Source organism: Arachis stenosperma, chromosome 9, assembly GCF_014773155.1.
Source record: "Arachis stenosperma cultivar V10309 chromosome 9, arast.V10309.gnm1.PFL2, whole genome shotgun sequence".
Classification (NCBI taxonomy): Eukaryota; Viridiplantae; Streptophyta; class Magnoliopsida; order Fabales; family Fabaceae; genus Arachis; species Arachis stenosperma.
In genome coordinates, this window is record NC_080385.1 from 77,460,605 (window position 1) to 77,532,693 (window position 72,089).

Genomic DNA, 72,089 nt, shown 5'->3' on the forward strand with positions numbered 1-72,089 from the left:
TCTTGTATGAAAAAGCATAGAAAAACATGACATGGTGACATGTCATCACAACACCAAACTTAAACCTTGCTTGTCCCCAAGCAAGAAAAGAATCATGCATTTAAAGATTGACAATCCAAGGTAAGAAGAGTAGCAACTCAATTTTCATGGTAAGCTAGTTTTCTAAGCATGCTACAATCGCAAAAGAGATGTAAATGATTGATGCTTCCATCTAGCTCAATTTATGAAATCTTTTTCTTATATTTCTTCCTTGAAGCAAACTTTTAATTTTCTTATTAGCTTCTCCTTTTTGGGAGCTTTGCCCCATGAGTTGATAACAAAGCTACGACTTCTAAATGCTTTGTTTTCAAGTATTACCACTTGATACATAAGCACCACAAGCATTTGATTAGAGGACTTCATTAAGCTCAATTTTTTTTTTCTTTTCTTAACTCTCTAATCATTGATGCTCAGAGCCTTGAGCTTTGAGGGAGTGCTTTTGCACTTTGAGCCTAACCTTGACTTCTAAGTGTTTTGTTTTCAAGCATTTGGCTTGATACATAAACACCACAAGTACTTAGTAAATAAATTGCCATTGGTACTCAGAGCCTTCAGCTTTCTCATTCTTTCCCTTTTTCTTTTCTTGCTTTATTTTTGCATTTGCTTCTTCAAGGTTTTCATGATTTTCAAAAGATTTCACAAAATGTCCTAGATGAAAACTTCAATTAAATAAAATCCAATGTAATCAAGCAACAGTCAAACATACTAGCTTTCTAGTACTTTTATGCACATGCTAAACTCTTCTTTAAATCCTTGTTTGTTTATGATCATGATACTTCATTACTTTTGAATTCACAAAACTCAAGTTGGTAATCATAATGCCACAACACCATGTTGCAATTTAGAAATCAAACTATGCCTTTTCACACACACATGCATACAGAGAAGGTAAAGACAATCATGCAGCTTATAGTGCTTGAAACAAATGAGAGGAAAAGGAACTTTACAACCTTGTAGTTCATCTTCTCTATTGTTGTCATTTTCCTCCCATTCTTCCTCTTTCCCTTGCCAACTCAAAATGCTTGCTCATCCTCAAGCAACAATTAGAACAACGGCTATGGGGCTAAGATGGATCATGAATGTCTTACACAATGAAAAGTTAGTAGTACATGTGTTCTAAGCAAGCAAAATTAAAGATAATAATCAAGGCACAAGAGACAGAGACATTTTGATTGCATAGATAAGAAGGTGTGCACAATACATTGCATAAAAGATAAGTGGCACACCAAACTTAGTGTGACACTTTCACTTGGAATTAATGCAAGTATCTTGTAAGAATTGGAACCAAATTTTGTTGCATAGCAACACCAAACTTAGAATGCAACCATATGTCAATTTATTTGAATTAAAACTAAACAAGAGAAACTGTTATTTGTTGAATACAATTACCAAGCCAAGATTTGCCATGAATAAGGATCTCTTGGTGATGTATTAACAAGAACAGTTAATAAAAGGAAACAAAAAAAATAAAGAAGTGACTAAAACAAAGAGAATGCAAACGAAATGTCAAAACAAAAGAAAAATAACAATGCAAAGGCAATATGATTATGCAGACAAGTGATGTTGCTGGATGAGTTACATAGAAAAAATAAGTGGCACACCAAACTTAGAATTTTAGTGTGACACTTTCATGTAGAATTGATGCAATCATCCAAAGGAATTGAAAACAATTTGTTGCAAGGCAACACCAAACTTAGAATGTGATCATATGCCAATTTATTGAAATTTAAACAAGGCAAGGAGAAGGAACATTACCTACTATTTACCGATTCTTCACTTTCTTCCTCTTCTTCCAGTTTGTTAAGAGGAATGACTCCAAGAGAGGAGAAGATTCAGCTATTGCCCCCTGTCTTGGTTCCCTCTCAGCAAGCTTTCTTTTGTACATGGCTTGATTGAGCTTGCTTGCTGGATCAGGGGGAGGATTGTTTGCAGTGGACCTCCTCATGAATGTTGTCCTTGGTATCTTGGTCACAATCCTCTTCTTGATGCTTTTGTCAATTGCCTTCACTTCTTGGATGTCAAGACATGGTTGTTGTGTGATTATTGGAGGGATTTCTTCATTAAGAGCCTCTTGTGTTGGTGGTTCCCTGAGCTCTTCCTCACTTGAGTGTAAATTTTCTGGAATGACTTCCTCACTTTCTTGCTCCTCCACTCCTTTCTTTGCACTCAACATTTGCTTTAATAGCTCTTTCATGGAGGAGGTTTGTTGATCTTCCCAAGCTTTCTTCATCTCCTCTTCATACCTTTCAATCATGGATTCAAGTGTTGAGGCGTTTTGGTCCAGGGAAGTTTGTGAGAGCTGTGAGTTGCCATGTACTCTTGTCATCTCAAGTGCAGTTTCAGGTTCAAATACCTCCACCACCTCATTCTTTATTGAAGGTTTGCTTGATATAGGGGCCTCTTCACCTTCCTTCTTTAGCCCTTTCCTTACTTGCTCCATTTCTCCATTCATCTTATTGTAGAGGGCTTCTTGCCTTTTCCAGGCTTGTTCTTCCCTTTCAAAAATTCCTCTGGACCTTTGAAGGAGATCCTCTGAATCACAATTTGAAGAATTATTGAACTCATCACAGTATGGATTGCTAAGATTTCTTTGATTTTGACTTTCCCAGTCACAATATGAGTAATTGTTAGACTCAACAAAATCTGGTTCATATTGTGTCTCTGGGAAGTGTCCCATATGATTCTCTTGCTCATCTTGTGTCTCTGAAGCAATTCTCCATGGATTGGAGTGCTCAGAATCTGTTAATTCTTGGTGATATCCCCAGCCACCATTAGAGGTTGGTGATGGTGGGTGATATCCTGAAAAATTTTGTTTGACTGCAAGATGAGTTGAACTCCATTTGTATTTTGCAAAACACAACACCATTGAAAATTGAAATTCATGTCACAGAAACAGAATTTCTTAGTGAGGCAAAAACACAAACACCTTGGTTTCAACTTAGAACAGAGAACAAAAATAAAGAAAATGCTTGATCTAGACTTCTCACCCACTTAATCATTGTTGATCTAAATCAATCCCCGGCAACGGTGCCAAAAACTTGATGTGCGGAAAATGATCCGACACAAAACTCACCGGCAAGTGCACCGGGTCTCATCAAGTAGTAAAACTCACGGGAGTGAGGTCGATCCCACAGGGATTGATGGATCAAGCAATTTTAGTGGGTGATTAGTTTAGTCAAGCTAACATTTAGAGAATTGTGTGAAATTGTAGCCAACAGAAAGTAAATGACAATGAATTTAAAGTTGCAGAATGTAAATTGGCAAGTAACTTAAAGGGCAAGAAATGTAAATTGCAAGAATCTTAAATGACAAGAAATATAAAATGCATTAAATGTAAAGGGGAGTGGGTGCTGGAAATTAAAGAGAGCAATAGATCAAAGCTTAGAGAAACTTGCAGGAAAAGTAAATCAGATCATGAACAGAAATGTAAAATGCAGAGCACTTGCAGAAGAATTAAATTGCTTGAAAGTAAATTGAATTCAGTGAGAACATAAAGCAATGAGAACCAAAGAACAAAATCAAGCTCAATGTAAATTAAATTGTAAACTTGCAGCAAAGGAACTTGTAGTAAAGGAGAAATTAAAATCGCAGAAGAAGAAAATAGAGAGAATTCTCAAGGTGTGATTGAAACAGAATTCCTTCAATGCTCAACCCAAGATTCAAAACAGAAATGAAACTAAAGAGAGAGTTTTCTAATCCTAATGCTCCCTAGTGGAGCTCGCCTCCTTTAATAAAATGAAACAGATGCCTATTTATAGGCATTTTTACAAGATGAAAATGAAATTCAAAACAAATTACAACTAAAATGAAATTTCTATTCTAACTATCTCTTGTGCCTTTGAGTGGTGTCAATTGGGCCCTTGCTCTTGATGGAATTGGGTTGACAAAAGCCTCTGTTGATTGCTCTTGGAGTTGGAGAGAAACCCATTGTGAACCGGGCCATGAATCATAAAAGCTTACTCAAACTTTTTATACCAGCTGCCCTCATTTGCTGCTACCAACGTTTGGGCTAAAGTTTGCGGTCAAATTTTAGCCAAACGTTGGGCTTTCTTGCATGCATGTTGGGGTACTACTTTGTCTGCTTGTCAACGTTGCAATTTTCATGCCCACTATAGACTATTATATATGGTTAGAAAGATATGAATGTCAGCTTTCTTACCCAATTAGAATCACCTCAATTGGACATCTACAACTCAAGTTATGCTCATTTGAAGAGGGCAAGGTCGCTGGCTTTGGTGTGCAGCGTTTGAGGTAAAGTTTGCCTCAAACGTGGTCGAAAACGCCAGTTCTGGAGGCTCAAACGTATTGTCCACCCCATACTATTATATATTGTTGGAAAGCCCTGAATGTCTACTTTCCAATGCAGTTAGAAGCGCATCATTTGGAGCTCTACAGCTCGAGTTATGCTCCGTCGAAGGTGCAGAGGTCAGTTGGCCTCACTGCAGGTTGCCACCATGTTCGTTTATGCACATTGCGGGGCAGTTTTCTCCCTCAATTTTAGTGTCCACCATGCAGTGCCATATATGCTTGGAAAGCTCTCGATTCCTACTTTCCATTGCTTTTTGAACCACCTCATTTGGAGCTCTGTAGCTCAAGTTATTCTTGTTGGAAGTATACCCCTTTAGGCTGTTGTGGTGTGTGGCGCCAACGTTTGCCAAAAAGTTTGAGGCAAACGTTGGCGCAAGCTTTTTCCTCCAGGGTGTTTGTTTTGTGATGCCAACGTTTGCCAAAAAGCTTGAGGCAAACGTTGGCGCAAGCTTTTGCTCCAGGGTGTAGTCAAGCTCCTCCAAAAGTTTGAGCTAAAGTTTGAGGCAAACTTTAGCTCAAGCTTTTTGTCCTCTCTTGCTCTTTGTTTTGAGCCACGCTTTTCTTCCTTTGGGCCACGCTTTTCTTCCATAATTTGGTCATGGGTCACGCTTTTAGAAGTGTGGCCTAAGCCTCCAAAGTGTGCTCCAACTTCAAAGTGTGCCCAAAATTCCTCTTTTCTTCTTTTTAGCTTATTTTGTGCTCTTTTTGCTTCTTTTTCTTCTTATTTCCTACAAAGTTTATCAAATCAAAAGATCAAAGAAATGTACCATTTAAGCACCAAAGAATGCAATATTTAAGCACTAATCATAAATTTCTTGTATGAAAAAGCATAGAAAAACATGACATGGTGACATGTCATCATCAGTCTCAAGATTTTCTTGACACCTTCACACCACAAGCATATAGTTAGCGATAGCAACACTTTTGAGGTTTTTAGGCCAATTTTGACCCTCCTAACCATTTATGCTCAAAGCCTTGGACTCTTGTTCTTTTGATTTTTTTTTATTTTACATTTTTTTTGCTGTTTCTTTTGTTGCAAGAATCATTTTTTTTTATTTTTCAGAGAATAAATAATACTTCTCTAAATTCACTATTCTTCAAGAACCAATATGCTCAACTTCAATATCAAATATGTACAGTTAATTTATACATTCAGAAAAATAAAGATAAGGCCACCACATCAAAGTAACTAGAATAACTCATAGTATATAACTTAAACTCTCATGCATGTTACTACTTCTTTTTCAAAAATTTTCTTTTTAAGCTTAGTGGGTAATTCATGAGACATCTTCTAACCATAAAAATTTCTAAAATAAACTACTAAAGCAAAATCCTAAGAGTGATCAAGCAAAAGCTAGAATAGAAAATAGAAAATAGAATAAAGTACTAAAAAATAGGAAGAAAGGGGGAAAAAACTCAACCACCTCAGTGTTGATAGTTGCTCAGGCTGTGCTCTTCTGTGAAGATGATTCATCTCTCTTTGGTGCCAATGATGATAATATACACCTAGAGCTCACTCTGCAATACCAAACTTAAAAATTTTGCTTGTCCCCAAGCAAAGAAAACTTGGTCCTGTATAGGCATTAAACGCCAAGACTGCTCTTCTCCCTTCTGGGCGTTCAACCCCAGGATTAGTGATTGAACGCCAGAAGGTTCTCTCTACTCCATGATGGGTGTTGAACACCCATGCTCTCTTCTCTCGTTTGGCGTTGAACACCAGCAAGGGACACCCTCCAAGGTGTTCTGTTTTCCTGTCTCGCATTCCTCTTTCAGTTCTAAGTACTACACATGATCACAAACGTTAGTAAAAGGAGAAAAACTATGAAAATAAATAGAAAATACCATCATATGAAATCAAACTCGAATAAGTAAAATGAAGATATGGCTGGGTTGCCTCCAAACAAGCGCTTCTTTATCGTCATTAGCTTGACGTTCACCTTTGTCATGTCAATAAGAAGGTGGAATCCCCTTGCTCAATTTCATCCCGTAGGTAGTGTTTGACTCTCTGGCCATTGACGATGAATCTTTTATCAAAATATCTATTATGGAGTTCTACATGACTATAGGGAGATACTCTAGTGATCACAAAAGGTCCTATCCATCGTGACTTGAGCTTCCCAGGGAAGAGCTTGAGCCTAGAATTGAAGAGTAAAACCTTCTGGTCAGACTTAAAAACTCTGGAAGATAACTTCCTATCATGCCGTTTCTTGGATCTTTCCTTGTAGATTTGATCATTCTCAAACACAGCATGCCGAAAATCATCCAGTTCGTTGAATTGGAGTAACTCTCTTCTCTCCTGCCACCTTGGCGTCAAAGTTTAGGAAGCTTCTTTCCCAGTAAGCTCTGTGCTCCAATTCCACTGGTGAATGACATGCTTTACCATAGACTAGCTGATAGGGGGACATTCCAATAGGGGTTTTGAATGCAGTCTGGTATTCCTAGAAAGCATCATCAAGATTCCTTGCCCAATCCCTCCTGAAGGTGCTCACTATCTTCTCTAGGATCCTCTTGAGTTCCCTGTTGGAGACCTTAGCTTGTCCATTTGTCTGCTGATGGTAGGGGGTTGCCATTTTATGACGGATGCCGTATCTCTACAGAATTGAGTCGAGCTCTCTATTACAGAAGTGACTGCCTCTGTCAATGATCAGTGTCCTTGGGATGTCAAATCTACAGAATATGTATTTCTGAAGGAATTTCAGCATAACGCCAAATTATGCCATCTGAGCATCTTTTAAAGAGATATGGTTCATCCCACAAGTAGTATTTAGCGTCATGCAGAAGTTTCCGAACTTACTATTTGGTGAACTCCTTGGAGATGAACCTCATAGCCTTATAGTTTGCAACGTCTGCAAACCATGGTGCCCTTTGGATTGCAAAAAGTTGCTCATCTGGGAAGGTATCAGTCACGGCAGTAGTGGGAGGTGGCATTCCCCCTTGGGCTCAATCCTTAATAGATGATTAGCCACCTGGTTCTCTGATCTCTTTCTGTCCCTGATCTCAATGTGGAATTTTTGAAGGAACAACACCCATCTAATCAACCTTGGTTTAGAATCCTACTTGGTTAGAAGGTACTTAAGAGCAGCATGGTCAGTATAAACGATAACCTTGGAACCAATTAAATAGGATGTAAACTTATCAATGGCATAGATAACTGCAAGTAACTCATTCTCCGTGTTGGTGTAGTTCTTTTGGGCATCATTTAGAATACGACTGCCATAATAAATGAAATGCATAAGCTTATCATGTCTCTGTCCTAGAACTGCTCTAATGGTAAAGTCACTAGCATCGCACATTAGTTCAAATGGTAGGGACCAATTGGGTGCAGAAATGATAGGTGTAGAGACAAGCTTTGCTTTTAAGGTTTCGAAGGCATGTAGGCAATCCTTGTTAAAAACAAAATGAGTGTCAATAGCTAGAAGATTGCACAAGGGTTTTGCAATTTTGGAAAAATCTTTTATAAACCTCTTGTAGAATCTTGCATATCCCAAGAAACTTCGAATTGCCTTAACATTGTTAGGCGGATGTAATTTTTCAATTACTTCTACCTTAGCTTGATCAACCTCTATTCCCTAGTTTGAAATCCGATGCCCAAGAACAATTCCTTCATTTACCATAAAGTGACATTTTTTCAAATTTAAAACCAAGTTTGTTTCTTGGCATCATTTCAGAACCAAGGCTAGATGGTTAAGGCAGGAGTCAAAGGAATCACCAAAGACAGAGAAGTCATCCATGAATACTTTAAGGAATTTTTCAACCATATCTGAGAAGATGGAGAGCATACACCTTTGAAAGGTTGTTGGGGCAATCTAGAGACCAAACGGCATCCTCCTGTAGGCGAATACTCCATATGGGCATGTAAATACTGTCTATTCTTGGTCCTAAGGATCTACTGTAATTTGATTCTACCCTGAGTAGCCGTCCAGAAAGCAATAAAAATGCATGGCCAGCCAGCCTCTCCAACATCTGATCTATGAAAGGTAGGTGAAAGTGATCCTTTCTTGTGGCATTGTTGAACCTCCTGTAGTCGATGCACATGCACCATCCTGTGACAGTTCTTGTAGGGATCAGCTCATTATTTTCATTGTGGATCACTGTCATACCCCCTTTTTTTGGTACCACCTGCCTAGGGCTTACCCAGGGACTATCCGAAATAGAATATACGATTCCAGCCTCCCAAAGTTTTGTAACCTCCTTTTGGACCACCTTTTTCATAGCTGGATTCAACTGCCTCTACGGTTGCACATCCGGTTTAGCCTCACCTTCAAGTCGAATCTTATGCATACACCGAGTAGGACTGATTCCTTTTAAGTCACTTATGGTCCATCCGAGAGCTATTTTGTGGGTTCTAAGCACTTCAATCAATGCTTCTTCTTCTTGCTGTTGTTGGCGAGAGCTTATAATCACTGGATAAGTGTCGCCATCTCCTAGGAACACGTACTTCAAGGATGGAGGTAAGGGCTTGAGCTCGAGTTTAGGAGGCCCATTTTTTCTCAAAGTGTGTTTAGTGTCTCCTTCTGAAGTCCCGGCTCATCTAGTTTAGGCAGAATATTTTCAAGAATCGTGTCCAAATCATCTTCAGGTGTTTCAGCCTCAAACATTTCTTCAACCAGTGGCTCTATGGCATTTATCCTCCTGCATTCCTCTGAGAGATCTGGATGTTGCATAGCCTCGACTGCATTCAGTACAACCTCCTCATCATTGACTCTTAGTGTCACTTCCCCCTTTTGGACGTCAATGATGGTTCGTCCTGTGGCGAGAAAAGGTCTTCCTAGAATGATTGATTCATTCTTGTCCTCCTCCATATCCATTATCATGAAATCCACAGGAAAGTTAAAGGGTCCTACTCTCACAAGCATATATTCCACCATCCCCACTAGAAACTTGACTGAGCGATAAGCAAGTTGAAGGCAAATACGGGTGGGCTTAATTTTTTGAAATTGGAGTTTCCGCATTAATGACAATGGCATCAAGTTGATGCTTGCTCCAAGATCGCATAACGCCTTCTTTATACAGGTGTTTCCAATGGTGTAGGGGATTATGAAGCTCTCCGATTCTTGAAGTTTCTCCAGTAGATTCCTTTAAATGACTGTACTGCACTCCTTGGTGAGCACAACTGCTTTTGCCTCTTTCCAGTCCCTTTTGTTACTCAATATGTCCTTCATAAAATTAGCATAGGAAGGCATTTGTTCCAGACCCTCTGCAAAGGGGATTTTGATCTCAAGTTTCTTGAAACCAACCAAGAATTTGGCAAATTGCTTGTCCTTTTCTGCCTTTTGGAGCTTCTGAGGGTATGGCAGCTTGCCCTGATATTCTGGGGCTTTTGGTAGTGCAGGATGAGTATCTAGGGTAACTGGAAAGGGGTAATCAGGGTGTTTGGGGGAAACTTCCCTTGGATTGGCGTTTATAGCTCCTCCCCTCTCTGGGCGTTGAATGCCTGAGCTGCACCCTCCTATGTGTTTAGCGCCCCCATTGGTGCTCTGGGTTGTGGTGTTTTCATGCCCTGGTGTCTCCGCTGCATCCTGCGCCCTTTTATTATGAGGTAGGGTGTTCAGGGTTCTACCACTCCTTAGTTGAATTGCCTGGCACTTCTTCCTTATCTATTTAGATATCTGCTATTTGGCCTGGTTCAACTATGCTTCCATATTCTTGCTAGAGGCTCGGGTCTCTTGTAACACTTCTTGCAGGCTCAGGACTTATTGTGTGAGAAAGCTCAGCTGCTAGGTTAAAGATTCATTTTGCTCAAGAATGGTGGGTTCAGTGGATACCACCTTGACGTCCCCCTTCATTGAGGTTTCACTGGATGAGTATAAATATTGATTGTTGGCGACCATCTCAATGACTTCATCCGCTTCTTCGGTCGTCTTCCTCGTGTGTATTAAACCACCTGCAGAGTTATCCAGGGACATCATGGCCATGTCCAAGAGTCCATAATAGAAAATCTCCAACTTAACCCAGTCTGAGAACATTTCAGTGGGACATCGTCTGAGCATCAGCTTGTATCTCTCCCAAGAATCATGAAGAGACTCGCTTTCTCCTTGTTTAAAGGTCTGAATATCCATTCTCAACTTACTTAGCTACCTTGGAGGAAAGTATTGATTCAGAAACTTGTTCACTACTTTAGTCCATGTGTTCAGGCTTGCTCTACGTTGAGCATCCATCAATCTCTTTGCTTGGTCTTTTACAGCAAATGGGAAGAGTAGCAAATTCAAAAAAGAAAGAGAAAGATACTAAAGAATTTTGAAATTCAAAAAGAAAGAGAAAATACTAAGGGGTTTAAAAAACTTTTGAAATTCAAAAAGAAAGAGAAAATAATAAAGAAACACCAAATTTAAAATTTGAATTTAAATGAATAGGATAAGATAACAAGAATTGAAAATCAAGGGAAAGATAAATAATATAAAGATTGAAAATCATGAAAAATAAGATAGAATTTGAAAATAAAAAAGAAAGATAAAAATAAGATAACTAGAATAGAATTCGAAAATTAAGGGAGGATAAGTAAGACAAAATTTTGAAATTTAAGAAAGATAAACAAGATAGAATTCAAAATTTAAAAAGAAAGGGTTTTAAAAGTTTTCAAATTTCAAAAAGAGAGAAAAAGATAAACTAAAGAAACACTAAACTTAAATTTTGAATTTTAAAATTTGAATTTAAATGAAAAAATCAAATAACTATAATCAAGGAAAAGATAAATAAGATATAGATCGAGAACCAAGAGAGATAAATAAGATATGATTTCAAAATTTAAAAAGGAAATTAATTAAAAAGAAAAAGAAAATATTTGAAATTTTTTAATTTTAAAAAGAAAAAGAAAATATTAAAAGACACCAAACCTAAGAGTTAAAATTAAATCAAAATAAGATAACAAGAAAAATTCGAAAATTAAAAAGGGAAAGATAAACAATATTAATTTTAAAAATTTAAAGAAAAAACACTAAAAGAACACCAAACTTAAAAATTTTTAAACAAATAAGAGAAAATAACTAAAAAAATTCGAACAAAAAGAAAGCAAACAAGATTAATTTTCGAAAATCAGGAAGAACAAGTAATACCTCAAGTGAGTAAAGGTCGATCCCACGAGAACTGTTGGATTGAGCAGGCAACAGTTATCTTGCTGGACTTAGTCAGGCAAAAAGTAAAGAAAATTGTAGTTGTTGTAGGCGCATAAAACAAGAAAGTAAAGAAAAGCAATTAAAGATTGAAAAAGTGAGAATATATGGAAGTAGTTAAGGGTTCGGAGATGCTTATCTTTCTGGATTAATACTTCTTACCGACTATTTTAACAATGAATGATTCATTACATGACAAACTATAAATGATTAAACCCCAATTCCGTGGCAATTTAATCTTCTTTGATTCTCATCAAAAGCCGGGGTCAGTGGTCGTTCGATTCAAACGAGGGTGAAGCTTAGCATTCTAGTTTAGCGCCACAAAAACCTTAATTACCTGGTGGACGAAATTGTGATCATCAACAATGGCTCTAAAGACTTGGTGCTCTCAAACATTAATCACACTTTGTCACAACTCCGCACAACTAACCAGCAAGTGTACTGGGTTGTCCAAGTAATAAACCTTACGTGAGTAAGGGTCGATCCCACAGAGATTGTTGGTATGAAGCAAGCTATGGTCATCTTGTAAATCCCAGTCAAGCGGATTCAACTATATTAAGAGATTATTAGATTTTCGAATAATAATAATAAATTAAACAGAAAATAAAAATAGAGTTACTCATGTAATTTAATGGTGGGACTTTCAGATAGGTGTATGGAGGTGTTGTGTTCCTTCTGAATCTCTGTTTTCCTATTGCCTTTATCCAATCTTTGTCACTCCTTTCTATGGCAAGCTATATGTAGGGCATCACCATTGTCAATGGCTACATCCCATCCTCTCAGTAAAAATGGTCCAAATGCTCTGTCACAGCACGGCTAATCATCTGTCGGTTATCGATCATGTTGGAATAGAATCCCTTGATTCTTTTGCGTTTGTCATCACGCCCAGCAATCGCGAGTTTGAAGCTCGTCACAGTCATTCAATCCCGGAATCCTACATGGAATACCACAGACAAGGTTAGACTTTCCGGATTCCCATGAATGCCACCATCAATTCTAGTTTATACCACGAAGATTCTGATTAAGGAAACCAAGAGATATGAGCTCGGTCTAAGGTAGAACGGAAGTGGTTGTCAGTCACGCGTTCATAAGTGAGAATGATGATGAGTGTCACGGATTATCACATTCATCATGTTGAAGTGCAACGAATATCTTAGAATAAGAATAAGTCGAATTGAATAGAAAATCGTAGTAATTGCATTGAAACTTGAGGTACAGCAGAGCTCCACACCCTAAATCTATGGTGTCTAGAAACTCCACCATTGAAAATACATAAGTGATAGAGGTTCAGGCATTGCCGAATGGCCAGCCCCCACAATATGATGTAACGTGGTCAAAAGACTGAATAATACAATCCAAGACGTCTAATACAAAGGTAAAAAGTTCTATTTATACTAAACTAGCTACTAGGGTTTACAGAAGTAAGTAATTGATGCATAAATCCACTTCCGGGGCCCACTTGGTGTGTGCTTAGGCTGAGCTTGATCTATCCATAAGCTGAGGCTTCTCTTGGAGTTGAACGCCAAGTTGTAACGTGTTTTGGGCGTTCAAATCTGGTTCGTGATGTGTTTCTGGCGTTTGACTCCAGAATGCATCATGGAACTGGCATTGAGCGCCAGTTTACATCGTCAAATCTTGAATAAAGTGTGAACTATTATATATTTCTGAAAAGCTCTGGATGTCTACTTTCTAACGCCGTTAAGCGCGCGCCATTTGGAGTTCTGTAGCTTCAGAAAATCCATTTTGAGTGCAGGGAAGTCAGATTCCAACAGCATCAGCAGTCCTTTGTCAGCCTTCTATCAAAGTTTTGCTCAGGTCCCTTAATTTCAGCCAGAAAATACCTGAAATCACAGAAAAACACACAAACTCATAGTAAAGTCCAGAAATGTGAATTTAGCATAAAAACTAATGAAAACATTCCTAAAAGTAACTAAATCATACTAAAAACTACCTAAAAACAATTCCAAAAAGCGTTTAAATTATCCTCTCATCACAACACCAAACTTAAATTGTAGCTTGTCCTCAAGAAACTGAAAATCAATTAGGATAAAAAGAAGAGAATATACTATAAATCCCAGAATATCAATGAATATTAATTCTAATTAGATGAGCGGGACTTGTAGCTTTTTGCTTCTGAACAGTTTTGGCATCTCACTTTTTCCTTTGAAGTTTAGAATGATTAGTTTCTCTAGGAACTTAGAATTTCAGATAGTGTTATTGATTCTCCTAGTTAAGTATGTTGATTCTTGAACACAGCTACTTTTATGAGTCTTGGCCGTGGCCCTAAGCACTTTGTTTTCCAGTATTACCACTGGATACATAAATGCCACAGACACATGACTGGGTGAACCTTTTCAGATTGTGCCTCAGCTTTGCTAGAGTCCCCAGTTAGAGGTGTCCAGAGCTCTTAAGCGCACTCTTTTTGCTTTGGATCACAACTTTAACCACTCAGTCTCAAGCTTTTCACTTGGACCTGCATGCCGCAAGCACATGGTTAGGGACAGCTTGATTTAGCCACTTAGGCTTGGATTTTATTTCCTTGGGCCCTCCTATCCATTGATGCTCAAATCCTTGGATCCTTTTTACCCTTGCCTTTTAATTTTAAGGGCTATTGGCTTTTTCTTCTTGCTTTTTCTTTTTCTTTCTAAAAATTTTTTTCGCCAAAATTTTTTTTTTCGCAAGCCTTTGCTTTTTCACTGCTTTTTCATGCTTCAAGAATCAAGTTCATGATTTTTCAGATTATCAATAACATTTCTTTTTGTTCATCATTCTTTCAAGAGCCAACAATTTTAACATTCATAAACAACAAGATCAAAAATATGCACTGTTTAAGCATTCATTTAAAAAACAAAAAGTATTGTCACCACATCAATATAATTAAACTAAATTCAAGGACAATTTTCGAAATTTATGTACTTCTTGTTCTTTTGAATTAAAAACATTTTTCATTTAAGAGAGGTGAAGGATTCATGGAATTATTCATAACTTTAAGACATAGTTACTAACTACTAATGATCATGAAGTAGAGACACAAAATATAGATGAACATATAACATAAAAGCCGAACAACAGAAAAAAATAAGAACAAGGAATAAGTCCACCTTAGTGGCGTCTTCTTCTTGAAGGACCAATAATGTCCTTAAGCTCTTCTATGTCCCTTCCTTGCCTTTGTTGCTTCTCCCTCATTGCTCTTTGATCTTCTCTAATTTCATGGAGAATGATGGAGTGCTCTTGATGTTCCACCCTTAATTGATCTCTATTGTAACTCAAATCTTCTAGGGAAGTGTTGAGTTGTTCCCAATAGTTGTTGGGAGGAAAGTGCATCCCTTGAGGTATCTCAGGAATTTCTTGATGATGAGCTTCCTCATGCATCTCTTGAGATTTGTGGATGGTCTCTCTTGTTTGCTACATCCTCTTCTTGGTGATGGGCTTATCCTCCTCAATGGAGATGTCTCCTTCTATGATAATTTAAGATGAGTAACATAGATGGCAAATAAGATGAGGAAAAGTTAGCCTTGCCAAGGTAGAAGGCTTTTTGGCTATTTTGTAGAGTTCATGAGAAATAACTTCATGAACTTCTACTTCCTCTCCATTCATGATGCTATGAATCATGATGGCCCGATCCACAGTAACTTCAGATCGGTTGCTAGTGGGGATGATGGAGCGTTGGATGAACTCCAACCATCCTCTAGCCACAGGCTTGAGGTCCAGTCTTCTTAGTTGAACCGGCTTGCCTTTGGAGTCTCTTTTCCATTGAGCTCCTTCCACACATATGTCCATAAGGACTTGGTCCAACCTTTGATTAAAGTTGACCCTTCTAGTGTAGGGGCGTGCATCTCCTTGCATCATGGGCAAGTTGAACGCCAACCTCACATTTTCCGGACTGAAATCTAAGTATTTCCCCCGAACCATTGTAAGATAATTCTTTGGGTTTGGGTTCTTACTTTGATCATGGTTCCTAGTGATCCATGCATTGGCATAGAACTCTTGAACCATTAAGATTCCGACTTGTTGAATGGGATTGGTCAGAACTTCCCAACTTCTTCTTTGGATCTCATGTCGGATCTCCGGATACTCATTTTTCTTGAGCTTGAAAGGGACCTCAGGGATCACCTTCTTCTTGGCCACAACATCATAGAAGTGGTCTTGATGGGCTTTGGAGATGAATCTTTCCATCTCCCATGACTCGGAGGTGGAAGCTTTTGTCTTCCCTTTCCCTTTTCTAGAGGTTTCTCTGGTCTCAGGTGCCATCAATGGTAATGGAAAAACAAAAAGCTTATGCTTTTACCATACCAAACTTAAAATATTGCTCGCCCTTGAGCAAGAGAAGAAAGAAGAGAAGAAGAAGAAGAAGAAAATATGGAGGATAGGGGGAGAGGTGTATTCGGCCAAGAAGGAGAAGAGAGGGTTGTGTTGTGTGAAAATGAAGAAGAATGGAAGGGTTTATATAGTGAGGGGAGAAAGGGTAGGTTCGGCCATTTAGGGGGGGTTTGGGTGGGAAAGAAATTTGAATTTTGAAGGTATGTGGGGTTTCTGGGGAAGAGTGGATGGATGTGAGTAGTGAAGGGGGTGATTGGGAAGAGAGATTGAGGTGATTGGTGAAGGGTTTTGGGGAAGAGTGTTTATTGGAAACAGAGGATGAATGTTGAGAAGAGAGGAGAATATGGTAGGTGGGGATCCTGTGGGGTCCACAGATCCTGAGATGATCCTATGGGGTCCACAGATCCTGAGGTGTCAAGGATTTACATCCCTGCACCAATTAGGCATGTAAAATGCCTTTCCATGCAATTCTGGCATTTAAACGCCGAAGTGATGCATGTTCTGGGCGTTCAACACCCATGTGCAGCATGTTTCTGGCGTTGAACGACAATTTCATGCGTGTTTCTGGCGTTCAGCGCCAGCTCTGCTCAGGTTGCATTCCTGGCGTTTGAACGCCAGGGTGTTGCTTGTTTCTAGCATTCAATGCCAGATCCATGCTCTGTTCTGGCGTTGAACGCCAGCCAGATGCTCCTTACTGGCGTTTAAACGCCAGTAAGTCCTTCCTCTAGGGTGTGATTTTTCTTCTGCTATTTTTTATTTTGTTTTTAATTTTAATATTTTTTTCGTGACTCCACATGATCATGTACCTAATAAAATATAAAAGAACAATAAACTAAAAATAAAATTAGATAGATAAAAATTGGGTTACCTCCCAATAAGCGCTTTTTTAATGTCAATAGCTTGACAGTGGGCTCTCATGGAGCCTTACAGGTGATCAGGTCAATGTTGTATAGTCCCAACACCAAACTTAGAGTTTGGTTGTGGGGATTCAACACCAAACTTAGAGTTTGGTTGTGGCCTCCCAACACCAAACTTAGAGTTTGACTGTGGGGGCTCTGTTTGACTCTATACTGAGAGAAGCTCTGCATGCTTACTCTCCCTCGTAAAAGAAGGATAGCCATGTGCCTTAAACAAAAGGTAGTCCCCATTCAATTGAAGGACTTATTCTCCTCTGTTAACCTCTATCACAGCTTCTGCTGTGGCTAGGAAAGTTCTTCCAAGGATGATGCATTCATCCTCCTCCTTTATAGTGTCTAAGATTATGAAATCAACAGGGATGTAAAGGCCTTTAACCTCTACTAACACGTCCTCCACTAATCCATAAGCTTGTCTTACTGACTTGTCTGCCAATTGTAATGAGAATAAGGCAGGCTGTACCTCAATGATCCCCAGCTTCTCCATTATAGATAGTGGCATAAGATTTATGCCTTGACCCTAGGTCACATAGAGCTTTCTCAAAGGTCATGGTGCCTATGGTACAGGGTATTAAGAATTTCCCAGGATCTTGTTTCTTTTGAGGTAAAGTTTGCTGAACCCATGTATCAAGTTCACTAACGAGCAAGGGAGGTTCACCTTCCCAAGTCTCATTACCAAATAACTTGGCATTCAGCTTCATGATGGCTCCTAGATATTGAGCAACTTGCTCTCTAGTTACATCTTCATCCCCTTCAGAGGAAGAATAATCTTCAGAGCTCATGAATGGCAGAAGGAGATTTAATGGAATCTCTATGGTCTCTATATGAGCCTCAGATTCCTTTGGATCCTTAATAGGGAACTCCTTCCTGCTTGAGAGACCTCCCATGAGGTCTTCCTCATTGGGATTCACGTCCTCCCCCTCCTCCTTGCATTCGGCCATATTGACTATGTCAATGGCCTTGCACTCTCTCTTAGGATTCTCTTCAGTATTGCTTGGGAGAGTACTGGGAGGTGTTTCAGTGACCTTCTTGCTCAGCTGGCTCACTTGTGCCTCCAGATTTCTGATGGAGGACCTTGTTTCATTCATGAAACTTAAAGTGGCCTTAGACAGATCAGAGACTAAATTTGCTAAATTAGAGGTATTTTGTTCATAATTCTCTATCTGTTGTTGAGAAGATGATGGATAAGGCTTGATATTGCTGAGCCTATTTCTTCCACCATTATTAAAGCCTTGTTGAGGCTTTTGTTGATCCTTCCATGAGAAATTTGGATGATTTCTCCATGATGAATTATAGGTGTTTCTATAAGTTTCACCTATATAATTTACCTCTGCCATTGCAGGGTTTTCAGGATCATAAGCTTCTTCTTCAGAAGATGCCTCTTTAGTGCTGTTGGATGCATTTTGCCATCCATTCAGACTTTGAGAAATCATATTGACTTGCTGAGTCAACACTTTCTTCTGAGCCAATATGGCATTCAGGGCATCAATTTCAAGAACTTCCTTCCTCTGAGGCGTCCCATTATTCACGGAATTCCTCTCAGAAGTGTACATGAATTGGTTATTTGCAACCATGTCAATAAGTTCCTGAGCTTCTGCAGGCATTTTCTTTAGGTGAATGGATCCACCTACAGAGTGGTCCAATGACATCTTGGAAAACTCAGATAGACCATAATAGAATATATCTAATATGGTCCACTGTGAAAACATGTCAGAAGGACACTTTTTGGTCATCTGCTTGTATCTTTTCCATGCTTCATAGAGGGATTCACCATCTTTTTGCTTGAAGGTTTGAACATCCACTCTAAGCTTGCTCAGCTTTTGAGGAGGAAAGAATTTATCCAGGAAGGCCGTGACCAGCTTATCCTAGGAGTCTAAGCTATCTTTAGGTTGTGAGTCCAACCATGTTCTAGCTCTGTCTCTTACAGCAAAAGGGAAAAGCATGAGCTTGTAGACTTCAGGATCTACTCCATTCGTCTTAACAGTCTCACAAATCTGCAAGAACTCAGTTAAAAATTGGTAAGGATCTTCTAATGGAAGTCCATGAAACTTGCAGTTCTGTTGCATTAGAGCAACTAATTGAGGTTTCAGCTCAAAATTGTTTGCTCCAATGGCAGGAATTAAGATGCTTCTTCCATCAAACTTGGACGTGGGTTTAGTAAAATCACCAAGCATCCTCCTTTCATTATTGTTGTTGGGTTCGGCTGCCATCTCCTTCTCTTGTTCGAAAATTTTAGAAAGGTTTCCTCTGGATTGTTGTAATTTAGCTTCTCTTAGTTTCCTCTTCAGAGTCCTTTCAGGTTCAGGATCAGCTTCAATAAGAGTGCTTTTTTCCTTGTTCCTGCTCATATGAAAGAGAAGAGAACAAGAAAAGAAGAGGAATCCTCTATGTCACAGTAAAGAGGATCCTTATTATTAGTAGAAGAAGAAAGGAATAAAAGTGAGGAAGAATCCAAACACAAGGGTGAGGATAAAGGCAGTGATTGGAGATGAAGAGAGGTGAAGAGAAGTGTTAGTAAATGAATAAATAAATAGAAGAAGATGAGTGAGAGAATTCAAAAATTAATTTTGAATAGGAGTTAATGATTTTCGAAAATTAAAGATGAGATAGAATTAAAATTAAAATTTAAAACAATTAGTTAATTAAAAAGAATTTTTGAAAAAGAGGGAGGTATTTTCGAAAATTAGAGAGGGGAGAGTAGTTAGGTGATTTTGAAAAAGATAAGAAACAAACAAAATGTTAATTAGTTAGTTGAAACAGATATTAAAATCAAATTTGAAAAGATAAGAAGATAAGAAGTTAGATAAGATATTTTGAAATCAAATTTTTTGAAAAAGATATATTTTTAAAAAGATATGATAAAAAGATATGATTAAAAAGATATGGTTGAAAAAGATTTAATTTTTTTTAAAATTAAAATTAATTACTTAACTAACAAGAAACTAAAAGATATGATTCTAGAAATTAAAGATTGAACCTTTCTTAACAAGAAAGTAACAAACTTCAAATTTTTGAATCAATCACATTAATTGTTAGTGTAATTTCGAAAATAAAGATAAAACTAAGAAAAAGATTTTTGAAAAAAATATTTTAAAAGAAAAATTAAATTTTCGAAAATTAAATAAAAAAATGAAAAAGATTTGATTTTTTGAAAAAGTTTTGAAAAGATAAGATTTTTAAATTTGAAAATTTGACTTGACTTATAAGAAATAGCTAAGTTTTAAAATTTTTTTACTAAGTCAACTCAAATTTTTGAAAATTATGAGAAAAATAAGGAAAAGATATTTTTTGATTTTTTTGAATTTTTAATTATGAGAGAGAAAAACATAAAAATGACTCACAACATGAAAATTATGAATCAAAACACATGATGCATGCAAGAACACTATGAATGTCAAGATGAATACCAAGAACACTTTGAAGATCATGATGAACATCAAGAACATATTTTTGAAAAAAATTTTGATGCAAAGAAAACATGCAAGACACCAAACTTAGAAATCTTTAATGTTTAGACACTATGAATGCAAAAATGCATATGAAAAATAATAAAAGACACAAAACAAGAAAGCATCAAGATCAAACAAGAAGACTTACCAAGAACAACTTGAAGATCATGAAGAACAGTATGAATGCATGAATTTTTGAAAAAAGCAAGAATTTTTAAATCATGCAATTGACACCAAACTTAAAACATGACACAAGACTCAAACAAGAAACACAAAATATTTTTGGTATTTATGATTTTATTATTTTTTTTCGAAAATTATATTTTTGAAAAACGAAAATAAAGAAAGAAATTTTTGAAATAATTTTGAAAACATTTTTTGAAAAGAAAATAAAAAGAAAATTACCTAATCTGAGCAACAAGATAAACTGTTAGTTGTCCATACTCGAACAATCCCCGGCAACGGCGCCAAAAACTTGGTGGACGAAATTGTGATCATCAACAATGGCTCCAAAGACTTGGTGCTCTCAAACATGAATCACACTTTGTCACAACTCTGCACAACTAACCAGCAAGTGTACTGGGTCGTCCAAGTAATAAACCTTACGTGAGTAAGGGTCGATCCCACAGAGATTGTTGGTATGAAGCAAGCTATGGTCATCTTGTAAATCCCAGTCAGGCGGATTCAACTATATTAAGAGATTATTGGATTTTCGAATAATAATAATAAATTAAACAGAAAATAAAGATAGAGTTACTCATGTAATTCAATGGTGGGACTTTCAGATAGGTGTATGGAGGTGCTGTGTTCCTTCTGAATCTCTGCTTTCCTACTGCCTTTATCCAATCTTTGTCACTCCTTTCTATGGCAAGCTGTATGTAGGGCATCACCGTTGTCAATGGCTACATCCCATCCTCTCAGTGAAAATGGTCCAAATGCTCTGTCACAGCACGGCTAATCATCTATCGGTTCTCGATCATGTTGGAATAGAATCCCTTGATTCTTTTGCGTTTGTCATCACGCCCAGCAATCGCGAGTTTGAAGCTCGTCACAGTCATTCAATCCCAGAATCCTACTCGGAATACCACAGACAAGGTTAGACTTTCCGGATTCCCATGAATGCCGCCATCAATTCTAGCTTATACCACGAAGATTCTGATTAAGGAATCCAAGAGATATGCGCTCGGTCTAAGGTAGAACGGAAGTGGTTGTCAGTCACGCGTTCATAAGTGAGAATGATGATGAGTGTCACGGATCATCACATTCATCATGTTGAAGTGCAACGAATATCTTAGAATAAGAGTAAGTCGAATTGAATAGAAAATAGTAGTAATTGCATTGAAACTTGAGGTACAGCAGTGCTCCACACCCTTAATCTATGGTGTGTAGAAACTCCACCATTGAAAATACATAAGTTATAGAGGTTCAGGCATGGCCGAATGGCCAGCCCCCACAATATGTAACGTGGTCAAAAGACTGAATAATACAATCCAAGACGTCTAATACAAAGGTAAAAAGTTCTATTTATACTAAACTAGCTACTAGGGTTTACAGAAGTAAGTAATTGATGCATAAATCCACTTTCGGGGCCCACTTGGTGTGTGCTTGGGCTGAGCTTGAGCTGAGGCTTCTCTTGGAGTTAAACGCCAAGTTGTAACGTGTTTTGGGCGTTCAACTCTGGTTCGTGACGTGTTTCTGGCGTTTGACTCCAGAATGCAGCACAGAACTGGCGTTGAGCGCCAGTTTACGTCGTCAAATCTTGAATAAAGTGTGAACTATTATATATTGCTGGAAAGCTCTGAATGTCTACTTTCCAACGTCATTGAGAGCGCGCCATTTGGAGTTCTGTATCTCCAGAAAATCTATTTTGAGTGCAGGGTGGTCAGATTCCAACAGCATCAGCAGTCCTTTGTCAGCCTCCTATCAGAGTTTTGCTCAGGTCCCTTAATTTCAGCCAAAAAATACCTGAAATCACAGAAAAACACACAAACTCATAGTAAAGTCCAGAAATGTGAATTTAGCATAAAAACTAATGAAAACATCCCTAAAAGTAACTAGATCATACTAAAAATTACCTAAAAACAATTCCAAAAAGCGTATAAATTATCCGCTCATCTTTACCCAAAATTGACAGGATTTCATGTCACATATCCCAATTAGTCGTAGGTAACACTCAGTTTAAAAGGAGTGTTTTCAAGTTGTAGCTCAAGCGACCTTAGTCAGAATATCACAAAGAGCTCATGTTGAATCAGGGGTCATACTTCCGTTCTACCCCAGATTCATAGGATTAAGAACAAAAACAACACCTTAGAGTTGAATAAAATATTAATTAAAAGAAAAGAGTAATAATATTAATCTATAGGAATAAGCATAGCTCCTAACCTTAACCAAGAGGTTTAGTTACTCATGCTTTACGGAGAAAACAGAGAAGAAGATGTAAAGTAATGTGTCTGATGATGATGTAATCCTAAGTGATCTCCCCTTTAGATAGTAAATACTAACCCTAAAAAGATGTTAATTTAATTTAATAATTACAAAAACAAAATAAGAAAATCCTAAGGAGTGCTAAAATACACTTTGGGACTCACTTGGTGAGTGTTTAGGCAGATGCCTCGCGTTCAACTCAGGTTCTAGGTGTTCAACTTGGAGAGAGGGGTGAATGCGCTGGCTTCTAATCCCTGGCTGGTGTTGAATCCCAGTTTTGGTCGTTCAAATTGGGAGGTTGGTCCTTCTTGGGCGTTAAATGCCCAAGCTTGGCATTTAATGCATGTTTTGGAAATAATTCTATAAAAAAACTATAAACTATTATATATTGCTGGAAAGCTCTAGAAGTTAGATTTTCAACGCCATTAAGACCGTGTCAATTGGATCTCTATAGCCTAAGATATGCTCATTCGAATGAATAGAGGTCAGGATTGACAACATCTGCTATCCTTTCTTTGTCTCTAAACAAGATTCTTCCAAACTCGCCCAAAATTTACCTAAAATCATAAAAATAATACAAAAACTTAAAGTAGCATCTAAAGATGAATTTTGCACTAAAACATGGTAAAAATTAATAAAATCTAACTAAAAATAACTAGAAAATGCTATGAAAAAGGGTATAAGATGCTCACACATTAGTATTCCCATTATTTCCATTGAAGCACACTGAAGTAGTGGGAGAGGAAGAAAGCAAAGACGTAACGCTCACCTCCAAAACTTTAATCTTCCATAACTTTCAACATGGAGCTCCGATTGACGAGGCTTCAATGGCCACGAGTTCGCCTTGGAATTCTCTAAAAACCCCATCGAACAATTTGGTAAGGAAATCTCAATTTCACACCCAGTTCTTGCTTCCCCTGTTTCAAAAACTTTGAGTAAATATGTTGAGATTTTGTTGAATTTTGGTGTTTAGGATCAAATTAGCTTTGTGAACTTGCTGGGTCTTGTCCCAAATGTCTATTGCTATGGTAAGGATTCTCTAAATTCCCTGAACTAAAATTCTTTCACCATGCATTCAGACATGAAGAGTGGAAACAAACCATGAATAAAGAGCTCAAGGCCTTGGAGGCAAACAACACTTAGCAATTAGTTCCTCTACCACCCAACAAACACTCAATTAGATGTAAATGGGTATACAAAGCCAAACTCAAAGTTGATGGCATTCTAGATAGACATAAAGCTCGCTTAGTTGTGAAATGATAAACACAACAAGTTGGGATTGACTTTAAAGACACATTTAGCCCCATTGCAAAAGATTTCTACAATGAGAGTACTATTAGGCCTAGCTATTGCCAAGAACTAGAATCTTTTGCAATTGGACATTAACAATGCATTCTTAACTTGTGAGTTATTCGAAGAAGTACATATGGAAGTACCGCTTGGACATCCACTGAGAAATTAAGGATTGGTATGCAAATTAACCAAATCCTTATACGGTTTAAGACAAGCCTCATGCTGATGGTTCAATAAATTCTGTGCAACATTAATTTAGCATGGTTTCAAACAATGCAAGAGTGACTATTCATTGTTTGTCTTCGGTGAAGGAACCACAGCGACATTTCTCTTAGTCTATGTTGATGATATCATCATAGTTGGACCAGATAATACCATGATCAAGAGAGTTGAAGACAAGCCCAGCACAGTTTTCAAGCTTAAGTTTCTTGGGGATCTAAAATTCTTTCTTGAATTAGAGCTTGCAAAATCTAGCGAAGGTATCTTCCTCTCTCAGTGCAAATGTGCATTATCCTTGGTGGGTTGCAAGCTTGCTCCTTCTCCAATGGATGTTAATTCTAAACTACGTGCCTCCGAAGGAGAGATATTAGCTGATCCTTCTACTTATCGCAAACTCATAAGAAGGCTAATGTACCTCATAATATCCAAACTAGACATCACATTTGCAGTCACAAAATTAGCTCAATTCACGGCTGATCCTCGTGTGCCCCAACTCAACGCTGTACACCATATCCATCGCTACCTCAAAGTAGCTCCTAGCCAAGGCATCTTATTCTCAACAATAAATAAATTCAATCTCTCAGTCTATGCTGATGCGGATTGGAAAAATTGTTTAGATATAAGGAGATCAACTATTGGATATTGTGCTTTCCTTGGAGATTTACTGGTTTCATGGAAAAACAACAAGCAAACAATAGTTTCAAGAAGCTCTACTAAGGCAGAATACAAGCTGTTGCAAATGTAGCATGAGAAATTGTGTGGTTGATTGGGTTACTCAGGTTTTTGGGCATTCACATTGATTTAGCTATGTTGTTCTGTGACTACATCTCAGCAATCCGCATGGAAACCAATCCTGCCTTACATGAGTGATCTAAGCACATCGAAATAAACTATCATTTCATTCGAAAAAAGGTGGTAGTGAAACCATTAAACTGGTGCACATCACTAGCAAGTATCAATTGTGTAGACATGCTCACAAAGGCACTTCCTCCTCAATTTCGATTCCTTATGACCAAACCAGACATATACGACATATATGCTCCACTTTGAGGGGAGATATTAGCATATAGATAGCATATTTATTATGTATTCCAAAGTACTCTCTCTACTCTATATATATATATATATATATATATATATATATATATATATATATATATCATGTACACATCAGAATCTCTAATCTCATTTTTTCTAAATCTATTTTTTTTTATAAAATTCTCTTTTCTAACATTTGCTTTGCAGGGTTTTAGTTTTTGACGAGGGAGGAAAATCAGACGATCGCTGAAAGGGAACACTGGAAATCATCAAAGTTGAATAAGGGTAATTTTAAAAAGACATGTTATTAAAGTTTCAGTCATTGTCTTTAGAAATTTTCGTTCCTGTGTTCTTATTTTCTGGAGAGATATTTTTTTTGAAAGTAAAGCTCAACACAACAAAGGTGGAGCAAACAGGAACATAGCATAACAAAACAAAATTAAATAAACTACAGACTATCAGCTAAAAAATCTCACGGACCGCTCCTCAGTTATCTTCGGCATAGCCATCAACAACTAAAAGGATCTACACAACGCCACTCGTTAGCACTAAGGAATGTCATGTTGATAATTTCTTCAACGCCCTTGCTGGTATTCTGAAAGATCCTCCGATTTCTTTCCAGCCAGATGTTCCAAAGGATCGCACAGAAGCACCGCAACCGCTGCCTTTGATTCTCCTTACTCTGCGGTTCCTCTGTCCAGCTCAGAAAGTGCTCTTTTATCGAACCCGGAAAGGACCAATGTCGGCCAAAAGCTGTGATCCAAGCATTCCACACCTGCCACGCAAAAGTACAGCCTAGAAACAAGTGATATACATGCTCCACATCATGATTACATAACACACAAACATTATCTTCCTGAGTGATGATGCCAAACCGACTAAGCCTTTCCTTTGTATTCACTCGGCCTATCAGCACAAACCAGGCAAATAGCTCCACTCTTGGTGGAACCAAACCTTTCCAAATATTCCTAGTAAAGCTGAAGCTGGTTATCTCCTCTGGTAGCAATTCCTCCTGCCATACCTGCACAAACGATTTAGTTGTAAAAACACCTTGCCCATCATATTTCCACACCACTCTATCCTCTCTGTTTTGTACTACCCTCACAGGTCTTAAAGCCTCATGCAACTGGTTCAGACTTTCCAATTCCCATTGGAATAGCTCACGCCTCCAATGGAAGTTCCAAACCCATTCTAATCCGTCCCAAAACCCACAAGCCCCAATAACAGAACCCTCCTGGTTTGAAACAGAGAAGAGCCTCGGAAACCGATCTTTTAAAGCTCCCCCAAGAAGCCACACATCCTCCCAGAACCGAGTCCTTTGTCCATCGCCTACCTCCATAGCCAAGCATGTGACCAACTTATCCCTAAGTTGTTGGTTCGGGGTATTTACTTGGCATATATCCTTCCAAGGGCCTCCTCTAGTAGGCAGAATTTGAGTTGAGAGCAGTTCATTTGAGTTCAGATTGTGACACGAACACACTACCTTCTTCCACAACGGGCACTGTTCCTTAGCAAAATGCCACCACCACTTAAATAATAGAGCAGTGTTCCGGATCAAAGCATCCCCAACGCCCAGACCACCTAACTTCTTAGGAGCTTGCACCACTTCCCATTTTACCAACGCCATGCCATCCCGACCATCTTCCTTACACCACAGGAACCTTCTTTGTAAGGAAATCAGCTTCTCAGCAACTGCCTTTGGCATCTTGAATAGACTCAAGTAATACACCGGCAAGCTATTTAAGACTGACTTTATAAGCACCAACTTTCCCGCTTTATTTAGCATTTTAGCTTTCCACAGACTGAGTTTCCCCTCCACTTTGTCTATTATAGGCTTTCAGGTCTTCACTAACCTCGGATTTGCACCTAACGGGATTCCAAGATATTTAACTGGAAGAATGTCTCTCTTGCAACCCAACAAATAGCACATACTCTGTGCCCACTGCTCATCACAATTGATTGGGATCAGGTTGGATTTATCGAAATTGATAGTAAGCCCTGACATCAACTCAAAGCATCTCAGCAGCCTCTTGTAATTCTGTATAGTCTCCTCCTCTGGTGGGCAGAATAGAATAGTATCATATGCAAATTGAAGGTGTGACAATACTATACTGTCTCTGCCAACCAATAGAGGTGCTATCCGTCCATTCCTAACAGCCTCTCCAATCATACGATGCAGCACATCCACAACTAGAACAAACAAGAAGGGTGAAAGGGGGTCACCTTGTCTCAGACCTCGTTCCATCTTGAACGGCTTAGAAGGGGAACCGTTTATCAGAATCGACATAGAGGCAGTGGTGACACACTCCATAGTCCATGCTCTCCACTTCTGGCCAAATCCCATCTTCTGCAACACAATGTCCACAAAGCTCCATTTGACTCTGTCATAGGCCTTTTGGAAATCCAGTTTGATTATTGCTGCCTCCTTTTTCCTCAATTTGAGCCAGTTCACCGTTTCACATGCAATTAATGCCCCATCATGTATTTTTCTCCCCTGGACAAATGCACTCTGAGTCTCCCCTACTAATGCCGGCATCACTGATCTCATTCTTCTAACAAGGACCTTGGATATAACCTTGTACACACATCCTACCATACTGATTGGTCTCAAGTCTTTAATTTCCTCCGCCCCAATGAACTTAGGAGCTAGTGCCACCCAAGTGATATTGCAATCCACCGGTAACTTAGAAGTCTGAAAGAACTCCATCACTGCTGCCGTGAATTCTGTCCCAATCTCATCCCAGCATCTCTTGATGAAATTCATGTTGTACCCATCACACCCTGGTGCCTTAGATGACTCACAATCCCATACTGCCTCGCGGATTTCCTCAGCCGAAGGTATCACTTCTAAAGTCACAGCATGTTGCTCGTCTATTCTCTCCACCAAACCATCCCTGAAGCTCACCTTGGGAGACCATTCTTGATGATATAAGTCTTTGTAGAAATCTCTGATAGCAATCTCTGATATAAGTCTTTGTAGAAATCTCTGATAGCCATCAATGACCAGTGCTTCAATCCCATTATTCCGCCTTCTTGCTGATGCGATATTGTGAAAGTACCTTGTATTTTTGTCCATATCCTTTGCATGTCGAGACCGAGACATCTGTTTCCAATGTACCTCTTTCCTCACATACCATCTCTCGCAGCAAGTGACCAGCGCCTTTCTTCTGGCCTCCATAGTTCCATCATACACTCCATTACTGACCATATCATCAAGTCTCTTGATCTCTTCCTCAAACATTGCAATCTTCTTGTCCATCTCACCAAAATTGTCCTTATGCCATCTCCCTAGTGGAACAGTTAAAGCCTTCAGTTTATCTGTGAAAAGTTTGTCCCCCAGCCCTCTCCATTCTTCCTTCACCATTTTGAGGAACCCCTCATGTGTGAACCACGTGTCCAGACTTCGGAACGGCCTTGGACCACACGACAACTTCCTGTCCTCCAATATTATAGGATAATGGTCTGACAAGCCCCTTGGCCCACCTCGAAGCCGAGTCTCTGGAAACTCTTCTAACCACTCAAGACTTAGCAGAACCCTATCTATCCGGCTACAAGAGCGTCCCCTGAACCATGTAAACTTTCGGTCAGAAAGTGGCATATCCGCTAGATTCATATCTTGTATCCAGCTCTTGAATTCTTCCGCAGACCGGGGCAAACTAGAACCACCTTTTCTTTCCCCTTCATGTATTATTTCATTAAAGTCTCCCAAAAAGCAACAAGGAGTCTGAGTTAACCCAGCTATATAACTCAGCTCCTCCCAGACATGATTCTTCTCTGCTCTAGTATGTGCTCCGTAAACCAAGATAAAAGAACAATTGAACCGTCTCTTTATCATTACTCATTCAACACACAACCATCTCTCTCCTTTGTAGCAATTATTCATACTAAACACCAAATCATTCCAAATTAACAACAGTCCACCCGAAGCACCATCAGATCCTACATATTCCCAACCTACACTATCATTCCCCCAGATTTTTGTAACATCAAACCTCGTCACTACCTGCTTCTTGGTCTCAATCAACCCAATCATGTCTAACTTATGTTTATTCCTAAGCTCCTTTACCATTCGCAACTTCCCATCACCTCGTAACCCTCTAACATTCCATGAACTAACAATCATTTATAAAATTTTTTACACACCTTTTTTTATTTTTTGGTCTACACCGTCTCAGTTTCGCCTTTTGCTTTAACACTCTTCTTTTGCGATCTATCTCTTCATTCTGTGTTCGGAGAATTTCCATAATATCGACATCCTCATCTTCATCTTGCAGTTCTGCCCCAGATTCTTTACCGAGTTCCCATGTCCTTTGGTTTTCCAGTGCCTGCTCAGCTACCCTTCAAAGCTGATTGTCACCATCCTGGTCTTCATTTTCCATGTCCTTCCTCCAGTCAGCCCACCGTTCAACGCCGTAGTCCAACCGTTTGGGAATCCTTCTTCGAATTTTCCCGGTAAGTCCCTGGCTATCATCAGGTCCCAGGTTACGCATGACTCCCTTGTCTTCCAGGTTCCGGCAGCCCTGCGAAGCGCCTCCTTCAATCGCCGTGTACCCTCTTTCCTCGACCCTCTCATCACCTTCATCCATCATTCTGCCACCATTGTTGTGATCGTCCGCCACCGCAGTCATCTCACCCTCGGCTATGTTTGCACCGAGCTCATCTTCGACTGCCACCATGCTTCCATCATCTTCCATGGCGAAGGTTTCGTCGGGTTGGATTCGGCCATCCCCACCGGACTGCGACCAGTCCCGTTGGTCATCGTCGAGGTACAGCCCCTGGCTAAGTCCCTCGCCTGCGCCGTCTTTAGCTTCACATTCATCTAGCTCGGAAGCGTTACCTCCCCCCTCCTCAGCGTTAGGGTCGTCCGTTCCTGCCCTAGCATTGTGGCTCTGGATTTGACCCGACCCACCTGCAGCAGGCCCTACCTAATTTACTACTCCAGCTGCATTCATCAGGCCCATTGAGTCCAGCCCTTCCCCTTGTAACTCTCTATTATTATTGGCCCATTCCTTTGTTGAACCAAAAACCCTTCCCTCGTTCTGAGTCTTTGAGCAGCCGGTCACTAGCTTAGGTTTTAGCCCCTTTTTTTGTTTTTGTATTTGTTCATTAACAGGCCCATTTTTCAGTCCATGTAGAGCGCAAGACACGGTCCTCTCTGAGTCAGCCTTGCTGCTTTGAGTATTACTTCCTCCACAATTAAGATCAACGTGATTCTCTCCCCTAACGTATTGATGCCGTACGATTTCCCCATAATTGCGGTATCCACTGCCATTAATCCATTCATTCAAAAAATCGTCTGTAATTACTGTTTTACCCTTCCCATCTTCTTCTCCCCTAGGTACCTTCAACACCAGCTCTTCGTCATGGAGTCCCGTACACCATGATTCATCTTCCTGCCTCGGCCATGTAGCCAATCTTGCCTTTTTGCGTGTGCTATTCTGATCCAAAAATGCATTCCCTTCTCCGTCTCCAGCTTTTTCTATGCACTCTACATTATACGCCTCATGTCCAGACTCTTTAACCAGAACCTCAAAGACCTCCGATCCCACATTGATATGAATCAACTCCTGAATGATCCCCTTCACAGGAGTATCAATCTGCACTCGTCCAACCGTGAAAGAGCTACACAATTCAGTTCCTCTATCACAGGTAATCACATCCCCCCATAGGCCTCCTATTGTACTGAATGTGTCCACTGACCAGACGTGCAACGGGACGCCAAAGCATTCAAGCCACACTCTCCGGTTATCACTATGCTTCGACTCCTCCCACCTCCTTACACTGTGAAACAATTGTAAGAGTCTATTCATATTAACCGTATATGTTTCTTCCGCATTCCGGACACTATCAAAGGTGATAAGAGCTTTGTATGATCCCATCTCCCGGATTTGAATGACGTTAGGTAAGTTCTTAGCGACCATCTTCTTCATAGATGTAACGTTAAGAGGCATTGTTGTGCCTACTACGAGACTCCTCTACAGCCATTCTAGATTTTCTGACACCACTGCTACCTCCACGTTTTTTAAGCAGCTATTCTCAAGTGTCCCTTTCTCCAAACCCTTCGTACGTTCTTCATGTCCAACCAGCACATCATTCTGCACTACTTCTCGACTTATCTGCAGGGTTATGGGATTTTTCGTGACATCTCCTCTACTTCTTTTGTTCATGTCCTGGGTCTCCAGCATTCTTCTATACTTGGCCTCCCCCACAAACAACACCTTACCTCGCAATCGCATCCGATTCATATCCGCTATAGCTTTCAATGCCCCTCCTTTTGTTGTGTATCGAATGAACACAAACATGTATATACTCGTACCTTTATTTTTTTGCGTTAAATAAATGTCAATGATGCGTCCTGTCCAGTTGAACAAGTGGAAAAGCTCTCTTTTTGATATGTCATCTGGAAGGTTACTCACGAACACTGAGAAAGACTCATGCTCCAGCTGCCGATACTCTTCTCGATTCCAAACCCGAGGATCCTTTCCTAAGTTCCTAGATCTATCCCTCCCGGTGTTTCCCTCCCACACTCTCTCTCGCTCTCTCGCTCTCTCTCGCACGTACATCTCTCGCTCTTGAAGAAACAAAAAATTTTTCTGGAGAGATATTAAAAAGATTAAAATTGCATCTTCAAATAATTTTAATTTCTGATTGTCAACAACAATACTTAATCTCAGTATCAGTATCTCAAAATAAATGCAATCGATTCCTTGAGATTCGATTTGGAAGAAAGAGGAGAGTAAAACAAGTTTAGCATGTAGATAATAAGATGACTCACAAAAATAAAAAATTAAATAAATAGATGGATTATGAGTTTATGACTTCAATGTTTATTTAGTTTGGTTCTTAACACGGTTTAGTGAGTGCAATTTACCTATGACCGGCCTTCATTTTGTAAATAAAAAGAATTGGGAGTGAAAATTCTTAACAATTATTTATACAATCTCTTCAAGAATAGCTACCAATTTGCAAAAGAAATTTTTAACAAGTGGTCTTTCTGCCTTTTTTTTTTTTTTGAGAACCTCATCAATGAGGCTAGCCAACCAACCTCATTGAGTATTCCGTGCAAAAATTGGAAGTTAAAAATTTTCACAGTTGAATTACCTTTTTTATTCTCTTTAAAAATTTTTAACAATTATTTCTCTTTATATTCCCTATATATATATATATATATATATATATATATATATATATATATATCAAAGAGGCTCAAATTCAAAAACTGTTTAAAAAAGGAAGATCTAATTCTACTTGAACTACGATTCAACTAGATTATCTAACTTTTCTATGTATTTTATTTATTTATTTTTGAGATTTCTTTCCTTTTTATTTCTTTCAAGTATGCTGGTAGCTCAATTAAGTTGAGAAACCTGAAACAGCATCGAAATTGAGGTAATGCAAATTTCAAAACAAAAAGATTACTCCATCCATTCCACAATATCTATCTCGTCTCAAAACTTGGAATTAAAATCAACAAATCTGAATGTGTAGTTAAGATATGGTAGGAGGTGGCTGAAAATCTGAACCAATTCTTAATTATTTGGAACACAGCCAAGAAAAGAGAAAAAATATGACAGACAGGTCTCTATAAATAGTTAACTTTGTTACCGCATATCCTGAGCAATGTTCTCCATTCACAACTATAATTAGATGAAATTCCTATAACTTCTACGTACAAAATCTTATTCTAAGCAAAGCAAGGTGCTGAGAAGTGACAAGGTGAAATGAGAAAAGAAAAAAAGAATGAAAATTCTATGGAAAAAAGGCTGTTGGCCATTTTTTTTTAAGCTTCCACCCCAAAAAGGCAGTAGCATATGCTTTTTATGTCATCCACTGTTGAAACTACTAAGAAGTAAATTTCGTGTGTTAAATACAATGACTAGTCTCTTAGACAACCAAAGTCAACAAATTACTATATATAATTTATATACCCGAATGTGACTTGATATCTTGTTGGTGGGTGGGTATAAACACCAGTCGACCAATTCTACAGTCGAAACTGTCAAGCTGGGCGTGGTAATAAAAAGCTAAACCCGGAGTTTTCCCGTATAAGTGGCGGTGGATCTATATCAGAGATATCTATTTGTTCCATTGACTTTGAAATGTCATCAACAGAAAATGGAATGCTGCAAAATAGATTGAAATGGTTAACATTCCATATAATTTCACGGTTAGATGTGCAAAAGGACGAGTTAACAACTAGAAGCCTGTCAAACTAGTCCTTATTTTAACTTTTACATATCACTTAGTATGAAATAACTTTGGCATAAAACAATATTGTATACATAAAATGGGTTCGTTTCAAAATGAGTTTTACCTAATGAATGTGTGGTTAAGACTTATGAGCTAAGTAGTTTATATAGCAGCATGGCAAATTTATCTAGATTGTGTCTGTAAAATTTGGTGAAGGCCTCATGAACATGAATCATGAAACCTATTCATCCAGTGTGTTTATTTTTATTTTTATTTTTATTTTTATTTTATTTTATTTTATTTTTTTTGCGAGAAGTATTTCTTAAATCCATAAAAGAAGGTTAACCCACTTTTTCTTTCTATCTCTCTCCGCTTCTTTTTCATTCTTTCTCTCTTCGTACTTTCTTTCTCTCTGACCCACTTTTATGGGTTCACTACCTATCAATACTCTTTTTTCCCGGGAACATGTACAAGACAATTTATTAAAGAAAGAAATAATTAATGTGCAGTCAGGGATCACGGGATTGCTGTTGGAAACAGTCCTGTTTCGCAGGTTTATTTCAGTTTTCTATTTGATTGGCATGCAGCATAGCTTAAAGTAAGAACCATTTGGTAGGAGTACCAAAATGTGAGTAAAACAACTACTAGTGACAGTTTTAACACAGAAGGAAAACCGAAACAATCATATCAGGTACCTTGAATCATCATCCAACAGGAAAGAATTACTAACTGCATTATTTGAATCTTCAGTCATCAACACTCTCATATTGGATATGACCTGGAAAAAACATTAATAAGGAAGAGTCTCATGCATAGACAACTTTAAACATAGTTAGCAACGAACTTACTTCAGGTGACACACTATGCGTGCCATATTTGTCATCCCAATACATGGTGCTAATCCGATATAACTGCTGTATACTGAGGACCTGTAAATAGGGAACTGAGAATGGTAACTGTTCTGGCAAGTGAGAAGCGTAACTATTCTGGAAAGTTAACCTTCTGACAAAGAATATCTTGCACTTACTGGGCATAGGTCATGACTTATTTCATCCAGTGTCTTCTTCGGTTTTTGATGTATAACCTAAATTGAGGTCAGGAAAGATTAGTTTACCTAATTTTCCAATCTGACCATCAAAACAAGCACCATGCTCATGACATGTAACCAAGAATAGATAAGGCATATACCAGAAATCCAATGGCTTGTCTAATATGTTTGAGCTCATCCCAAGCGGAACCTGCATACTGCAATTTTTTTGTGGTGGGGTTTGGACACAAGGATGTGAGGTTAGTACATGTCTTTTACTTTATTAGTAATGGAGAAGGATAATATCATAAAATTAATGCACCTCATCCGTTGCCTTATAACACCAATGCTCTAGTTCAGCCAAACCAGCTTTTACATATTCTCCATTACTAAATGAGCAACACTCTCGTCTAAGAAGAAGACTGTAGTGAAAAAAAATGAATATGTAAAACAATAAAAAAGAGAACTCCATTCACAAAGTAGAGACGAACCAGGAAAACAGAGGAGAAGAACAAACTGACCTATTGAATAGTTGTACATTGATGAAAGAAAAAATTTGCGTGAACACCTTACGAACCAAAAATGGTGGAACCTGCCGGGTTAGAAGTGGGAGTGTTCAGAGAACATAAGAACACTAAACAAATGCAAATATAGCAACTTACCAAAGAAGAAAAAGGCAGTGATAATAACAATAACAATAAGAATAAGATAGATACATAAATATATAAATCTCTCTGTCATTCACTCTTAAATTTCTGTAAACCTCCCAAATTAATTTTTTCTCAAAATCTCGCCTAATTAAAAAATAAAATGAAGAATATATGCAAGCTATTTAATTTTGTAGAATTTCAAGAGAATCATGCGGTTTTGTTATAACAATAATGCATATGTAAGTAGTATAAAGAAAAACAGAGAATGATGTCAGAGATTTTACTAACATGATTTGCTTTCAATGTATTTAAAAAGTTCCCTAGGCTCTTAACGATCCCCTGCCAATGAGCAATCAAAGCTCGCTGGGCTTCAGTGTTTGCAACAGAACGTGACGATCCCTTAACCAAGCTTGCTCTGGATGTTCTTGGTGCCTACAGCATCACAGTCAGTGTCATTTATAACAAGCATCCACAATAAATCAGTTACTAGAGTACTGAAGGAATTGTCATACCTGAATGCACAATCCAAGCAAGGGAGAAATTTCTTTCTTCAAGTTATCACGAATCATTCCATATATCTTTTCCACATATGCTGTAAGCTGCTGTTTGAAAAGCAAAGCTGGGTACTTGGCTTCAACTTGTCTTAATGTATCTACTCCTCTACTTGAACTACCATTAATTAAGGACAGATTGACTCCTGCTGGACTTCCACGGAAACTCTGACAAAGAGTATACTTAACTTAGAAATGAAAGCTTTACTATGGAAATTTTTAGTTTAAAATGAAGTTGTGTTTACCTGAGTCATCCTCCCAAACAGGGTTGCTGATTGAGAACGACGGCGTTGTGGAGCCATTCCAGCAGCACCACTTGCCTTGAGTGTGCGTTGAAGTAACAAGAGAAGTGTCGAGGCATTGGATAACCAGTAAGCTAAGACATCATTATTATCCTGGGTCTAAAGTACAAATGGAAATATTTTAGTTAATTGAGTTGAAAGTGACAAAGCAACAATAAGAGAACACAAGCATGTGAAAGTTGCACTTTATACACCTCAATTGCATGGCCAATAGTCTGGATGATTCTATCGAAAACGCTAGTGCGCTCAACTTCAAATGATCTCCAATGCAAGAGGCACTTATATATGATACAGGCAGCAATTGGTCTGTTTCCAGCAAATCCTAGATGTTGTGCAATGCATCTAATGAGTAATTCTTGATTCTCTTGTTGTTTCTCATTTAGTGATTTCTGTGGTTTATCATCCACTTCAGAGGATTCCCTCAGGTTCATTGATGGGCTAGTTTGAAGTTCCTGATTAGTCTATCAGGAGACATAGAAACAAATCAAGTCCACACATACATACACATAACCTAAAGATGAACATTTAAAATGGATTTAGTTACCACTTGTGGCTTCCCCTCCACTGCAATACTATTATGAGCACTTTCAGCAGCCCTCTCTCTCTGTCGATTGAAAAAAAAAAAAAAAAAAAAAAAAACTTTTTCAAACAACCATCAAGGTTTATATTCTTTTCATGCTTAAAAGTCCATTATGAAGAGAACCTGGGCAAGTGAGCTCTGGCGTCTGTGAAGGAACTTAGTCGATACAGCTTGTTGACGCAGAACCTGATTCTCTGATTCTACATTATTAATCTTCTCTTCTAGCCTGATCATATAAGATTTCAGTCAACCAGTTAAGTCAATGAGGTGCATGACATCTATTGTGAAGATGAAACTTGGAATTAACCAAAGATTCCTGTGAGATGTGAATATAAGAAAAGATAAATTTCTGACCACTTTAGTCCATGATATTATTGAACTTTTCAAAATAAATTCTCCACAGGGATTTTGGTCTTTGGAAATCAAATGTAAAAAAGTTGCAACATGGCTTGTTTCGATGATTTGTTTATTTACCCCTTCAATGATTCTTGGAGTTGACGAACCTTCTTCTCTGTGTCTTCTAACTTTTTACCTCTTTCTTCACTGCTAGCTTGGGCTTCATTATATTTTTGTTCAAAGTCATTAGATTTCTGTTTCTCTGACTCGAGTGACGTCTGTGTGAAGAAAAAGCCAAGGCAATCATTTAAATATGATAAACTGCTAAGTGCTGACAAAAAGTTAACAACATCAGCATACAGAGACTGTGCCCCTTATTAATTCAGGGATTTGTCTTTGACACACATAAATTGTGTCAGAGACACTATGCGCAAGTTTTTTTTTTTTTAATTCTTCGTTATGGAAAAAGGAAGAATCGTTAAGATAAAAAGAAGGCATGTACAAATATATGTTGGGCCAACCGTGGGGAGCTCTCGACAACCAGAGAGACTTCGGGGAGGAATCAAGTGAGAGAACATAAGATGAGACTAACTTCAACACTCCTCACACTTGCAAAATTAACAATCTCCCCCTCAAGTGTGAGCCTCCACATCAAGCATTAACTGCTCTCTAGCTCCTCCACCACATATGAGTATTCGTCCATCACACCGCCGCAAAACACCGCGGGACACGCCGCCCGGACCACCTTTTGCCGGGAAGACTTTCGATGCTTCACCTTGAATACTCCTTAAAACCACTAGACTGATTAACCATCGGCTCTGATACCACTTTGCTGGGCCAACCGTGGGGAGCTCTCGACAACCAGGGAGACTTCGGGGAGGAATCAAGTGAGAGAACATAAGATGAGAAAACACCACATCCAACTCAAAACCTTAAGGTGTCAAGTTAATGGGTCTCTCATCTTATAAACTCCTCACTCTTCCATGCTTTCTTTGATGTGGAACTAACTTCAACACTCCTCACACTTGCAACATTAACAATATATAGGAGGATAAGACAGCCCCTTTACAAGAACAAGATCAAACAAGAAATCCATGGCCAAGTGATTACTAATTAAACCTTGATCCTCACCAACCTCATCAAAGATACCTAAGAAAATTTTTTTCAGCAAAAGTTGAAGTGTACTTGAACATTTTATGCACTTAAAGTTGAAAGGGCTGTTTGGTGAAGGAGAGACTTCATTGGGTGTCAGCTTATATCAACTATGAATACCTTTGTACTGTATTATTTCAGAAATCAGCAGGAGGAAAACATTTCATTCGACATCCCATTGTATCCAGGATCTATAAAGAGAGAAAGCATCTTATATTTACTATATCATATCATAGAATTCCGAAAATATCTGATGAAGTGCATGACTTAGCTCTGTTTGCAATCTACATGACATCAATTAATATATGATGTCTAGAACAAAATAATTACTATTAAAATAGCATCTTTAATGTAAACCTGTCTAAGAATTATGTATCCCATGTCTAATTGACATATATATTGTCACAATCTTTGATGTTAAAGGAAAGAGTATACACAGAAAGATATGCATCATTGAAAACAAGGGATCATATCCAATAAGACTGAATTTTCTTACCTTTAGGCTCTCAATTTCTGCCGTCAGTGCGTCAATCTTCTGTGTATCTTCAACGATAACCTGTTTCTCTTGAATAACAGGAACTGCTTCTATACTAATTTTCTTTGCATTCTCACGCTCCTTGGAAAGCAGAGCATTGGTCTCCTCAAATTTGCTCTGCATCTCCTGCAATTGATTCTGCAGTTTTGCTATCTCTTGAGATTTGGATTCTTCTAGATTCGTCTGCACATGATTCCACATATTTAGTTTAGAGCTTGTGAATGAAGTAAATGTTTAGGAACTACTAAGGTTGGTCTTTTGCACTTCCTTTTATTTTCCATTAGTGTAAAAGTGTTATTTCAACATGCACAATTGTCTAAGTGATCAAAAAACATAACAGTCATCCAAGTCGTATTTATCTGCAAAATATATATCTCACCCTTAATCCTTTTTCTAGCTGGAGACGCCAAGTGAGTTCCTCCACACGTTTCTCAAGCTTATCCTTCGCTTCTTGAAGTGCACCAGTTTCTCTTGCAGCCTAAAGAAAGTGGAACAGGACATCAAGTTAGGCAAGAAAAAGATATCAATAAACAGGAAAATAATAAAAAATGATGTTTATTTGACTTGAATATTACAGAATGAGTCTTGTAGAAGTGGCTTAATTCATTACAAGAAGGTGGAGTCAGATTTGGATCCCATCCTTCGCAAAACCAGCAAAAAGAAATTGAAAATTACAAATATAGAGAAATATAGTTGCAAGGCTTTCATTTCAGAGCCAAAATAGTTATCCTTAAGGATTGTGTCTGTTTCACTTTTTTAATAATAAATGTAGGATAATATTTGAAGAAATACAAAAAAAAAATGACAGAAAGAGAACAAATATATTTCTAGTTCTAAAAGCTTAAGTCTAAAGTTAAAGAAATTTCAATTTTGAAGATCCTAAGAATTTGTTTTCCCCCTTAGGTTGTTTTATATTTCATGTACGGTTTAGATTTTAATAGTTTAAATGTAAGCACGATTGTTATGCCAAACTATGGCAATGCCTAATCCATGTAACCAACCCACCTAAGACAAGGTGTAGCTGTTTGTTTTCATGTTTTACACTTCATTACAATAGAGTGATCATGACAATGATACAGAAGAATAATAATACAGGTTGTATAAACCTGCTTAATATGAAGCATCATTTTGCAGTTAAACATTTAGTCATTTACTAAAACATTTAGTCACATGTTCCTGAAGGTTCTACGTCTTGATGGAATCTCTAAAACCAGTTATATAAGAATCATGGCAAACCTAGTAATTTACCATTTTTAGTTTCCTAAGTTCTCTTCTGGCTACACGTCCCCTCCATCTGCATTGTGTAACTATGGTCCCTTTCTTGAGCCTCTTATAATATAATGCAGCTTTGTGGCACCGCCACCGAGCCTGCAATTTTTTCAGAGAACAGATTTAAAAATTGCATATTGATTGCCCAAGTTGATGATCTAAATCAAATTGAACTTGACTAAAACCTGAATAATAATGGAGGCTTTGGTCTGCTTCCTAAATCTGAACTCCTTGCGAGCAGCTGTTGCCCTTAAAGCTGTTTGAACTGTCAATGCTGACACATGAAGTTTCTTGTAGGCTCTCCGAGCTTGATATCTGCGTGTGTTCTTTTGAATTTTCACAGCAGCAGCCTCCTTTCTCATGTTTTCATATAGTTTGCATGCAAGTCTTCCTACAAATAATATATTATACATAGTAAATATATATAGATAAAGGAGATTGACCAAGCAATGTAAAAGGATTGCATTTAACCTAACAAATTAGTAAGGTTATTTCACCTCTCCACCGAGACTGCAGATATATGGTCTTCTTTCGAAGCGCAAGATAATGATTACGTGCTTGATGAGTTCTTATGCGCCGCTGGATACTTTTTGCTGCATTACTGAGTACTTGAGCTCTACGTGCATCTAGTTCAGCCATCTGACCTGCTCTTAGAAATACCTTTGTCTTTCCAATCTATAACATTTGGCGGCCAATCAAACGAACTTTGTGATCATACGAGAGAGGAATGTATTATACAAAGATGCATTTTCTAAAACCATTCTGGATTTATTTGACATTAGACAATGAGAATTGACATAGGAAGAGGTTGAAGGTGCATGAATTATAGTTGGAGCTAAGTCCTTAAGATCTTTATAATAGTATAGAGAAATATTTTAAGATACCTGATATCCACTAAGCCCCATCTTTTCCAGAATCTTTTGGCAAGCAGTCTTTTCATCATAGCTGCTCATAAGTGAAACAAACTGACAATTAGCACAAAACCTAAGTTTGGTACAAAAATACTTTAACACCTCAAGCAACAAATTTCTACCACCTCACATAAAAAGCATACTTAAAAAATACTCACTTTGCTTCTGTGGCCTCTGGAGCAAGAAGGCCAAATCTGTTCACAAATTCAAAAAAAGCGCGGCGAGTAGGATAGCCAGCACAACTGATTCTGATTGCCTCTAAAACACCCTATAGTGGCAAGGGTTAGGGATAGCAGAATGGTTGAAAACATAAAGAACTATATATATCATTTACATAAATATCATCCAAAGATGAAATGAAAACAAAAGTAACATTATACTCACACCACAGCGAAGTTGTTGCATAATGTTGGCATTCTCAAAAATAGCAGGCTTCAAGAGGTTATTTGGTTTCACACATCTGATGTAATGGGGTTCTGTAGAATTTAATGTGTCCATTAGACTTTGTAGTTGTAGCTGCACCATTTAGAATATTGTTAGCTTCCAGATAATAGGAAAGTGGTCTATTTTTCATAAGCATGGGCTTTTACATATATATATTGTGATTATTGAACCAAAGACTAGAAAACATGATACCTTAAAACGAGAACCAATTGAAGAAAATTTGGAAGATTTTGATGTTTCTTCTGGAAGTGGTGGAAAAAGGCCAGCTACAAAAGGACATTTGGAAGCACTCAACAAATCTTGATGTTCAGGAACCACATAATCCTTGTTTTTGTCTAGAAATTGATCAGACTGGTATAAAACCTGCAGAATTTTTTGAGGGAAAAAACAACTAAACAAATATGTCATATTTTCAGCAGCTAATGTTATAAGAATTAAGTCATACCTCCCCAGCATAGTGAGCAATCGTGAAATCTGTTCGAGACAATTTTGGCTTAATAAAGCGCCTGTGGTTCTTAAATGTTTGATAAAGCTTGTTTGCAAAAGTTTCATGCGTAGACTTTGGAAACATGCTGAAAGACAAGAAAGGCAGGGAAAAATTAAGAATTAAGTAAGTAGATTGTGTATGTTATGCAACAAGGAGCAGTAGCATCAAAGCAGCCAGAGAAAGTCTGGATCTAGCAAGCTATTAAGGAAGTAGTTCATGTCCAGTTTTACTAACCAAAAAAGTTAAAGTTAAAATCATCTAATAACCAATGAAAAAGAAGTTCTTCATAGGAAAAATTAACAATGTTTTACCAAGCTTCATCTAGGAGAGCAATGATTCCTCCAGGTTTCTGCAGAAGAAAAACAATGTTAAAAAAATAAAATAAAATAAAAAGGATGGGAGAGAAAGGATAAACCAAAGGAAAGGAAAAGCTGAACTGGTGACTAACTTCTTCATTATAGTCAAATTAAATTATGGACTCTGGGATAAACTACAATAGTATAAAAAGGAAGCATTGTAAATATCATCATCAAGCATATCAAAAGCATGAGCTTTGTATTCCTATAATTCCAGAACATACATGTTGAATGCTTTCACACCCAGAACAAACAATGAAACCTCAGTTGGTTAAACAAAGTGGGATAGGAGAAACAAAACCTTTTCAATAAGGTCTAAAACATCTTGGTTATCAACAAATTCAATGTAGCTCCAATTAATTTGCTCCTTTGTATATTCTTCTTGTTCCATTTTAAAAACGTGCTGAAATCCATCATCGAAATCATATTAAATATAGGAATAACATTTACAAGAAAACTTGAAGTGCAGTGTAGCCTGAGACATTGCCTGATTGAAATGCTGTTGCAACTTCTCATTTGTGAAATTAATGCAAAACTGTTCAAAACTGCAGAGGATAAAGGTTGATAGTAAGTTAAAAAGGACTGAATTCCAGAGGTGTTTGCTTTCAACATCACTAATCAGTACAATATTTGGAAATACATAACATGTACATGAAGGCATGCCTATTCTCCAAAACTATATATTACCTGTTAGTTTTAAAACTTTCAAAACCATATATGTCAAGGACTCCAATCAAAGTTTTAGAATTGGGGTCTTGTCCAATTGAACTATTAATCTTGTCCACCAACCTGTTAAACACATAAATACATCATGAATCAAAATCAGAACCCCGTATCATTATCCTCAGTATCTAAGTTACTAAACACTATATAGGTCATATTTGTCCATTTTCAGTATTATACCAGTCGAACAGCCGAGAATAAATTGTTTTTGCCAGTCCATCTCTACTCACTGTTGCACTTTGGGGATCAAGGCTCCGTTTTATAACTTCTTCAGGGGTGATCATGACACGCTTACATAATGCATCTTGCAAAGCATTGGCATCACACCTGATTTGATATTTGAGAATCATCTTAAAGGTAATTAAAAATCATATCGAGGGAGGAAGTAATAATACAACATCCATACATTAGAAGCTCAGCAGTAGTTTGAAGGTGGAATTTGGCTTTGTCATCTTTCGGAACTGATGAGTCAACTTCTTTTCCTTTGGTAAAGTCAATATTACCAAGATGGAGAATTGAAGCAACAACTCTAAAAATGGCTTCCTGAGAAATAGGTAACAGAGGAAAGCACAAACTTAAGAAGCTAATTATCCTATATGCTAGAAAGAAAGAAGCCAATTCACACTCATGAAACAAAATACCTGATCCTTTTGGCTGATTCCAACAATATCCATAGCTCTACGGGTGGCAAGAAACTCACGAGCATCACTTACGTCAGCCAGTTCATAGCATTTTGACTGGTTAAGGTAGTGAAAAGTTTTAGGACTTCCTAATTTGTATCTCTCAATTTCCTGCCAGAAAAATTTCCAATGTGTTCATATGGTAAAAAGAATCAATAAGAAGCAGATTGCTTGACAGAAACATACCTCCTGTGGTGCAGCACAAAGAAGATAAAAGCAGTGATAGTTGCGTTCAGGATCATTAACTTGGCAAACCCGAGATCTCTCTAGAAGGTATGTTCTGATGGCTGCTCCTGAGATTCTTCCACTTTTATCAAATTGGATCTCCACAAATTTACCAAACCGACTGCACCATTAATACAAAAGAGAATTGGAAGGCAACCATTAGTAATAGCTTTAGAAGTTATCTATCACCTACCAGACTATGTTAGCAAAAATGCTTCTTTTTGAAAGAAGAATAAAAACGGCAGCCTGGTGCACGAGCATCCTACATTAACGCAGGCTCTAGGGAAGGGCTGCATACAAAAGGTGTAATATACGCAGCCTAACCTGATAATTACATCAGTGGCTGTTTTCATGGCTTGAACCCGTGACTTTGAGGTCACACGGAGACAACTCAACTGTTGCTCCAAGGCTCGCCTTCCTTTTGAAAGAATAATATGCAAAATAAAATCATTAACTATTCATTAACGTCAATTTACTCTTCATTTTTGGCCTTGTGACTAGAAATTAATTATGAATATGAAATGAAACAAAACCTACAATATAAGTACTTTAAAATATCAGACTAAGAAGGAGAATGAAACATAAGGAATCCTTGTTTGCCTGCATCTCAGAAGACTGACATAAAAGGTAAGTAATCAAGCAGACATTAATGGAGACTAAAACCAAAGTGTCCGTTATTATCCAGGTATAAGAAAGACTCACCTAGAATTGTTATTCCTGACAGTTTTAGCATTGCCAAATGCTTCTAGAACTGGATTTGACTGCATTCGGATTAGTTAGTATAGAAATCTCAAATAAGATCAGACGTTAGCAGCAAAAAGATAAGAATGAGAATAATGATCGAGTTTAAAAATGAGTGTTATGAATTAATCATACCTCGAGAACTTGTTGTTCAACTGTTCGGCCTTCAGTGCCAGCCCTACCACCTAGGTAAGCAAGGAATTGCATAAGCATTTTTGTGGTTTCAGTTTTGCCAGCTCCACTTTCCCCACTGACCAGAATTGAATTGCTTTTCCCTTCATTAATCATTGCCCTAATAAAAACAAAATATCCATTTTAATATTTCCTTCAATGATAGGAATGACATTTAGATAATAAGAAGCAATTTACTGCTTACCTATATGCAACATCAGCAACTGCAAATACATGAGGGCTTAATTCTCCAAATGGTGCTCCCTTGTATTGTTGCATCATGTGTGCACCATAGATATGTGGTAGTTTTTGGAATGGATTTATTGCAATCAGAATATTTCCAGTATATGTCTGTGATGGCAATCAAGAATATAGTTAACGACTTTTCCTATAACAAACATAGCTAAATCTTATAAAATTAAAGGTAGAAAGCCTTACATATATTTCATTCAATTCATATCTAGCTTTCAAGTTCTGCAGGACTCCAGGTTCATGTAAATAGGACAACTTAGTCATATCATCCACTCCACCAGGAGGAGCTTCCATATCTTTGGGATATATTTTTGATAAATTTGCAACCACCTTGTAATAGCCAAAATAGAAGTAAGCCAACAATTCAGATGTAATGTTTTACTTAACTAAGTTATGAAATATTTTGTCATTTCCATTTAGCAGTATCGGTATGAGAAAACATGAATGCTGCCCCAAGAAACGCATTAAAATGCCTCCAGATGTACGAAAATAATTATAACAGATCTGCCGAATTTTCTTAGAATTTAGTTAGTGAAGAAATGACAGGAATGCAACAGAAACACTCAATAATATATTTTGAAAATCATAAATAAGAGTTGAAATCAAGAGTTGTTCATTACATGCTTATTGGTGTTCGAATTTTGTGAAATCTAGTATAGATGATCATCATAGACTTTTGTGACTACAGTTGGATTGATAAAATATATATCCAATGAAGAGTTATAATATATCCAATATAGTATACACCGGTATATATATATATATATATATATATATATATATAACACAAAGGAAAAACGGAAGGAAGAAAATAATGTGCAGAGTACAAACCTTTTTTCCATTGGTAGTTTCAATTTCAGCATCCTTTCCGGTGATTTTTGATACCTGTCCATCAATCCAACAGATATCTGGATCTTCAATCCAGACATGAGAACCCACAATAATATTCACTGGAGTCCCCTGCACATGGACGTACAAATTCATCATTTCTGTTAAATAAAACAGTTTATATAAGAGTTCAGTAAGGTTAAGTAACTGTTTTCATATTATCCTGCTTGCCAGAAAAGACAACAAAAGTCTTGTTCATATTTGTACCATAATGGCATCCAGAAGAACTATAAATTACAAAATGAACTAATATGCGTGCTGTAAGTTCCATTGCTTGATCCTCCAGCACTGCTACCTAAGTTCCACACCTTGATCACCGAAGAATGATCATTTTGCTTCTAAAATCATCTCCAATCATTTCCCCCGACACTCTTCCACAATTGCAAACAATACGCAATGAATTGATCATGGAGGACCACTGTATCCAAATACAAAGATTCCTTGAACTTTTTAAGCTTAGTTTTGCAATTTGCATTGCAACAAAAAACTGAAAGAAACCAGTTCATGAAAGACTTCTTTCTTGATCAGCCAGTTCATAGCTCCATTCGATCATTGCCATTCCCATTCACATAATCATTTCCACCTCCAAAGCACGAAAGAGAATCGTTCTCATTCTTATCATATCTTATTCCGTGTTTGGATTAGCTTATTATAAGTCACCTTACGATAAAAAAAAAAAGACCTTTTGAATATAACTCTGATAAGAACGATTATTCCCCTAAACACAATACGTGACAAACAAGACATACAACAATTTAAAAAAAAAACAATAATAATAAACTTTAATTAAAAATTGTAATGGCAACTGCTACAGAATAACAGAAGAAAAGAAATGAAGAACGAAACCGAGAAGTGCATTACGCGAGGAACAAAAGCACATTACGAAAACTGACAACTAGAGAACGCACCATTATTTGAGGTCTTGAATCGGAGATGCTGCGAGAAGCGCGTTGTTGTTCATGAAGAGAAACCAAGCAAGCGAACAATGAGCGATTGATCGAATCGCATCAGTTTTGTTTTTTTGCTTTTTTTTTTTTAGGTGTGAAACGGAAACGTGTTATGAGTGTCGGAAGAAGTGAAGAAGAAGAAGAAGAAAGAGAAACGGCATGGTTTTTTGGTGGAGAAAGTGAAATTGAAATGTGAGAGTGAGAGAGTGAAAGGAGAGAGAAAGAGGAAGAAAGAGTGGATCGAGTGGCTGTGAGCGACATTGTTGATTCAACAACGGAGAGAGAGAGGAGCTGCAACTTCGGCACCTTCTTCTTTCGCGCCAACTCGTGGCTACCACTAATCATCATTCATCAACTTCTCTCTCTGTCTCTCCAACTATGTCAATGATAATTAATAAACACTCCGGGGGAGTGCCTGCCAATATTATTACCCACATATATTATCCGTCAATATATTAATATTAATAAAATATTTTGTTTCCATTAACAAACATACGATACGAGGGCTCATTTTTTAGTAATGGGTGCATGTTATATATTACCTGATATTGTATCCCGTCATGTATTACCCTGATATGGAGCAATACTTTTAAAAAATTGTAATCGCCTTTACGTAAAATTGATATCTGAAAGTCGTTAAATAAAAATTTAGTCAAATCAGTCAAATCATCTAAAAGCTCTCAGATATTAATTTCACGTACCTGAATTTCCACCTTTAAAAAATTATAATTCAACAAATCAGATTCAACAATTTGTTCATTGGCAACATGCAAAGAGAAAGAGTAATGGAATGGTCCAATTTGTTTTACGTCCAAAAATTGAAGTTTCAGGGAATAAACATTGGATGATTCAATTTCTGGGTTTTTTTTTTAATTAAGAGTTTGTAAATGCTAATTTTTGTTATGTGGATTAAATATATGTATAATATGTTATTATTGGAAGTCTAAGTGTTTTTTTATATGGAATTATTTTTTTTAATTAATCAAATCGGATAGTAAAATGTATTTGAAGAGGCAAAATAAACTATAAATTGAAGGGTCTTATTTTAAATTTAATTTTTTATTTTAAAAACAAAAATCTTTGATGATAAAGTTTTTTTAATTTTCAAAAACAAAAATCGCACAATCTGATTTGTCATTCCTTTCAAGAAAGTTAAACAACATTGGTGATACTACTCAAATACAGCAAAGAAAAAATAATAAGCGGATTACAAATTGTTAGGTGATGAAAAAATCAAGTTGTGATGTTGATGGTTTGATGAACTAAAAGGGATTAAGAGATGGAGAAAAATAAGTTCAAAAAATAAAAAATCTCTTAAAAAATATCTGTTGAGTTATTACACTTTATATACTATGTACTTGTTATATACTCCTACTAAAAAAAGTTACAACAAACAAGCCTACATATGTTATTGATAAAAAAAATTAATCTAGGTAACACCCTGACATTAGGATTTTTGCTAATAAAGAATTTTGTAAAAATATAATCGCGTTGTGAGTATAGATTCTAAACAAACAGAAAATCCATTCGTACAAACGTCTTGGTTGTCACAAGTAACTAAACTCAATAAATTTATAAACCGAAGTATTCAAACCTCGGATTGTCTTCTCAAAGAATTGCAGGGAAGTATGATTTATTATTGGTTATGGAAAAACAGTGTTTGGGTTTGAAAAAGGTTTCAAGCAAGAGAAATAGATTGCAAGAATTAATAAATTAATAACTAATAAAATTCTTGGCAAGGTATGAAAACTGGAAGTCCTATCCCAGTTATCCTTATCAATTGTGATGAGAATTGGATTTTTCTCCCACTAAGTTAACCTCTAACTATGAAGGTAAGTCAAGTGGATGGAATAAGTTTGGTTCCTCAAGTCCTAGCATTTCCTTGAAAAAGGCTAGAGTTAGTGGAACTTGAGTTAATTCTTGAAGAATTCTAATTTTCAGTTGACAATGAGTTTGACAACTCAAGAGTTACCAATTAATCAATTAGAGCCAAGAATATAAAAAGCTAAATTGAAATCATAAATATCCGGAATACCTCAAATTATATTGAATGAAGATGTCAATTCTAACATGGACAATATTCATAAGCCAATTGGGCAACATAAATCAAACACAAATAAAAGCTTCAGAGTAAACAAAAATAGAAGAGAAACATAAATTATTGAACCTGGTATAAAGAAACAATCCTGATCCTAATAGAAATCCTAATCCTAAATCTTAAGAGAGAGGAGAGAACCTCTCTCTAAAAACTACATCTAAAACCTAATATTGAATTATGATCTGATATGAATTTCCTCCTTGAGTCTCTGCATGTTTCCTGACTTTAATCTGTGTTTCTAGGCCAAAAACTGGGTTGAAATGCGGTTTAGAATCTCTGCCAGCGACTTTTGTAATTCTGCAGAACGCGCACGTCACGCGCCCGCGTCGACTACGCGATCGCGTCACTCAGCATTTTTCGTACCACGCGTGCGCGTCGTCCAAGCATTCGCGTCTTTCGTGCAGCTTCCAGTCAGCGCAGTCGCGTCAGGCACGCGAACGCGTCACTCTGATTTCTTTCATTTCGCGCGGTCACGTGAGCCATTCGACCGCGTGACTTCTCGTTGGTCATCTCCTCAATTTCTTGTGTTCCTTCCATTTTTGCACGCTTCCTCTTCATTCTCTAAGTCATTCCTACCCTTATGAAGCCTGAAACACTTAACACACAGATCAAGGCATCGAATGGTAATAAGAGAGGATTAAGATTAGCTAAATTAAGACCAAGGAAGCATGTTTTCAATCATAGAACTAAACTAGGACGGAATTGTAAAATCATGCAAATCATATGAATAAGTGGGTGAAAAGCTTGATAAAACCACTCAATTAAATACAATATGAACCATAAAATAGTGGTTTATCAACCTCCCCACACTTAATTATTAGCATGTCCTCATGCTAAGTTCAAGGAGACAAAATAAATAAGTAAGGAAAAGCAGGACTCATGCAATGCAACCTATGAATGTGAATGCAACTACATGCTAAAATGATTCTATCTACTTGGTGAAAAAGTAAATAAATCCTTCAAGAATAAATATGAACTGGATTTCACTAATTCAAATCACAAAATACAATATAAATAACTTGCAAGAAGAAGATAGCTGATGAAAGCAGGGAACATAGAATCAAGCATTGAACCCTCACTGGTAGTGTATATCACTCTAATATCTCAAGTGTCTAGGGTCAATCGCTCTATTCTTCTCTAATCATGCTTTCTAAACTTCGTTCTTCATCTAACCAATCAACAAATATTTAGTATACCCATGCACACATCATGAGGTATTTTCAAGGTTGTAATGGGGCCAAGGCAAGGGTAAGAATATATGTATGGCTAAGTGAGCTATAAATTGAATCTTTGAGTAACCTGAGCTATCACCTAACATACATATATTCTATATAATTTCTAAAGTCATGCCTAGCAACCTATAATTCCCACTTTTATATCACATACTCATGTGTCAACTTTTCTTTTGATTTGTGTCACATATGCATTGATCTTTTATTAGCTTAACATTAGGGTAATTTTGTCCCCTTATTTATTTATTTATATTATATTTTTTTTCTTTTTTTTCTTTTTTTTATAGAGACATAAAAACTAAAATAACATATCAATGCATATGAAATTTTTAATTTTCTATTTTACATGAGTAGATACCCAAATTTTCCAATATTCAGAAGTAGAAACATGATACATTCCCTTATTAATCCATGTTCCCACAGTTTTTCCACACTTAGTTGGTGCACAACTTCTATCTTAAGTTAACCAAAGTTCAATTGGGATATTTAATTTGTTTTTCTGCTTAAGGCTAGTGATGTGGTTATAGAATAGAAGGGGATTAAAAAGCTCAAAGTGGCTAACAAGGGTGAGATAAAAGGGTAGACTTTTTGGGATAAGTGAGCTAAAACAAGTAATGGCCTCAATCATATGCAAGCATGTAAATACACTAAATATTGGACATATAGATTGGAACAAAATAAAGATTACAATCATAGAGAAGAAAATACACAAGAATAAAATATTTATGGTTAAATAATGTAACCATGTAAATAAGCTCAAATTCTCACAGGGTGTGTGTTCTTTAGCTCAAAAACCATGTTCTAATTTACAATCTTCAAACAATTTTAACACATAGAAAATTTTAATTTTTAATTTTTTTATAATTTAAATTAGTGAAATACTATAAAAATTCCTTGAAAAAGAAAATATTACTTCAACCAAGTAGTGACTAAATGCATAAAATCAAACAAACATGCAATCAAATATGCAAATTCAACAATGAACAAACAAAGAAAATTAAACATTGGTGTTGAGATAGAAATAGCTAACCCATGGAGATCGGTATCAACCTTCCCACACTTAAAGATTACACCGTTCTCGGTGCATACTAAGATGTACAAGTGGACGGGCTGCTCCAACTGATATCTTTCTCTATAGATTGTGCAGATTGACTTGCCTGTCTCTCTAGTTAGAAGCTTTCCCTTTCCCTTCCTTGGTGGTCATCCTGAAAGAAGAGGAAAAAGAAGAAAAAGTGACTCAGAAATAAAAATAAGAATATAAATAAAGTCTGGGTGGGTTAATGCCAAATAATGAGGGTCTCAATTATATGGTAGCTACACATGCAAGTGAGAAAACAATAGAAACACATGGCATGTCAACTAAATAGCAAACAAGTTAAGAAGCACCTAAAACAATGCAGGAGATATGCAACAGATGAGTAAAAAGATTGTAACACCAATGTAAAATAGCAAATATAGAAAAGAAAGGGAGAAGAAGAGAAAGAAGAGAGTAAAGAGAGAAGAAGAAAAAGAATGAATAAGATGAAGAATAGAGATAATAGAAGAAAGTAAAGAAGGAAGAAGAAAGAATTAAGAAAGGGGAAAGAAAACGATTAAGAAAAGATAAGATAGTTGGCGCTGGGATGGAAAGGCTGTGCGGCGCAGGGGACGCGGACGCGTGGGGCACGCGTTCGCGCGGGTAGCACGTAAGTGAGGTGACACGGGAGCGTCGGCCACGCGGACGCGTGGCATGGTTTGTGCTAGTGGCGCGAGGGCAGCTTCGCGCTCACACAACTCCCTGTTCAAAAATCATATTGCCACTTTTGTGGGTGACGCGTTCGCGTGGTTGACGTGATCGCGTGGATGGCCAAATTATGAAGACAGCCCGAACGCGTGGGGCACGCGTTCGCGTGGTAGGGTTTATGCTTCTAGTATGAGTCCAGCCCAATTCCAGCTCAACTTTCGGCCATACACACTTTTTACGTCGATTTTGAGGCACGCGTTTGCATGGGTGACGCGGACGCAGGGGAGGCATGTTTTTCACATGACGAGGACGCGTCAGTGACGCGGTCGCGTGGACCAATTTGTGCCAAAGGCACGCCTCCAGCCACGCTTTCGCGTGACTCTTTGTTCACTTTTCTTTTCTTCCCAACGCACCTATGACGCAGACGCGTCGCGTGCGTTTTTTTTTAATATGCAAGATGCAAAATGTAGTATGCAGATGCAGATGCAAATGTTATGAACAATTCCAGGTTCAATAAGAGAAAATAAAACTCAAAAATAAACAAAACTGAATCGAAAAAGGAACGATCATACCATGGTGGGTTGTCTCCCACCCAGCACTTTTAGTTAAAGTCCTTAAGTTGGACATTTGACGAGCTTCCTACTATGGTGACTTGTGCTTGAATTCGTCCAAAAATCTCCACCAGTATTTGGAATGCCAACATCCTCCGGGATCCCAAACAAGGTACATAAAGCCCTTAGGTGAGTTCAAACAGGCTTGCAGGCTTCCGGAGTGTTGAATGGTAGAATAGATTCCAGGATTCCAAACTCTACTTGTACACCCGTCTTTGTCTTGATCTGCATTTTTCCAGTCAGGTGATAAGTAATCTAAATTCTCACTACAATAACCAAACAACTTCCGAGATCCTTCCAATTGAGCTTGACACCAATTCTTGCACCTCAAATTGAAGTGTGAAACCTCATTGAATCTTGCATACCAGCGCTGAGTGCGAGTCATTTCCCTTTTTCTCTTAAAGCAGCAGAGAGCTCTAAGCTGGCCATCTGTCTCAAGCAAACCATATTCAAGTGAAAAATTGAAGATAAAGGTCAAGGATTTTACCCACTTGAAGTTTGTGTTGGGTGGTAATGGCCTTGGGATAGGTGTTTTCAGTGGTTCTGCAAGCTCTACTCCCTTGTGGTCTTCTGTGAATTCTTCCAATTCTTTGCAAAATTTTTCCATTCCAACCATGCCTTGATTAAAGTCACTGATATCTTCCTCATCACTTGAGTCATAATTGGGAGGTTGAGAAAAGTCAACCTCTGGATCATATTCGTATTCACTTGGGGAAGATTCTTTTGTCTCAAGGAATTCACTTGCGGATGCAAGTTCAATACTAAGAAAACTTGACTTGTGATCATCATCAAGAAAGCATGCGTCTTGAGTTATTCCATCCAGTTCTTCATAAGATATCTGCTTCGGGGGTTATGCACTATCCTCCTTAGCATCAGCTGTAATTTCTTTGAGCGGAGATTCAGCATCTCCTAAATCTTCGACCAACTCTTCTTCTTTTACAATGACAGTGTCCTCTACTTGTTCTAGTACGAAGTTATGCTCTATGCTGTCCACTTTAGCTTCTTATGTCTTCTTCACACTACGTTCTTCATTAGATTCTCCACATGAAGCCATAGGGGTTCCTTGAGTGTCCGAACGTCTGGAAGATAATTGATTTATTGCTTGCTCCAGTTGATGAAGGGTTGCATTAAATTGGTCTACTGATTCTTCGAAGCGAGCCTGTGATTCTTGGCTTGATGGATATGGACATGGTGCATAGGGGAGTCGTGGTTCTTGGGAGTAATTGGATTGGTATTGGGGCGGATAAGGATTATATGGTGGCGAATGGTGAAAAGAAGCTTGTGAGTATGGTGGGTTGAGGTTGTGTTGAAAGGATGGTCTCTGAGCATAGGGTGGGGTTTGTTGATAGCTACAAGGGGGTCCACCAAATCTATCAGTTGGGTATGCATTGTAGAATGGTCTCCGTCCATGGTATCTAGGAGGGTGTTGTTGCCTAAAGGGGTGATCAGATCCTCTTGGCTCCATCCATCTTTGATTGCTTAGACCTTGATTCATAGTCCTGTTATAGCTTTCATTCCTTACAACAAAAGTAGAACCAAACTCAAAGCGAGAGGGGTGAGAATTCATAGTAGTTATCAAAAATAAGAAGGGAAGATAAGAAACAAAGAGACAAGTAAAAGAAAAAAATTATTTACAATAACCAATAATAAGGCACACGTTTGCAATTCCCTGGCAACGGCGCCATTTTGATGTTAGGATTTTTTTCTAGTAAAGAATTTTATAAAAATATAGTCGCGTTGTGAGTATAGATTCTAAACCAACAGAAAATCCCTTCGTACAAACGATTTGGTTGTCACAACTAACTAAACCCAATAAATTTATAAACCGAAGTATTCAAACCTCGGGTCATCTTCTCAAGGAATTGCAGGAAAGTATGATTTATTATTGGTTATGGAAAAACAATGTTTGGGTTTGAAAAAGGTTTTAAACAAGAGAAATAGATTGCAAGAATTAATAAATTAATAACTAATAAAACTCTTGGCAAGGTATGAAAACTGGAAGTCCTATCCCAGTTATCCTTATCAATTGTGATGAGAATTGGATTTTTCTCCCACTAAGTTAACCTCTAACTATGAAGGTAAGTCAAGTGGATGGAATAAGTTTGGTTCCTCAGGTCCTAGTCTTTCCTTGGAAAAGACTAGAGTTAGTGGAACTCGAGTTAATTCTTGAAGAATTCCAATTTTCAGTTGACAATGAGTTTGACAACTCAAGAGTTACCAATTAATCAATTAGAGCCAAGAATATAAAAAGCTAAATTGAAATCATAAATATTTGGAATACCTCAAATTATATTGAATGAAGATGTCAATTCTAACATGGACAATATTCATAAGACAATTGGGCAACATAAATCAAACACAAATAAAAACTTCAGAGTAAACAAAAATAGAAGAGAAACATAAATTATTGAACCTGGTATGAAGAAACAATCCTGATCCTAATAGAAATCCTAATCATAAATCTTAAGAGAGAGGAGAGAACCCCTCTCTCTCTAAAAACTACATCTAAAACCTAAAATTGAATTATGATCTGATATGAATTCCCTCCTTGAGTCTCTGTATGTTTCCTGACTTTAATATGTGTTTCTGGGCCAAAAACTGGGTTGAAATGTGGCCCAAAATATCTGCCAGCGACTTTTGTAATTCTGCAGAACGCGCACGTCACGCGGCCGCGTCGACCACGCGATCGCGTCACTTAGCGTTTTTCGTACCACGCGTGCGCGTCGTCCACACATTCGCGTCATTCGTGCTGCTTCCAGTCCGCGCGGTCGCGTTAGGCACGCGAACGCGTCACTCTGATTTCTTCCATTTCGCGCGGTCACGTGAGCCATGCGAACGCGTGACTTCTCGCTGGTCATCTCCTCAATTCCTTGTGTTCCTTACATTTTTGCACGCTTCCTCTTCATTCTCTAAGCCATTCTAACCCTTATGAAGCCTGAAACACCTAACACACAGATCAAGGCATCGAAAGGTAATAAGAGAGGATTAAGATTAGCTAAATTAAGACCAAGGAAGCATATTTTCAATCATAGAACTAAACTAGGATGGAATTGTAAAATCATGCAAATCATATGAATAAATGGGTGAAAAGCTTGATAAAACCACTCAATTAAATACAATATAAACCATAAAATAGTGGTTTATCACACCCTCCCACAAGTTAGAATCGTATAAATCTAACAATCCTAGCTTAAAAAAATTAGTAAAAAAAGGACCACAGAGTTTTGGTTAGAAAATGAGCAATTTGGTCTTTGGAACGAATTGTGAATGAGACCAGACAAATGTTTTTCCCGAACAATGTGGCAGTTCACTTCAATGTGTTCAGTTCTTTCATGAAAGATGAGATTATTGGCAACGTGAATGGCTTGTCACAGAATAGAGTGATAGACTTTTGAAGCGGCGAATCAATGAAATCCATTAAGAAAGATAACCAACTGGCTTCACAAGTCGCAATAGCAAGAGACCTATATTCAGTTTCTACAAATGACTTGGAAACTGGTTTGTGGTGCACGAAATTGACTCCACAATATTCGCACAGATAGACCGGCAAGGGCACCAGGTCCTCCAAGTAATACATCAGGTGAGTGAGGGTCGATCTCACAGAGATGGTTGGTTTGAACAAGCAATGGCTATCTTGTAGATCTTAGTCAGGCGGATAGAAAATATAGTTATTGTGGAAAAACGCATAAAAACAGAATAAATAAAGTATTACTAGATAGATGTGAAATCAATTGATAAGAGAACGGTTGAGGCTTCCAAGATGCTTCCTCCTTCTAGATCAACTTTTCTCACTCTCTACTTCAACTTCTAATGATTCATTCCATGGCAGGTGATGGTGTTTTTGTGGAAAAATAGATTTCCAAACACATAGATCTAACCGGCAAGTGTACCGGGTTGCATCAAGTAGTAATAACTCACTTAGAGTGAGGTCGATCCCACAGGGATTGATGGATCAAGCAACTTTAGTGGGTGATTAGTTTAGTCAAGCTAACATTGAGTGAATTATGTGAAAAGTGACCAACAGAATGTAAATTGCATGGAATTTAGAATTGCAGAATGTAAATGGGCAGAAGACTTAAAGAGTAATAAAGTAAAATAGCTGAAACTTAAATTGCAAGAAAAGTAAATTGCATGAAAAGTAAAGGGGCTGGGTGTTGGAAATTAAAGAAAACAATAATTCAAGCAACTGGAAATCTAAATTGCAGGAAGAATAAAAGGATTTTAGGATTTGGGATTCAAGAAATCAAAGAAGGAAGTGTAAATAGCAATCAAACAGAGAAGTAAATGATGCAACAAACTCAAACAGATTTGGAAACTCACTTGAAAAATCAAAACAGAGAGCAGCTTGGCTCAATTGCAAAATATAAATGAGAGGTTGAAGATCTCAGGAGCTCAATGAGACTAAAAAACAAGTCTAGATCTCAATCCCTTCCTTGATCCAACAGCAAACAGATTGAAGAAGAAATAAAGATGAAAGCAGTAAAGAGAGCTTTGATTCAAATCACAATTCACTGAAATTTTGTAGACAGGCAAACAGAGAGAATTCTCAAGGTGAGATTGAAATAGAATTTCTTCAATTCTCAATCCAAGATTCAAAACAAAAATGAAAACTAAAAGAGAGAGCTTTCTAATCTAATGCTCCCCAGTGGAGCTCGCCTCCTAATGCTCTCTATTTGAGCTAATCTACTCAGTGAAATGAAACTAATGCCTTTATATAGGCTTTTACAAAATAAAAATGAAAAATAAAAACAATATTTACAAAATGAAATTTCTAATCTAACTTCTCTGTGTGCCTTTGAGTCATGTATGCTTTGCTTGCTTTGGAGTGAAATTGGATTGAAGATGGCCTGAATCGATCGTTCTTGGTCTTGAGAAGAAATCTGCATGCAAATTGGGCTGTTGGTGCTTCACGTTTGAGTCAAACGTTGACTCAAACGTCTTCGTGTAAGGACATTTTGCAGACCAACCATCCATCTGTCACTCACGTTTGAGTTCACGTTTGAGGTCAAACGTGAGCTCAAACGTGATTTCCTCCATGGTATTCAGGCGCCAACGTTTGATCTCATGTTTGAGGCAAACGTTGGCGCAAACTTTGGATTATGCAGGGTTCTTTTTTAAGTGCTAATGCATTGGCCAATTGGCTTTTGCATGCTTTTCTTTACTTTAATTCATAATGCCAATGCATTAGCCGTGAGCATTATTTGTCCATTGCATTAGAAATTAAAGTTTGCATGCTTTCATTGGCCATGGCATTCATAGGCTTTATTAATTAATGCCAATGCATTCACGTTAAAGCCATTTGTTTTAATAATGCATTCTTTTATTGGCTTTAACAATGCATGCATTTCATTCATTCTTTAATGCCAATGATGATATCAATTAATCAAAGGCATGTCATGCTTTCATTAATGCCGTAAGGCTTGAATTTCCCATGCATGCATGCTTTGATTTATCAATAACAAATTCGTGCATAAGGCATTAATGCATGTCATGGCTTCATGGTCATGGGCCAAGCTTTTAAAAATATGGTCTAAAGCTCTAAAGTGTGCTCAATCTTTAAAGTGTGTCCAAAATTCTTCTTTTCTTCTTTTCAGCTTATTTTGTGCTCTTTTTGCTTCTTTTTCTTCTTATTTTCTACAAAATTTAGAAAATCAAAAGATCAAGGAAATATACCAATTAAGCACAAAAGTATGCAATAATTAAGCACAAATCATCAATTTTGTTGTATGAAAAAGCATAGAAAAATATGACATGGTGACATGTCATCACAACACCAAACTTAAACCTTGCTTGTCTCCAAGCAAGAAAAGAACCATGCAATAGAGATTGACAATCCAAGGTAAGAAGAATAGCAACTCAATGTTCATGGTAGGCTAGTTTTCCATGCATGCTATAATCACAAAAGAAATGTAAATGATTGATGCTTCTATCTAGTTCAATTTATGAAATCTTTTTCTTATAATTCTTCCTTGAAACAAGCTTTTGATTTTTTTTAGCTTCTCCTTTTGGGTGCTTTGCCCCATGAGTTGATAACAAAGCTACGATTTTAAATGCTTTGTTTTCAAGTATTACCACTTGATACATAAGCACCACAAGCATTTGAATTAGAGGACTTCATTAAGCTCATTTTTTTTCTTTTCTTGACTCTCTAATCATTGATGTTCAGAACATTGAGCTTTGAGGGAGCGCTTTTGCACTTGAGCCTAGCCTTGACTTCTAAGTGTTTTGTTTTCAAGCATTTGGCCTGATACATAAACACCACAAGTACTTAACAATGGAATTGTCATTGGTACTCAGAGCCTTCAGCTTTCTCATTCTTTCCCTTTTTCTTTTCTTGCTCTTTTTTGCTTTTTTTCAAGGTTTTCATGATTTCAAAAGATTTCACAAAATGTCCTAGATGAAAACTTCAATTAAATAAAATCTAATGCAATTGAGCAACAATCAAACATACTAGCTTTCCAATACTTGCATGCATAAGCTAAATTTCTCTTTAATTCCTTGTTTGTTTATGATCATGATAATTTACTGCTTTGAACTTTACAAAATTCAAGTTAGTAGTCATAATGTCACAGCAACATGTTGCAAATCAAAATCCAGGCTATGCTTATTCATACCACACATGCATACAGAGAATATAAAGACAATCATGCAAATTAAAGTGCTGAAAATAAATGAGAGGAAAAAGAACTTTACAACCTTGTAATTCATCTTCTCTATTGTTGTCATTTTCCTCCCATTCTTCTCCTTCCCATACCAAACTCAGAATGCTTATTTTTCCCCAAGCAACAATTAGAACCGTGGCTATGGGGCTAAGATAGATCATGAATGTCTTACACAATAAACTGTTAGTAACACATGTGTTCCAAGCAAGCAAAATTAAAGATATGGAGGCACAGAGAAACAGAGATATTGTGATTGCAAATATAAGTTGGTGTGCATGATACATTGCATAAAAGTATAAGTGGCACACCAAACTTAGTGTGACACTTTCTCTTAGAATTGATGCAAGTATCCAGTAAGGATTGGAAGCAAATTTTTGTTGCATAGCAACACCAAACTTAGAATGCAACCATATGTCAATTTATTTAAATTAAAACTAAGCAAATAAAACTGTTATTTGTTAAGTACAATCACCAAGCCAAGAATTTGTCATGAATAAGGATCTTTTGGTGATGTACTAACAAAGATAGTTAATAAGCAAACTAGAGGAAAGCATTAAAAAAAAATAACTAAAGCAAGTAGAATGAAAAATTATTAAATCAAAAGAGAAGAAAAAAAATGCAGAGGCATTGTGATTATGCAAACAAGTGGTGCTGCTGGATGACTTGCACAGAAAATTAAGTGGCACACCAAACTTAGATTCTTAGTGTAACACTTCCATGTAAAATTGATGCAATCATCCATGAAGATGGAAAACAGTTTGTTGCAGGGCAACACCAAACTTAGAATATAACCATATGCCAATTTATTAAATTTAAACAAACCACAGAAAGAAAACAAAGCAGAGAAGAAATGTTACCTACGGTTGGGTTACCTCCCAACAAGTGCTCTTTTAGTGTCATTAGCTTGACATGTTGTTCCTCACTTTCTTCCTCTTCTTCCAGTTGGTTAAGAGGAATGACCTCAAAGGGGGAGAAGTTTCAGCTGTTGTCCCCTTTCTTGGTCTCCTCTCAGCAAGCTTCCTTTTGTACATGGCTTGATTGAACTCCTTACTAGTGATCCAGGGGTTGGATTGCTTGTGGTTGACCTCCTCTTGAATGTTGTCCTTGGTATCTTGGTCACAATCCTCTTCTTGGTGCTTTTGTTAATTGCCTTCACTTCTTGGAATTCAAGACTTGGTTGCTGTGTGATTTTTGGAGTTTTATCTTCATCCAGAGCTTTCTGAGTTTGTAGTTCAATGAGCCCTTTCTCTTTCTTCGTTGCACTCAACAACTGAGCTAACCTTACTTCCATGTTTTTGAGGGACTTTTCTTGTTCTTCCCAGTGCTTCTTTGTCTCCTCCACAAATCTTTTGAGCATGGACTCAAGCTTTGAGAGTCTTTGGCTATTGGAAGTTTGTTTTGGTTGTGAGTCTTTGTCTATTGGACAATCTCTCATGTGACTTGACTGCTCAGAATTTGCAGTTTCTTGGTAATACTCTCAGCCACCATTAGAATAATGATTTGAATAATTTTGTGGTGGTGAGAAGTATCCCATATGATTCTCTTGCTCATCTTGTGGTTCTGAAGCATAACTCCATGGATTGGAGTGCTCATAATTTGAATCTTCTTGGTGATATTCCCAGCCACCATTAGAGATTGGTGATGGTGGGTAATATCCCATAAAATTTTGTTTGACCATAAGATGAGTTGAACTCCATTTGTATTTTGTAAAATGCAACATCAATGGAAATTGAAATTCTTGTCACAGAGATAGAATTTCTTAGTGAGGAAATAACTCAAACACCTTGGTTTCAACTTAGAAAAGAGAACAAAAATAAAAAAAAATGCTTGATCTAGACTTCTCACCCACTTAATCATTGTTGATCTAAATCAATCCCCGGCAACGGCGCCAAAAACTTAATGGTGTTTTTGTGGAAAAATAGATTTCCAAACACATAGATCTAACCGGCAAGTGTACCGGGTCGCATCAAGTAGTAATAACTCACTTAGAGTGAGGTCGATCCCACAAGGATTGATGGATCAAGCAACTTTAGTGGGTGATTAGTTTAGTCAAGCTAACATTGAGTGAATTATGTGAAAAGTGACCAGCAGAATGTAAATTGCATGGAATTTAGAATTACAGAATGTAAAAGGGCAGAAGACTTAAAGAGCAAGAAAGTAAAATAGCTGAAACTTAAATTGCAAGAAAAGTAAATTGCATGAAGAGTAAAGGGGCTGGGTGCTGGAAATTAAAGAAAATAATAATTCAAGCAACTGGAAATCTAAATTGCAGGAAGAATAAAAGGATTTTAGGAGTTGGGATTCAAGAAATCAAACAAGGAAGTGTAAATAGCAATTAAACAGAGAAGTAAATGATGCAGCAAACTCAAACAGATTTGGAAACTCACTTGAAAAATCAAAACAGAGAGCAGCTTGGCTCAATTGTAAAATATAAATGAGAGGTTGAAGATCTCAGGAGCTCAATGAGACTAGAAAACAAGTCTAGATCTCAATCCCTTTCTTGATCCAACAGCAAACAGATTGAAGAAGAAATAAAGATGAAAGCAGTAAAGAGAGCTTTGATTCAAATCACAATTCACTGAAAATTTGTAGACAGGCAAACAGAGAGAATTCTCAAGGTGAGATTGAAACAGAATTTCTTCAATTCTCAATCCAAGATTCAAAACAAAAATGAAAACTAAAAGAGAGAGCTTTCTAATCAAATGCTCCCTAGTGGAGCTCGCCTCCTAATGCTCTCTATTTGAGCCAATCTACTCAGTGAAATGAAACTAATGCCTTTATATAGGGTTTTACAAAATAAAAATGAAAAATAAAAACAATATTTACAAAATGAAATTCCTAATCTAACTTCTCTGTGTGCCTTTGAGTCATGGGGCTTTAATTGCTTTGGAGTGGAATTGGATTGAAGATGGCCCGAATCGATCGTTCTTGGTCTTGAGAAGAAATTTGCATGCAAATTGGGCTGTTGGTGCTTCACGTTTGAGTCAATGTTTGAGTCAAATGTTGACTCAAACGTCTTCATGTAAGGACATTCTGCAGATCATCCATCTGTCACTCACGTTTGAGTTCACGTTTGAGATCAAACGTGAGCTCAAACGTGATTTCCTCCATGGTATTCAGGCGCCAACGTTTGATCTCATGTTTGAGGCAAACGTTGGCGCAAACATTGGCCCTTCCCCTGGGTGTATTTTTGAGCCAACGTTTATCCTCAAGTTTGAGGCAAACGTTGGCGCAAACTTTGGATTATCCAGGGTTCTTTTTTAAGTGCTAATGCATTGGCCAATTGGCTTTTGCATGCTTTTCTTTACTTTAATTCATAATGCCAATGTATTAGCCGTGAGCATTATTTGTCCATTGCATTAGAAATTAAAGTTTGCATGCTTTCATTGGCCATGGCATTCATAGGCTTTATTAATTAATGCCAATGCATTCACGTTAAAGCCATTTGTTTTAATAATGCATTCTTTTATTGGCTTTAACAATGCATGCATTTCATTCATTCTTTAATGCCAATGATGATATCAATTAATCAAAGGCATGTCATGCTTTCATTAATGCCGTAAGGCTTGAATTTCCCATGCATGCATGCTTTGATTTATCAATAACAAATTCGTGCATAAGGCATTAATGCATGTCATGGCTTCATGGTCATGGGCCAAGCTTTTAAAAATATGGTCTAAAACTCTAAAGTGTGCTCAATCTTTAAAGTGTGTCCAAAATTCCTCTTTTCTTCTTTTTAGCTTATTTTGTGCTCTTTTTGCTTCTTTTTCTTCTTATTTTCTACAAAATTTAGAAAATCAAAAGATCAAGGAAATATACCAATTAAGCACAAAAGTATGCAATAATTAAGCACAAATCATCAATTTCTTGTATGAAAAAGCATAGAAAAACATGACATGGTGACATGTCATCACAACACTAAACTTAAACCTTGCTTGTCTCCAAGCAAGAAAAGAATTATGCAATAGAGATTGACAATCCAAGGTAAGAAGAATAGCAACTCAATGTTCATGGTAGGCTAGTTTTCCATGCATGCTATAATCACAAAAGAAATGTAAATGATTGATGCTTCTATCTAGTTCAATTTATGAAATCTTTTTCTTATAATTCTTCCTTGAAACAAGCTTTTGATTTTTTTTAGCTTCTCCTTTTGGGTGCTTTGCCCCATGAGTTGATAACAAAGCTACGATTTTAAATGCTTTGTTTTCAAGTATTACCACTTGATACATAAGCACCACAAGCATTTGAATTAGAGGACTTCATTAAGCTCATTTTTTTCTTTTCTTGACTCTCTAATCATTGATGTTCAGAACCTTGAGCTTTGAGGGAGCGCTTTTGCACTTGAGCCTAGCCTTGACTTCTAAGTGTTTTGTTTTCAAGCATTTGGCCTGATACATAAACACCACAAGTACTTAACAATGGAATTGTCATTGGTACTCAGAGCCTTCAGCTTTCTCATTCTTTCCCTTTTTCTTTTCTTGCCCTTTTTTGCTTTTTTTCAAGGTTTTCATGATTTCAAAAGATTTCACAAAATGTCCTAGATGAAAACTTCAATTAAATAAAATCTAATGCAATTGAGCAACAATCAAACGTACTAGCTTTCCAATACTTGCATGCACAAGCTAAATTTCTCTTTAATTCCTTGTTTGTTTATGATCATGATAATTTACTGCTTTGAACTTTACAAAATTCAAGTTGGTAGTCATAATGTCACAGCAACATGTTGCAAATCAAAATCCAGGCTATGCTTATTCATACCACACATGCATACAGAGAATATAAAGACAATCATGCAAATTAAAGTGCTGAAAATAAATGAGAGGAAAAAGAACTTTACAACCTTGTAATTCATCTTCTCTATTATTGTCATTTTCCTCCCATTCTTCTCCTTCCCATACCAAACTCAGAATGCTTATTTTTCCCCAAGCAACAATTAGAACCGTGGCTATGGGGCTAAGATAGATCATGAATGTCTTACACAATAAACTGTTAGTAACACATGTGTTCCAAGCAAGCAAAATTAAAGATATGGAGGCATAGAGAAACAGAGATATTGTGATTGCAAATATAAGTTGGTGTGCATGATACATTGCATAAAAGTATAAGTGGCACACCAAACTTAGTGTGACACTTTCTCTTAGAATTGATGCAAGTATCCAGTAAGGATTGGAAGCAAATTTTTGTTGCATAGCAACACCAAACTTAGAATGCAACCATATGTCAATTTATTTAAATTAAAACTAAGCAAATAAAACTGTTATTTGTTAAGTACAATCACCAAGCCAAGAATTTGTCATGAATAAGGATCTTTTGGTGATGTACTAACAAAGATAGTTAATAAGCAAACTAGAGGAAAGCATTAAAAAAAAAATAACTAAAGCAAGTAGAATGAAAAATTATTAAATCAAAAGAGAAGAAAAAAAATGCAGAGGCATTGTGATTATGCAAACAAGTGGTGCTGCTGGATGACTTGCACAGAAAATTAAGTGGCACACCAAACTTAGATTCTTAGTGTAACACTTCCATGTAAAATTGATGCAATCATCCATGAAGATGGAAAACAGTTTGTTGCAGGGCAACACCAAACTTAGAATGTAACCATATGCCAATTTATTAAATTTAAACAAACCACAGAAAGAAAACAAAGCAGAGAAGAAATGTTACCTACGGTTGGGTTACCTCCCAACAAGTGCTCTTTTAGAGTCATTAGCTTGACATGTTGTTCCTCACTTTCTTCCTCTTCTTCCAATTGGTTAAGAGGAATGACCTCAAAGGGGGAGAAGTTTCAGCTGTTGTCCCCTTTCTTGGTCTCCTCCCAGCAAGCTTCCTTTTGTACATGGCTTGATTGAACTTGCTTACTAGTGATCCAGGGGTTGGATTGCTTGTGGTTGACCTCCTCTTGAATGTTGTCCTTGGTATCTTGGTCACAATCCTCTTCTTGGTGCTTTTGTTAATTGCCTTCACTTCTTGGAATTCAAGACTTGGTTGCTGTGTGATTTTTGGAGTTTTATCTTCATCCAGAGCCTTCTGAGTTTGTAGTTCAATGAGCCCTTCCTCTTTCTTCGTTGCACTCAACAACTGAGCTAACCTTACTTCCATGTTTTTGAGGAACTTTTCTTATTCTTCCCAGTGCTTCTTTGTCTCCTCCGCAAATCTTTTGAGCATGGACTCAAGCTTTGAGAGTCTTTGGCTATTGGAAGTTTGTTTTGGTTGTGAGTCTTTGTCTATTGGACAATCTCTCATGTGACTTGACTGCTCAGAATTTGCAGTTTCTTGGTAATACTCTCAGCCACCATTAGAATAATGATTTGAATAATTTTGTGGTGGTGAGAAGTATCCCATATGATTCTCTTGCTCATCTTGTGGTTCTGAAGCATAACTCCATGGATTGGAGTGCTCATAATTTGAATCTTCTTGGTGATATTCCCAGCCATCATTAGAGATTGGTGATGGTGGGTAATATCCCATAAAATTTTGTTTGACCATAAGATGAGTTGAACTCCATTTGTATTTTGTAAAATGCAACATCAATGGAAATTGAAATTCTTGTCACAGAGACAGAATTTCTTAGTGAGGCAATAACTCAAACACCTTGGTTTCAACTTAGAAAAGAGAACAAAAACAAAAAAATGCTTGATCTAAACTTCTCACCCACTTAATCATTGTTGATCTAAATCAATCCCCGGCAACGGCGCCAAAAACTTAATGGTGTTTTTGTGGAAAAATAGATTTCCAAACACATAGATCTAACCGGCAAGTGTACCGGGTCGCATCAAGTAGTAATAACTCACTTAGAGTGAGGTCGATCCCACAAGGATTGATGGATCAAGCAACTTTAGTGGGTGATTAGTTTAGTCAAGCTAACATTGAGTGAATTATGTGAAAAGTGACCAGCAGAATGTAAATTGCATGGAATTTAGAATTACAGAATGTAAATGGGCAGAAGACTTAAAGAGCAAGAAAGTAAAATAGCTGAAACTTAAATTGCAAGAAAAGTAAATTGCATGAAGAGTAAAGGGGCTGGGTGCTGGAAATTAAAGAAAACAATAATTCAAGCAACTGGAAATCTAAATTGCAGGAAGAATAAAAGGATTTTAGGAGTTGGGATTCAAGAAATCAAACAAGGAAGTGTAAATAGCAATCAAACAGAGAAGTAAATGATGCAGCAAACTCAAACAGATTTGGAAACTCACTTAAAAAATCAAAACAGAGAGCAGCTTGGCTCAATTGTAAAATATAAATGAGAGGTTGAAGATCTCAGGAGCTCAATGAGACTAGAAAACAAGTCTAGATCTCAATCCCTTCCTTGATCCAACAGCAAACAGATTGAAGAAGAAATAAAGATGAAAGCAGTAAAGAGAGCTTTGATTCAAATCACAATTCACTGAAAATTTGTAGACAGGCAAACAGAGAGAATTCTCAAGGTGAGATTGAAACAGAATTTCTTCAATTCTCAATCCAAGATTCAAAACAAAAATGAAAACTAAAAGAGAGAGCTTTCTAATCTAATGCTCCCTAGTGGAGCTCGCCTCCTAATGCTCTCTATTTGAGCCAATCTACTCAGTGAAATGAAACTAATGCCTTTATATAGGCTTTTACAAAATGAAAATGAAAAATAAAAACAATATTTACAAAATGAAATTCCTAATCTAACTTCTCTGTGTGCCTTTGAGTCATGTGGGCTTTGCTTGCTTTGGAGTGGAATTGGATTGAAGATGGCCCGAATCGATCGTTCTTGGTCTTGAGAAGAAATCTGCATGCAAATTGGGCTGTTGGTGCTTCACGTTTGAGTCAACGTTTGAGTCAAACGTTGACTCAAATGTCTTCGTGTAAGGACATTCTGCAGACCAACCATCCATCTGTCACTCACGTTTGAGTTCACGTTTGAGGTCAAACGTGAGCTCAAACGTGATTTCCTCCATGGTATTCAGGCGCCAACGTTTGACCTCATGTTTGAGACAAACGTTGGCGCAAACGTTGGCCCTTCCCCTGGGTGTATTTTTGAGCCAACATTTATCCTCAAGTTTGAGGCAAACGTTGGCGCAAACTTTGGATTCTTCAGGGTTCTTTTTTAAGTGCTAATGCATTGGCCAATTGGCTTTTGCATGGTTTTCTTTACTTTAATTCATAATGCCAATGCATTAGCCGTGAACTTTATTTGTCCATTGCATTAGAAATTAAAGTTTGCATGCTTTCATTGGCCATGGCATTCATAGGCTTAATTAATTAATGCCAATGCATTCACGTTAAAGCCATTTGTTTTAATAATGCATTCTTTTATTGGCTTTAACAATGCATGCATTTCATTCATTCTTTAATGCCAATGATGATATCAATTAATCAAAGGCATGTCATGCTTTCATTAATGCCGTAAGGCTTGAATTTCCCATGCATGCATGCTTTGATTTATCAATAACAAATTCGTGTATAAGGCATTAATGCATGTCATGGCTTCATGGTCATGGGCCAAGCTTTTAAAAACATGACCTAAAGCTCTAAAGTGTGCTTAATCTTCAAAGTGTGTCCAAAATTCCTCTTTTCTTCTTTTCAACTTATTTTGTGCTCTTTTTGCTTGTTTTTCTTCTTATTTCCTACAAAATTTAGAAAATCAAAAGATCAATGAAATATACCATTTAAACACAAAAGCATGCAATAATTAAGCATAAATCATCAATTTCTTGTATGAAAAAGCGTAGAAAAAGATGATATGGTGACATGTCATAAGCAGGTTGTAAGTGACTAACGCCAATTCAGTGGTCATTAATCTCCTCTACTTCAGATCAAACGCCAGGTTAGTGGTCATCCAATCTGAACAGGGGTGAAGCTCTAGCAATCCATTCCCTTGGTGATCCTACTCAAAACTCCACAGACAAGGTCGGATCTTCCAGATCAGAGAATTTTGCTTCACGATTCCGGCCAATACCACAAAGGCCCTAATCGACCCGTACCTCGACTGAACTGATGTCTCCAAGTCCCCAACGAAGTCGTGGATTAATCGTCTAAGAGATGTATAATCAAGCTTGTGGTTAAGTACTATCCCGTCAAGGACTTGCAAGAACCCATGTAGAATAGGGATGACGGTCAAGTTACACTCCCAATTCACTAGGATGAAGAACGAAGATACATCTTAGAATGGAATCAAGCATAGATTGAAATAGAACAATGATATTATTAATCCAAAAGAATCAGCAGAGCTCCTAACCTTAACCTAGGAGGTTAGTGACTCATACTGTACAATAATGTATGAAAGTAAAAGTGGGGGAAGAAGATCCTAAACAAGGGTGATCTTTTCCTTTAAATATTAAACTAATACTTAGGAATTACAAAATTAAGATAGACTGGACTCTTAGTGCTAAAATCCACTTCTTGGGCTCACTTGGTGAGTGTTTGGGCTGAGTTTGGGGTGTAATCAGGAGCTGGGACTCCCCTTGGGGCGTTGAACGCCAGCTTTGATCCTTTGTGGGCGTTCAAACACCAAGCTACTCCCTTTTGGGCGTTGAACGCCAGAAAGGGGGTGATAGTTGAGCGTTCAATGCCCGTTTTGGGCCCTCATTTCCAAAGACAAGTAGGAACTATTATATATTTCTGGAAACCCCTGAATGTTAGCTTTCCAATGCAGTTGAGAGCGCGCCATTTAGACCTCTGTAGCTCCAGAAATACTCGATTGAATATACGGAGGTCAGAATCTGACACCATCTGCAGTCCTTTCTCAGCCTCTGAATCAGACTTTTCCAAGACTTGCTGATAAACCTAATTTTGAAGGTTTATCTTGTATTGAATTTAGGGTATTTTGACAACCTTTTCTCGCATTTAACCTATGAATTGGCATGGTTTTGTAATCTCTCCCGTATTTGTGCCTAAGTGTAAAAACATGCTTTTTAAGCCTTATTCTGATGAATTCTAGTTCTTCTTTGATTCCATAAGATGCCTTGATGTGTTTGCTAGTAATCTCAGGATGAAGTAGGTAAGGCATGGATCAAAGAAGCAAGAAAGGGAGCATGCAAGTGGAGAGAAGCACAAAAAAAGCCAAAGAATTGATCTAGGCCATGCACGCGCACGCGCACAAGGCGCTCGCGCGCACATTGCGAAAGAGGCCAGGGACGCGCACGCGTACCGTGCGCATACGCGTCGATGACGGCACATGACCTCACTAATGCAACACGTGCCTGGCGATTTGAGAGGGTTTCTGAACCCATTTTTGGCGCCAATTGCTAAGGAAAAGGGATAAAAGGATGAAGGATTAAGGGGAAAGCAATGATCAATTAATCACAATTAGTTAGTTACCATTAGTTGAGGATTAGTTTAGAGTTCTAGAGAGAGAAGCTCTCACTTCTCTCTAGAATTAGAGTTAGGATTAGGTTTAGTTCTTAGATCTAGGTTTTAATCTTTGCTTTCTTCTACTTCTACATCTCAATTCCTTGTAATTACATTCATTCTTCTTCCATTCTTTTGTTATAATCTTTCTTATGTTGTTCTTGTATTTGTTATAGATCTAGTATTGTTCCTTTTACTCTCTTTCAATTTAATAAAGGTAATTCATAATAAATGTGTTTCTTTTGATTGTTGTTGTTAATTCCTTTCAAATAATTGTTGTTAGATTTCATTCTTGTTGTTGATTTACTATGTTTTCCTTTTATGCCTTCCAAGTGTTTGATAAAATGCTTGGTTGGAATTTAGTGTAGGTTTTGTTCCTCTTGGCCTATGTAGAGTAATTAGTGACTCTTGAGCTATCTAAATCCCTTGTTGATTGATAATTAGAAGTTGCTAATTGATTTGAATGTCTCTAAAGCTAGTCATTCCTCTAGGTGTTGATTAGGACTTGAGGAATCAAATTGATTCATCCACTTGACTTTCCTCCATGGTTAGAGGTTAACTAAGTGGTAGCAATGAACAATTCTCATCACAATTGAGAAAGGTAACTAGGATAGGATTTCTAATTCTCACATCTTGCCAAGGGCTTTGTTAGTTGTTAGCTTATTTTCATTACCATTTACTTTTCATGCTTCTTATCCAAAACCCTAAATATAACTCACAACCAATAACAAAACACTTTATTGTAAATCCTAGGGAGAACGACCCGAGGTCCAATACTTCGGTTTATAAATTTAGGGGTTTGTTTTAGTGACAAACAACTTTTTGTATGAAAGGATTAGTGATTGGTTTAGAAACTATACTTTACAACAAGAATTCATTTGTAAAATTCTATACCATCAAAAATCCAATCATCAAAATGGCGCCGTTGCCGGGGGATTGCAATGGTGTTGTGTTATTGGTTATTGTATATATGTGAATATTGTGAATATGTTTGCTTTTTGCTTCTTTGTTAGCTCTTACTAGTTTTAGGATTTAATTTTCTTGCTGCTTATTTGATTTTGTTTTCATTTTCCTCTTGCTATCATGAATTCTCACTTTGGCTATGAGTGTGATTACAATTATGTTGTAGGTAATGAGGACTATAATGAAGATGTGCATCAAGGATGGGACAATCAAAGGTAGGAGGAGCCATATGCTTATGATCAATCTTCATGGCAACAACCTCCACCAATGCACTATGAAGAAGAGCCATTCTATGATGCATATGAATCCAATGGCTATGGTGAACCTCCGTGTGGCTTTCAAGAACCACCACCATATGCCTATGAACCATACCCTCAACATAACTCTCAACTATGCTCACAAGCCTATTTTCACCAAACGCTCCCATATGAACCCAATCCATATTCACCACACCATCCAACTTTCGAACCATATGAGCCATACATAGAACCAAAATTCCAAGACCACTACTACCAAAAACCACCTCGATGCACACCACCTCCACAATTTCACCAAGAAGAACCATCTTCCTATTATGAACCCTCTCTCCAAAATGATGAACCTTCTCACCCACCACAAGCCCTAATAAACGATTCTCTCACTTTGTTACTTCAAGGACAAGAGGCCATGAAGCGGGATACACTTGAGTTTGTGACCAATTTGACCAAGGTGGTACACACTTTAGCCCACCAATGTTTGAAGACTCAAGGTACTTCCATAACGACATTTGAAAAGTCAAAAGAAGAGCAAAGTATGAAGGAGACATCGGGCAACACGGTAGAGAAGGAGAAGCCAAGCTTTATGTTGGAACGATTGGAGGAGCCTAGGATCATTGAAGAAAAGGAAGAAGTGGTTGAAGATTTAGGAAATGTTGAAAGTCCCAAGGAATGTAGCATCATGGAGCACTCTTCCAAGAAGCTTGACATTGATGTTAAGGAGGGTGCGCAACCTCCAAGGCATGCCATCGTTGGAGATTTGGAAGAAGCTTATCAAGAGATGGATTCAATCATGAATGAGTTTCTCTCTACAATGGAATCCTCTCCCCTTGGACATGAAGTTAAAAGTATAAAAGAGTGTGCACAACCTCCCAAAGAAGACGGAAATGGCATGGTGTAGATTGAAATTGAAGAATATAAAGAGGTTGATCAAGAGATGGATTCATTCATCAATGAATTCCTATCGAAAATTGAATCACCTCCCATTAGGCAAGAAATCAAAGTTCTTGAAGACAACACCAAGCCAAGTGAAAAAGGGGAAAATATTGAAATTGAAGAAGTTTGTGAAGAGGTGGAAACAACCAAAGAAGAGCCTAAAGGAGTAGACCTTGCATTGTCTAAGTGTGGGGAAGCCTCCCTTCCCAAGTTACCATCCAACACAACATTCAAGTGGGTAAAATTTCTATCCCTAAGCTTTACTTTCTCACTTGAATATGGTTTAATTGAAAATGATGGTCAACTTAGAGCTCTTTGTGGAACTAAAAGCAAGAATGAGTTGTGTAGTGGTTGCAAGTTAGGAATTAGGCTCATCAAGGTAAAAGCTTTAAGGTATAGGAGCAATAATTGGACGAAGGCCACTTTACAAGGGTATCGAAGGAAGGCTTGGTATGCTAAAGAGAATTCCATATGTCAACCACCCGGAAAGAAAAAGTATGACGATCAAATTGAAGACGGGTGTGAAGATAAGATATGGGATCCCAGTTCGCTATGTGAAGACCAAATATGGGGACTCATATCTTGGGTAGAAATTTGCCCAAGCTTGATGAAATGGGTTGGAAATTCTGTCAACCAATGGAGGAGCAAAGATCCTTGGAGATTCAAGGATGAGTACAAACATAAACCACCATGACAACAAGCATCTCAAAATGTCCAACTTAAGGACTTAAACTAAAAGTGCTAGGTGGGAGACACCCCACCATGG

General features: G+C 37.4%; 2 protein-coding genes and 1 non-coding gene across 3 annotated transcripts; 2 read left to right on the forward strand and 1 right to left on the reverse strand.

The window, feature by feature from the left end:
• Positions 1 to 18,397: 18,397 nt before the first annotated feature.
• On the forward strand, positions 18,398 to 18,501 carry LOC130953026 (small nucleolar RNA R71). The gene has a single exon (XR_009075200.1). It is a non-coding gene; the product is annotated as a small nucleolar RNA R71 (small nucleolar RNA).
• Positions 18,502 to 23,576: 5,075 nt separating this feature from the next.
• LOC130949631 (uncharacterized mitochondrial protein AtMg00810-like) lies at positions 23,577 to 24,820 on the forward strand. The gene is made up of 2 exons (XM_057878297.1): positions 23,577 to 23,591; positions 24,116 to 24,820. Exons 1-2 carry the CDS (start codon positions 23,577 to 23,579, stop codon positions 24,818 to 24,820), a joined length of 720 nt encoding a protein of 239 aa, XP_057734280.1.
• Positions 24,821 to 32,705: 7,885 nt separating this feature from the next.
• Positions 32,706 to 46,870, reverse strand: LOC130951136 (myosin-11-like). The gene is made up of 38 exons (XM_057879764.1): positions 46,492 to 46,870; positions 45,527 to 45,655; positions 44,882 to 45,025; positions 44,649 to 44,794; positions 44,408 to 44,564; positions 44,234 to 44,292; positions 43,493 to 43,652; positions 43,268 to 43,417; positions 43,033 to 43,169; positions 42,807 to 42,953; positions 42,591 to 42,692; positions 42,391 to 42,448; positions 42,205 to 42,306; positions 41,859 to 41,896; positions 41,506 to 41,632; positions 41,253 to 41,423; positions 41,001 to 41,132; positions 40,775 to 40,884; positions 40,590 to 40,650; positions 40,203 to 40,380; positions 39,891 to 40,096; positions 39,685 to 39,804; positions 38,816 to 38,914; positions 38,398 to 38,619; positions 36,888 to 37,027; positions 36,537 to 36,639; positions 36,378 to 36,437; positions 36,028 to 36,294; positions 35,777 to 35,932; positions 35,493 to 35,699; positions 35,269 to 35,412; positions 34,852 to 34,922; positions 34,653 to 34,752; positions 34,492 to 34,548; positions 34,331 to 34,387; positions 34,152 to 34,232; positions 33,999 to 34,081; positions 32,706 to 33,236 (listed from the first exon to the last, which is right to left on the reverse strand). Exons 1-38 carry the CDS (start codon positions 46,492 to 46,494, stop codon positions 33,113 to 33,115), a joined length of 4,608 nt encoding a protein of 1,535 aa, XP_057735747.1. The 5' UTR covers positions 46,495 to 46,870; the 3' UTR covers positions 32,706 to 33,112.
• Positions 46,871 to 72,089: the final 25,219 nt, after the last annotated feature.

Excerpts from the sequence above, each read along its gene's own strand:
- LOC130951136 (XM_057879764.1), bottom strand. Across the intron at positions 45,026-45,526 it reads AAACTACCAATGGAAAAAAG|GTGGTTGCAAATTTATCAAA; the intron begins GTTTGTACTCTG and ends GGCTATTACAAG. Across the intron at positions 38,915-39,684 it reads AACTTAGGAAACTAAAAATG|GCTGCAAGAGAAACTGGTGC; the intron begins GTAAATTACTAG and ends CACTTTCTTTAG.